The following is a 71,900-nucleotide window of genomic DNA, read 5'->3' on the forward strand; positions in this document are numbered from 1 at the left end:
GGTGTATTCTGTTGGCCCGGGCTAAATACGCTGTGTGTGTATTAAAATGTAAAAAACATGTATGTTTAAGAATGAAACATCTTGTGTCCTCGTGCCGCCAGAAACAAAGTGAAGCTGAGAGTTCAGCAGAGAGGAACCGCGGAGCGGAGTCTGTTTCTGGTTGATTGGGATCCAGAGGTCACTTCCTCTCTGCGTAAACACCGAGGCTCTGCTGAGGTGTGACGTCAGAGACTGCAGTTTAAAGATGCTGGGACGGCGGTCTGCTGCCTGGAGCCACAGCGCCCCCTGCAGGCGGGTGGCTGAGTTTATTCTCTTTAGTTCCTCACAGCTGTTTTCTGGTGGTAAAATCAAACAACATTCTCATATTTTGTCTTATTTCCATCATGGAATTAAGAAATATATGAAAAATACTGTATATGGAAACATGTTATACAATAAATGTAAATTGTTAATCATTGAATGTTTGATGTTGCAAATAGATTAAGTCAAAATAAAAGATGCTAATAGCGAACTTGAAGTGTTTCGGTATCTGAATAACCTTCAAGCTCACAAATCCGTTCCTGGAACTGGCCCGCCGCCATCGCGTGTCTCTTGTTTGTTTGTTGTTGTTTACGCAGCCGTCCTCAGCTTGAATGTGTTCAACACGACGTCCTGTCCTCTGCTGTGACCCAGACGAGGAGGACGAGGAGGACGAAGAGGACGAAGAGGAGGAAACCGAAGACAAACAAGGACGCAGTCTGGTTGCGTGGAGGTGATTGTGTCATGAATATTTAAGAGCTCATTCCTACAAGGTCCCTGAAGGGAACACGTGAACTTCTAACGAGCCGCAGGTTGAATGAGGCGTTTGATGTCCAGAGACGAGGCGTCGCTGTGGAGCCGAACATCAACGAGGACGAGTCCCGTCTCCCTGTGACGGCCGTCACTCGCCCATTAGAGAGAGAGAGAGAGAGAGAGAGACATGGAGCAGGACACGTGTTAACATGTTAGAATATAGTTAAAATATAGTTAGAATATAGTTAAAATGTGTCTGTTGCACTTTACTTTTTATTTTATTTGTTTGATACATTCATTTACCTTTGTGTTCTCGACAACCAATTGAACAATTGTGTGTGTGCGCGTGTGTGTGCTTGTGCCTTTGTGTGTGTTTTTTATGTGTGCATGTACCTCTGTGTGCCTGTGCGTGTGTGTGTGCCTGTGTGTGTGCGTGCGTCCTTGTGTGTGGGTATGCTTGTGTGTGTGCGTGTGCCTTTGTGTGTTTGTGTGCGTGTGTGTGCATGTCTTTGTGTGTGTTTTTTATATGTGTGCATGTACCTCTGTGTGCCTGTGCGTATGTGTGTGTCTGTGTGTGTGTATGTGTGTGTGTGTCCTTGTGTGTGTGTATGCTTGTGTGTGTGTGCATTTGTGTGTATGTGTGCATGTGCATGTCTTTGTGTGTGTGTGCCTTTGTTTGTGTGTTCCTTTTTGTGTGTGTGTTTGTGTGTGCCTTTGTGTGCGTGTGTCTGTGTGTGTGTGCGTGTGTGTTTGTGTGAGTGTGTGTGTGCCTTTGTGTGTATGTGTTTGTGTGTGTGTGTCCACGGCTGCAGCATTAGGATGCTCCTCACACACTTCTGATATATTAATTTATCTTTGTGTTCTAGAAAACTAATTGAACAATTACAATGAGTGTGTTTGTGTGTGTGTGTGTGTGTGTGTGTGTGTGTGTGCATTGGGGTGTGTGTGTCTGTCCACAGCTGCAGCATTAGGATGCTCCTCACACACTCTCCGTCGCCGTCTCCGTTGGCCGCTGATGTCGTGACTCCAATGTCAACAAACGGGAGAGACTCTTCTTCTGCGGTTTCTCGTGGTGTCGTTCAACAGGAAGTAGTTCCAGCGCGTCTTTTTAAAACGTTTTGAAAACTTAAAAGAACTTTTAACTGGTTTATGAATAAGCCTTAAATAAATGTGTGACCTTCATCAGTAAACAAGGTCACGGTGGAAACACTTCCACTCTCGTCCACAGGGGTCGCCAAACTCAACATTAATGTTTCTCACAAGAGCTTTCAGCTAAAAATACAAAAGTATTACCATCAAAATGTACTTAAAGCACCAAAAGTAAAAGTGTTTAAGAATCAGAATGATCCGTTTAAGTATACTCAATGTACATTTACTGGATTATGATAATTAATGGATTATTGTACGTATCACCGCTAGTAAACGCAAAGCTAATTTTAACTACTTTATATTCCGCTGGATAAAAAAAGTCTCATCTCAATCTCTAATTGTGCATAAATATGTATTTGTTGATTATCTTTTAATATTATTAAACTGAATCTCTAAATAAATTGTACAAAACATACCTCTGAGATATAATAAAACTACAATAAAAAGTAAATTTACCACAAAATGTGCACGTATATAGTACTTGAGTAAATGTAAAGTTAATTTCCACGATGAAACTCATTTTGATTATTTTATTTTACTTTACTTTAAACTCCAGAGGCTCTGTTTGTGTTAATTGCCGAGTAAGACGACATTTCCCAGAAGGCGGCGTGGCGAGCGTCCCTCCAGAGGAGTCGGGCCGCGACGACGCGCCTCATTAACGGCAACGATTGGCTCTTCCAGCAGAACCTCGGAGTAAACCACCAGCATCACAGCTTTCCCTTGAACTCAGAACCTCCGACACAACGCGGTCAGCTCATCCGCGTTATCGCCGATATAACGCAAGGCGACAAAAAGAAAGAAAGAAGCAAATTGGATTTTTATCGCGTTCGTGTTTTTTTAAAGACGTTTATAGAAAGCATAAAGAAAAGTAATTGAGCTTCACTGCCGAGTTAGAGCTGATTTCCAGACTCCGTCTTCTGGCTGCGTAGGACAAGAAAAGACCAAAAACAACTTAATATATTTATTTATTTAATAGATGAACATGTTGTTGTGTTGAAGGAAAATTTAAACTAGAGATTGAGACCATGAAGTCAACATATGACTTCTATACAACCGGAGGAGTTACCCCCTGGTGGTCAGTAGAAATAATGCAGCTCTAACACGTGAGGGATAGACTTCTATACAACCATAGGAGTCGCCCCCTGATGGCCAGGAGAGAGAATGCAGCTTTAATACGAAGTATAGACTTCTATACAACCAGAGGAGTCTCCCCCTGGTGGTCAGGAGGGAGAATGCAGCTTTAATACGAAGTATAGACTTCTATACAACCAGAGGAGTCGCCCCCCTGGTGGTCAGGAGAGAGAATTCAGCTTTAATACGAAGTATAGACTTCTATACAACCAGAGGAGTCGCCCACTGGTGGTCAGGAGAGAGAATGCAGCTTTAATACGAAGTATAGACTTCTATACAACCGGAGGAGTCGCCCCCTGGTGGTCTTAGTTTAATAGTTGAGGCCGATCGGAACTTTACGGGTCATTAGTTATCAAGGTATTTGTTTAAACCAAAGTATTGGACATATGAATGTTTTCATTGGAGCAAGATGAATTAACGATATATATATATATATATATATATATACGGCAGACTGATGAGTGTGTGTTTCCTCCTCGGTTAAGCAGCTGGTGGATATTCAGTGGACGTAATCAGTTTTGTTAATTCAATTACAGTTAATGGACCATAAACTAACAAGTGAGATCCAGGAAGAAGAGGAAGAAGAAGAAGAAGAAGAAGAAGAAGAAGAAGAAGAAAAACACTCTCGTCAACTCTAATGACGTCTGTAATGAAATCTAGTAAAAGAAGGTAACGACTTAATCAATGCACGAGCTGAGGAGAGAGAGAGAGAGAGAGAGAGAGGGGGGGAGAGAGAGAGAGACAGAGAGAGCGCGCCACCGTGTGGTCGTTGTGTGATCTGATTTTTTTAAATAATAAACTTCTGTACAGTTGTTTCGTGACCTCATCTTTAGGCCTCGGGGTTTGACACAAGAGGAAGACTTTGTTTCTCTTGAGCCAGAATTAAGTTGTGGTTCACCTTCTGTGGACAGAAACTGAACTTTACTGAAACACGTTCACCAAAATAACAAAGTTGACCAAAGTGAGTCGGTGAAGAAAGAGAAGCTCGCGAGAGTGAACGCGTGTTTGTTGTCATGACGTCATCCTCAAACACAGTGGCGGGCCGTGGGCCTGGGGCCTGGGCCTTCAGTGAGGTCCTACACAGTCCCACCCGAATTAATCCACCTCTTATTACTATCATTATGATGCCATTGCTCTAGACCGCAGGGCTGCTCAATACGTCGATCGCGGCCTACCGGTCGATCGCGGCGTAGTATTGGTAGATCGCATGACATAAAAAAAAATTGGCCCGCCCCCGTCATTTTCTCAATAGCACGTCTTTGTTCATTTATTAAACTAAACAGCCGTCTGATGTTGATCGTATCTACACAACAGCATGTCATTTCTCTCGGCTCTCCGTCTCGCGCGCTGCAGAATGCGCCCATCGGGACGGAGAAAAAAAAGGAAAAAAAGTCACTTGCACTCGTTTGTTCACTAAACAGGGCATTGTCGCACCCAAAGCAGATTTCAAGTATATGCTCGACCAAATCGACATCTTCTCCTCCTTCCGCCATTGTGGGTTGAAAAAACAGCTTTGTAGTCCGCGAATTAATTCCTTTATCAAATTCAGTTTCCTAGTTCTGAGGTTTTGCACCTACCTGCCCATAGGCCCCGCCTCTCAATATTGGTAATCCAATCAAAAGACGTGCACGCCCTCCGCCTGCTAGCTGCTCCTGTGCCGGTTCCGGGGCCTTCTAGAAGGCCTACAGGAGCCAACTCTAAAGCTGATTGGTTGACACAACATTTGTCATTCCCATTCACTTGAAGCTACCAGCGCCCGCAATGTTGATTTTGAAGGCCTAAGGGCAGATTTTAGCCCCCTGGCAACACACGATGGCTGAATATGATTGGATAAAAGATCTAACATAAAGACCAGCCCTCCAAATCTCAACTTGGCGCTGGCAGCAGCGCAACCAAGAGGAACACTATGAAATTAAGAGAATAACTCTTACTCTGGGAAATAATTGAATACATATTTGTGGGAAAAAATATTATGAAAAAAATCTATATTCTGATGATGTTTAGGCCAGCAGAGAAGGCCTTGCTGGCCCTGACGGCCCGCCACTGTCAAACACTGATTCCAAGAATGTGTTTACTTCAAACGAGAAGACTCACGGCTCTCTGCTGCCACCTAGCGGCGAGAATAAAATCACCTCACGGGAACACTTAATTAACTTCGTTTGCTTTAGTAATAAAAACGTGAAACAACCTAAATCAGGTGTTTGAGTCACTCCGAGGGAACTCCTCCCACTGCTTCACTTCTCCCACAATGCACCGCGACAACTAGACTCACCATTGCACCTCGTGTGTGAACTCAACCTGAGGTCACGAGGCGTTTGTGGCTTTTATGGATGAAAGATGAATCATAACTGAACAGATTCATTAAATAGTCTTTGATTTGAGGTTGTCTGTTAGTAATAGACATGGAACAAAAGTAAAGTATATAAAATAGATTAAATAGGCTGTAAACAAACTAATGAATCTGTAACTGACAAGACACGACATGCAGAACCGGTTGTTACTGCACTGGGAAGAGTTTTACATAACATCTTTAAAACTAATGACAAACTGTCAAAATACACATTGCATGTCTATTGGAGTCTGTAGATCAGGCCTCTTCAACTAGCGGCCCGCGGGCCGCATGCGGCCCGCTTGAGTTTAACTCTGGCCCGCGCGACTCTCACTAGCACCCCCCCCCCCCGTCCGTCCCCCCCGTCAACAATCCTTTTCGGCTCGCCTCTCACTAGCACCCCCCCCCGTCAACAACTCATCAATATTCTGTGCGGCCCTCACACCCCCTGTGATTTTCTTATTTGGCCCACTTGCTACTGAAGTTGAATAGCCCTGCTGTAGATGGACTAAATTCATAAAAAGTTAGCATTAGATAATGCCTTATTTGCAAATTTAAACACATTTCTGAAAATGTATAAAAACAATGTCTTAATGCAAGTAATAAACTGGGAAATTGTGAGACATTCTAATAATGTTACCTTATTCACCTGAAGTGTTTATTTAATGTCATTTTACAAAACTTTCACAGTTTCATTCTGACTAGTACACAAACGTTCCCATTTTCTTCCAGGGGAGTTTAAACATCAGAGCTTTAAGACGTTATATTCCTAAAAAGATGGTGAAAATTAATTTTCATTATGGCCGTTCCGAATAAAGAAATATATACACATATATAGCCATAAAGAAAATATATATTTACCTTATGTTACCTAATTTGTGTCGTGTTTAATCTATAAAAGAAACCTTTGAGTTAAGGTCAACAGGCTTCATGCAACATCGAGTCACTCAGACATTTTCATATTTAAAACAGAATTTTAAAAACATAAAGTTGTGCCCTTGTATCAGTATTAAAATATTTATACCAGACGCATAGATTTATAATGCAAAATATTTATTGATCCACATCCTTCAATTAAAAGCCATCTATCCCAAACATGTACAGCAGTTATTACATTATATATACACACAATATTGATCTATTTACAGCCCCCCCCCCCCCCCCTAGAGGCGCCCGAACATCTCCTGCGAGGCGTACGTCATGTAGAGGAAGCCGTCCTCGTCCTGCTGGTCCTTGTACACCTGAGCCATGGTGAGAGACATGCTGGCCAGACCACTGCTGTTGATGAGCAGGTAGAAGGCCTGGGAGGGCAGCAGCGCCATGCGGTTCCTGGGGGGGGGGGGGGGGGGGTGAGAGAGAGAGAGGGGTGAGAGAGAGAGAGAGAGAGGGGAGAGGGAAAGAGAGAAGAGGAGAGAGAATGAGGGGAGAGAGAATGAGTGAACACGAAAGAGAAGAGAACGAAAGGGGGACGAGAGGAAAGGGCGAAGGAGAGATGAGACGAGAGGGAGAGAAGGAGAGAGAGGGGAGACGAGAAGGAGAGAGAGAGGAGAGAGGGGATGAGGGGAGAGAGAAGGAGAGAGAATGAGTGAACACGAAAGAGAAGAGAAAGAAAGGGGGACGAGAGGAAAGGGAGAAGGAGAGAGGAGACGAGAGGGAGGACGAGAAGGGGAAAGAGAGGGGGGGAGAGGAGGAGAGAGAAGGAGAGATAGAGGGGAGAAAGAGAGCGAAGGAGAGAGATAAGGAGAGAGAGGGGGGCGAGAAGGAGAGAGGGGCGAGAAGGAGAGAGAGGGGGCGAGAGGGGGGCGAGAATGAGAGAGAGGGGGATAGGGAGAGGCTCAAACTTTCCCACAATGCATTGCACGAAGAAATGGAGGCCCTGCACTAAACCTCTACAAGATGAAACCGCTCCAGGAACTCAACAACTTTGGGAATAATCTGCAGAGACACGTCAATGAAGCCAAGTATGACTCAGCATTTTATACTAGTTTAAACAGATTAAACTGAACTTTTAAACCAGCTGTGACATCATCGAGCTGCAGGTCAAACGTCCCTGAAGCAGAACTATGTGCAAAAAAAACACTTGAGGCTCCGGGATGTTTTTATAATAAAATAAAAATTAACAGAGACCGTCGCATGGAGCATCGATTTGGGATCTTTATAATTTCGCCTTATTGCGCTAATTTAACCACGAGCTGCAACTGATCCGAGACCAGCCGACAGCCGCGTGACCCACGTCCGGAGGAACAAACCGCTGACGACTTGGTGCTGCGTAACCATGACAACGACTAAAGTATAAGGAACCGAAGAGACTCAGAGAAACTTAAGAGGATGAGGACAAGTTTATATTTTCATTATCTGGAGTTATGAAACTAAACTTTATAAGTTGCTGCTGAATTATTGAAATGTTAAAGACGTTTTAGGGAGAATTCTGAGCTCATTGAACTTAAAGTTTGCAGCAAAGACTCTATATAATTAGCATTTCCAAAAAATAGACCTGTCCATGCAGAACAAGTTGGAGTACATGCCTTCACAGTCTTGATTTTTTTAAACAATTTTGTTTACTCTGAGCAAACTTTTGACCTAGATGCTTTTAAAACATTTAGAATATGTATTTTCCACACTATCACTAAACTAGCCAAACTTTAAGCAGTTTATTTTCAGTCATTTTATTTCTTTTGTTGGAAAAAGTCATATTTAAGCTTATAAATTGTGCCCATTTCTACTTTATTTGGAGTCTTATGATAATAAATCAAATATAATCAGAGTTTGAGCATTTGGTTCAACTAAAAAAGGTTTAAGATTTTATTTAAGCTTTTTTCCAACCATGTTCAGATTACATATTCTTTAGTGATTACATATTTACCATTAATCAAGCATAATCAGCGCGTTAATTGATAATATAACACATTACGCAATACTTTATAACGTCACTGCATTGACATATTTAAAGTTTACTCAGAATCCAAAAGTCTGGATCAGTAAACACATTCCTCTCAAGGTGACGTCACATTATCGATCCTTTATAATAAAGCGTACCTGATGATGGTGACGAACTGCGTCATGGTGAGCTCGTGCGGCACCAGGAACTTAGTCTTATCCAGCGGAGGAAGATACTTCTCCCTCTCGTAGCGCTCGATGATGACCTGCAGCAGCCACCGGAAGTCAAGCAACAAAATAAAAGGATTCACCGGCTCGCGAGAATAGATATAACGGAAACTTACCGGGATCTTGTTGGGGAATTTCGACCTGATGCCCGCCACCTCTTGTTTCCTTGTCGCTGCAGAAAAAGAGAAATAAATCAGATTATTATTATTTTTTTAAAGTTTTGAGTGGAGTTTTCTCACATTGTTCTCGAGTTTAGGACATTTACCGAAGCTCTTCCTCTGTTTGAACGGCTTGTTCTGCACCGGGGTTTTGTCGAACGGAGGCATGCTCTGTGTGTGTGTGCGCGCGCGTGTGTGTGTGTGTGTGTGTGTGCCGGAGGGGAGCAGCGCAGAGTGACAGAGCTGAGTGAAGGAGCGCTGTGACCCTAGCGGAGGTTAAATAGGGCGGAGACCCGGCTGCGGCGCATCAACTGATGAGCGCGTGGCCGCGGGACACGCGGACGGATTCATCCGCGGGGTGTCCTCAGGTTTAGAGCGCACACACACACACGCGCGCGCACATGCACACACATGGGGCGGACATAGACCGGGTCTGAGCACCACTCACCACTAGTATACCACACTGAAAAGAAGCATATATAATGATATATATATATATATTGATATATATTGATATATATTAATATATACATACATATAAATATATATTTATTTTATATTTATATATACATATAAACATATATTAATTAGGGCTGTGAAACGATAAAAAATTTTAATCGGGTTAATCACAGGTTTTTGTGGATTAATCATGATTAATCACATATTACCGATATTCTCGGTATATTTTGTGAGAACATAGAGATTTATGACAAAAGACGGATATATACATTTATACATTCTTCTATACAATGGTGCTGCAACTCAGCAGTTATTTAGCAGTTTTCTTCCATATGGAACATTAATACATCTTCATCCTAAACAGAATGTTTAACCCTCCTGTTACCTTTCGGGTCAATTTGACCCCATTCAATGTTTAATGTCGGTGTTCTTTGGGGTCAATTTGACCCCAGGCTGTTTTTCACTGTGTCAAACATAGAAGAAATATCAACTTTTTTATTTATTTAAAGGGCTATTTAGGTAGTCAACAAACAAACATAAAGTACCTCACACTTAAACTTGGGAAGCAATATTAATTCTAATAATTTTCTGGAGGTTTTAATTGCTGGGGTCAAATTGACCCCGAGGGTAAAATATGTTCGTAAATGTAAAGGTAACAGGAGGGTTAAACAGAGCATTTTTCTCTTGTTTGTCAACCATTAACTCCACCATGATACAATCTAAAGGCCTCTAGTCTTCCTCTAGCAGCTGCTGAGGCAAACTGACTGTGTGGGTTTTCTTCATGAACTGGGCCGTGATGAAAGGGACGGCGGGGACACCGCTGCAAAGCTGAAACCTCACCGGCCCGGACAGGTGGACAGATTGACAAGTGACTTTTTTTTTGCTCGGTCCCGATGCGCGCGCACGGAGCTCTGTGGCGCGCGAGACGGAGATCGATAAGTGTTAACGCAACGCGAAGAGACAGAAATGACATGCTGCTGTGGAGATACGATCAACAACAGACGTTTAGTTTAATAAAAGAACAAAGACGTGATCTAGAGAGCATGTCAGGGGGCGGGCCAATCTCTTTAATGTCATGCGATCTACCGACACTACGCCGCGATCGACTGGCAGGTCGCGATCGACGTGTTGAGACCCTGATCTACAGGAAGTAAAAGTCGTAACAAGGTTTCCGTAGGTGAACCTGCGGAAGGATCATTACCGATGAACAGACCGTCTGCATGAGAGCGGACAGAGTTCAGATTGAAGTGGTGGATTGGAAGCTCATTTTGCAAGTGACTTTTTTTTCGTCCCGACGACCAACAACAGACAGATTGGAAGCTCATTCTGCGCATGCGTTAAATGCGATAAAAAAAATAACTAGTTAAACCTGTAATTGAATTAACTGAGTTAACGCGTTATTTTTCACAGCACTAATATTAATTTATTATATATATAGTTGTGTTATATATATATATATATATATATGCCCGTACATGCTATTATATATGCTCTTATATGTATAAACTATTCATATAATATAACACTGTGAGTGTGGGAGTAGAATAGTGTGTGTGAGTTGGTTATATATTTATTATATATATTTATATATGTGTATATGCTCTTCTATATCCTCTTATATATTCTATACATATAAAAATAAGAGCAAGCAAGCCTAAATATAGAAACATGTGTTCCAAACATGACAGAATAAACATTATAAATGGGCCTCTTTGTAACTCTCTTTTTGCAATGTTTCTTATAAAAGGAGCAAATGTAAGACGGAAGGGAATAAAAGTTTAAAAAATAATTTCGTACAGTATTTTTATGTTGAATTGGTGCTAGTTATATTGAAGTGAATGGGGTGGCATGGCAAGTCCCATTATAAACCATCATATGTGTTATTTCACCTTTTACCAAATGTTCTTTTTTTATATATTTTTTTAATTTTTATGAATTCAAACTCTTAAGCTCTAACTAAGCACATTAATGCAAAAAAACTACATTTTTAATGAGTAACATGAACTTCGTAACGCTGGAGTGGAGGTGCACCTCGAGCTCTTCTCCAATTGCATCATCTTCTTGTCAATTATCAGATCAGCCAATGGTGTGAGACTATGTACGATAGTAGGCGGGGCTAAGTGGTGTTGCTGTCACCGCTCAGGTGTGTCAAGTGGTTTTCCGTTATCCAGTAATGAAATCATTGTGCCTTCAAAATAAAAGTTTGAATCCATGCTCGAAGTGCATGTAAATATTTTACATGAACTATCATACAATATATATATATATATATTAGTTTATGACTGAAATTATTTCATTTTATAAATCAAATGGGGCTAAAGTATTACTCACTCGTATTTTATGACAATTTGCCAGTTTGATCTGCTTTCATTTTATTATCTGAAACTGATAACTAACATGTGATTATAAATGAATGATTTATTTTAAACTGCCGATACAATGGAGACCAACTTAATTTCAAGTGTGGTGTAAGATTTGGTTTCTTTTTGAGTTTGGGAATTTGGAAGTCAAGTTCTGTGTGACCTTTAGTAATAAATAAGACATGGCACACATACTTATTATTTCAACATATGCACGTGTTGGTATATATCATTCATATGTAGGCTACTGTATTATTTACAGTACTTTGCTGCACATGTAGGTTAACAAAGCTCGGGACCCCCCACTGACTCTGACTCTTACATCATCAGCACAATGTCCTTCAACACTCTTTTCTTATCAAATTAGTACACTTGCCACTTTTATAAAATATCTTAGTTTAAAAGTACTGTTTGTTGTTCACCATATATATAGTATTGCACAATATTCATTGTTTTTATTATTTGTCTTGTTTATTTAAATTCTATGCCTATGTTTATTGTTTTTATTATTTATCTATTAAATGAATCTATGTTTGTTGTTTCATAATAGTATTGTATTATTCTATCTTTATGTTTATTGTTTTTATTATTTTATTGTTTTCATTGTTTTATTGTTTTTTATTATTTATGTATAAAAAAAAATCCTATGTTTATTGTTTTTATTATTTATAAATGTATCTATGTCTGTTTTTATAATATTGTTTTTTTCTTGTTTCTTGTTTTTATTATTGTTTTTATTGTTTTGTGGAATAGCAATAAATATATTGTGATGCAACTTTCACCTCGGGCTAAATTCCTTTTACATGTGCAACGTCCACTTGGCCCAATCACCGATTCCGATTCCGGATGGATATTATTTTGAAAATCCCACACCGGAAGTCCCGTGTTCGTGTTGATTCCGGTCGCTCGACGCGTCGCCTCATCATCTGACAGCTGGTTCAGATAGGAGTCGAGGTGGAGAGAGAGAGAAATAGAGAGAGAGAAAGGGGAAAAGAGGACTGTTGATGGCTCCGGTGTCTTTCAGGAGGACATATTGAGTGTTCCGGGACCGACCCAGAAGCCTTCGCTAGACCCGGTCCGGGCCATGGACGAGCAGGCGGGCCCCGGTGTCTTCTTCAACAGCGGCGGCGGCGGCGGCGGTTCGCCCGGCGGAGCGAACATTAAAGCCCCGCAGAGCGGCGACGTCGGGGGCGGCGAGGCGGCCCGGGCTCAGTACAACATCCCGGGGATCTTACACTTTCTCCAGCACGAGTGGGCCCGCTTCGAGGTGGACCGGGCGCACTGGGAGGTCGAGCGGGCCGAGCGGCAGGTGAGCGGAACCCCCCCACCCTTCTCCCCCTCGGTCACTCAGGTGTCCATTGTTGTGTTTGAGGGTCCAGGACATGGCGTCCGCGCCGACGTATTAAGGAACGTATAGTTCGTCGCTTATCGGTCACAAACGGAAAGTAACACGCGCACACAACTTCGCGCGAGTGGGCACGCGCCGCGTGTTTTTAAAAATAGTTTGTATGTAACATTGGTACTTTTTGTGACGCACGTTATTCTGCCTGACGTGTGAAGTTGTGTTTGAAGGACGGTTCTGCCTCGCGGGTCATTGCGAAGCACGAATTAAGGCACGCGCGCCCACGTGCACCCACGCACTCAATATCGTGTCCGCGACGTGCACGAGTAACATGCACTGTTTATTCCTGCAAACGTCTGTTCCTGTCAGGGTTGGACCTGCTAACCAGGTTAGCTGCAGCTGAGAGTGTGCATTCTTCTCGCTGTCGGTTTCCCGTCTGACTCTTTGACTTTAGCTTTTATATCTTGTCATAATCGAGACGTCAACATTGTTTTTTATTTGTTGAAGCTGCGCAGGAAAACTGGAAAAAAGCAACAACCCCGCGTGCGACTTTGCGCGTCCATGTGGTGCGTGACGTGGTTGAGTCACGACACGTTGGCGTGAATCAACTGTTTATGTATTTGTGGGGGCGGTCCGGGGGTCCGGGCCTGCAGGACGTTCATCACGTGGCATGTATTATTGTTTTATTATTTTCTGTACCTGAAGAATTAGAGGAGAAATAAACTGTCAGAATAATTAGAATTATCTGGAAAGATGTTCATGATTATTTGGACAACAGGAACTCTGAAACCACCAAGAGTTAAATCTAAAAACGCAGTGGGACCAGGAAGTGTTCGAGACTTATCATATGAATATTATATATAAATATAGATCAATGGTAGAAAACCTTTCCTGACACATCTGCATCTTAATAACTGGCGAAAGCTCGTTGGAAGGGTATTTATGATGCAGTATATATTTACTGTATAATAAATCAAGAGATAAGTATCATTTCTCCCATAGACTTCTATACAATAAGCAGTTGCCCCCTGGTGGTCAGTAGAGAGAATGCGACTTCCACATCGACTACTCAGCCGGGCCGTATGTTTCCTCCTGGCCTCGCTCCTATAGTTAAGTGCTGTGACTCGCCAGACGTTTCACTGTAAAACCCCACGTTGTTCAGCCTTCATTGAACCCATCTGGCGTTGTCACGTTCAATGCAATGAGGCCTTCAGGTGATCCCGAAGGGCATGGGAGCGTTCAGCGTTTCTCCGCCGCGCGTTCAAGCCAAGTGTGTTGCTTTTTTCCCCCCTCAAACAAGCTGTTTTATTACATAAGTACGAGTCATCGGCCGACAGAGAACGAGAGCGCCACTTCCTCTGAGGTCATCCTCGGCGGGGAGGTGGGGTGGGGGGGAGCACGCTGGCACACAGGATGGGAAAGATTTAATTATCCCAAAAAAGGAACCCATGAAAGGTGGAGTGTGAGGGGAGTTCGCTGAGGAGACGGTGTGAGACCTTTGAAGATTCAACACCTCTCACCTGCTGATGAAGATCCGGATTGTTGACATTATTTTTAAGCATTTGTAGATTTTTAAAAGCTGATTTTCATAACGCTATATTAGCAACAACAAAAATTTAAATGCAAAACCTAAGCGCCACACTTTTGGTGAGGAACTGACTTTTTAATTAGTTCGATGTGTACATGTTACAGTAAAAAAAAAAAAAACTTTAAAAAAGTGGAAAAATAAAACCATCAGTAGAGAAAATATAGATGAAAATCATTAATTCATGAGGTTTATAATTCAGAATATGAAAATATGAATACAACAGAAAATAGAAACTGTAAAAGTGCATGTAAAGTAATATGATAACGTCTAAAATAGGATGAAGTACTCATCCGTATTGATATGGGAGTATAATGTAGTATATCGAGGGGGGGGCACCGAGGTGAAGTCATGCGTGAGCTTCGAGAGCGAGATACGCGCAGGATGTTTGGACGCTCGGCTTCCTTCCTCTCCGGACCCGGCTATGAATACACCGCCGCCAGAGGACCGATGGAGAGATGGAGCTCCATTTCTAAAAGCCTCTCGACGGAGGGTTCCGTGTCCGAGGATCTGAATGAAGTTTTGGAATGAAAACCGATATTTCTGTTCCTGTGCGTCACGACCGCCGACCGGATGGATTCCACCGAGTTGAACATCGGAGCTTTCCTACTTCTTTACTTATGTCTGAGTCGTTTTAGTAAAGTATATATTCAAGTCAAAGTAGTTTTACCACAGGGGAACAACATCCTCTGTTAAAGTCCGGCATTCCACATATTTCAATGGAGCAAAAGTAAGTATGATTCAAAATGGCCCCGTTGAGATTCATGCATATTATTACATGACATGACGCAATTTCAAAACTACGTTGTTGTGCCAACAGGTGGCGTACATCGTAACCTATCATTCATATCTTACATTAATAATTTCACTCTGCAGAGTAACTTGTAGCTGATGTTAACAACATGTACTCCATTATTCATAACCAGTGACTGCGCCCACACTTTGTGAGCTGGGAGAATTGGGGAGATTGGCAGCATTAGAATCATTGGCAGCATTGGGAACATTGGGAACATTTAGTAGCATTGGTAACATTAGGATTATTGGAATCATTGGCAGCATTGGGAACGTTGGCAGCGGCATGACGGATCCCAAAATCTGGCTGATGTTCGGGGAGCGCTTGATTTGATCAAAACGTGACCGGGATGAACGTTCCATGACTTGTTCGTCCGTGCTGCTCCCTGAACGGTGGTGTGTGTGTGTGGGGGGGGGGGGGCACCAGACCGTCGGCATGTGCACCATCACTGCTGGAGCGATGAGTAATTCTCCTGCTCTTATCTTTTGCTTCTGCAGCTTCCTTCGCTAATTAAATGATATTTCCCCGGCGCAGGAAGACGGATGTGCTCTTTGTGTGTGTGTTTGTGTGTGTGTGTTTTGAGTTTGTTTGTGTGTGTGTTTTGTGTTTGTGTGTGTTTGCGGCGCACGTGTTCCACACCGAAGGCCCACCGTGGTTGTGGCCAAGCGTTCAGATACAAGAGCACGTAAACGACTGACGGTGTATAAGAGGAGGAGGAGGGCGTTGTCATGGCGACGTCACTCTGCAGAACCAGAGGAACCTCCAGAAAGAGACAATCAGGTGAACGGGTTACAAATGGAGATATTTATGATGTGCAAAAGGAACAACAAGAACTTCAACTTGGATGTGGGGTTCTACTTTTGACTGACGTGGTCGTCGACCCGTTAACTCCACGTCCTCCTGGCGCCCGGCCCGTTCCTCCGTCGTGAATGTTCCTGCAAACCGCCGCGCTTTGCGTCCTGAATAATGCAGCGCGGGAAGCAACGTGTCTTGCGTAACCACGGCGATCCTGAGAAGGAGGACGTCTCTCTCCTCCGGCTGCCGTATAAGGAATGGCATGCGCACCTGCTTGTTCTTTGTGGACTGAAGCCCCGCCCCTCGCCCCCCCCCCTCGCCACGCCTTTTCTGTTCCCGCCGGGCCTCTCGGGGCCGGGGTTTAGCGGCAAACGATGACATTGTGCTCCTGGAACCGGTTTGCGGAGGGGAGTGATGTCATGCGGACGTCCCGATGAACAGACGCGAGGTTCAAGTTCCAACGTGTCCGTCGGCTCCGAGGAACTCGACTCTTGGAAGTTTCCTGAGCAGCGGCGGTTCTTCCGGAAGCTCGCGGACCCCTCATGGCGCTGGAGGCAAGAGTGTGAGGCTGAGAATTACCAGGGAGTGTTGAACACACACACACACACACACACGGAGCGTTAACGTCAAGCGCACTGGAGGAACCCACGAAAATAAAACTAAAGTTTACGTAGGAAACTAATGACGTAACGTGGCGTTGGTGTTGAGCCACTCGGGGGTCAGAACTCACAAGTCTCATGCACCGTCGAGCCCAAATAATACTCAACCTCTCACTGTGGAGCCTCGTGTGACTGAAGCGAACCAGACGTCCCGCTGCTCCAGCATGCATATGTATGTGTATATATGTATATATATTTTAGAGAACATTTATATATATATATAAATGTTATCTCTAAAAATATATATATATATATAAATGTTTAAAAATATTTATTTTTAAAATATTATATATATATAAATAATGGCAGGGCTCCAGACTAACCTTTTTTACTAGGAGCACAGTGGACCCTAACTTAAAATTTTAGGGGCGCAAGCAGAACATTTAGGGGCGCACACAGGGTTTTTCCTGGGTCAAAATGGGTCTTCGGTGCTCCCCAAAAAAAATGTTTGCGCGCTGCGCGCGCACCATCTATTCGTGCAGGTCGAGCTGTTGAGTGAGTGGTCAGCAGCTGACCGCTCTGTCCATTCACGCACCTCACTGTTGTGTATTGATCAGACAAGAAGACACGCTTATCAACTCCAGTGTTTCCCCTACCATTATAACAGGGTCTCCCCCCCCCCCCTCCCCCGTCAACAATTCTCGGCTCGCGTGACAGAGCGAGGCGCGCGCCGACATCGAAGTTCTGCCGTGATGCGCGCACACGGGTGAGCACACTCTCACCACCCCCACCCCCCCACACACCCAACCCCCTGTCAACAACTCTTCTCGGCTCGTGCGCGCCAGAGCTCCGATGCCGGCGCGCGCCTCGCTCAGCGGTGATGCGCGCACACAGGTGAGCACACCTCAGTGTTAAATTAAGCTCAGGGCACCAACATGGCTAGCGGCACTAGTCCCGCCCCCCTGAAGCTGTAAACCTAGGGGAAACACTGAACTCGATTACTATTGATCAAAACAGAACGAGGGTTCGGCTGTAGCCGACTTGAAACATACTATTGAGAACATATTCGCTGACATGCACCTGATGAACACAGTTTTTATTTTTTTTCATCGCGGACTTTTTTTTGCCTTAGGCGCTCGGGAAAACGGCTTAGGCGCGCGCCCAAATGTTCTCTGCAGGAAAAACCCTGACACACTATAAATCGACTTGCAAAGTTTTCCCATCATTTTTACTGTATTACTGATAAATAATTTGACAATATACAATCTTATGCCTGTTTGCCTTCATGAACTGCAAAACATTCACAACAGAGAACTCTTCAGAAGTTACTGTATTGAGTTTAAACATATTTTAAGAGAAAACATACCGTGAGCATGTGCATGTTGCACTTCGATGTGGCCAATCAAAACATTTGTTGGTTTCTAGAGATGCACCGATCAGGTTTTTGGTGCCGATCACCGATGATACCGATCACGGTGTCGATTGAAGCATTCTATTTTTTGTGTAGCATTATTGCTATGAGGACTATGAGGAAATACATATATAAAGCAACTCAAATATTAAAGAAATTACCGATTTCTTTAAACATTTAGGACTTTTACTTTGAAAAATGTCCAAATTGATACATTAAAATAGTTTGATTGCTATTGTAGGGGATTTCAGATATGTATGGAACACATCTGCATTATTCATTTCCTGGAACTCTTGGGGAAATCTATATACAGGACTTTTCTTAACATACAAAAGACTGACGAATTTTGATAAACTCTTCCTTGGTCCAGTAAAAATGTTTTAATGTTAGCATAATTTAAGCTAAATCTCAGAAACGATCTATAAAGATACAACATCAGTTCATTGTTTACTTTTATATGTTCGTGTATGATTTGTCGACATCTTATTTTGATAAACGGATGTTGTTTCACGTGGTTCTTTCCGCTAACTTTGCAAAACCGGATGTTGTCACTTAAATCCTTCCGCTAACTTTATCAAAATCCTCGCGCGCTCCTGATGGAATGTGTTTACCGTGAACATCAGTCTATAAGGGCAGACATGTGAGAGTCGGCTGAGTCGACCCAGAGATTCAACTCGGGGGACGCCGGTGGTGAGGATCCTCTGACCTCTCACTCTGCGGCCCTCGCCCTCGTTGTGTCTCCGCTGCCCCCGCGCTCACACACAGGCCAGCCTTCTTCTGCTTCGGTTTTCGTCTCCTTTCTTCTTCTTCTGGAGTTAATGTCGGTTAGCAAACCAGTCATTCAGGCATTACCGCTAACTATAGTGGGCTGAAGTGTAGAACAAGTTTGTAAGCAACAAAAATATTTAATAAAAAAAAGAAATCTGCTAATTTACTGGTCGCGCATGCACGAGTTGATGAAAAATTTACTCGCACTGTGTCTAATTTTAGGCGCAAAATGCGACCATTTGGTCGCAGTCTGGAGCCCTGAATGGATATACACACACACATGTATGCATGCGTGTGTGTGTGTGTATATATATATATATATACACACACACACATGCGCATGTGTGTATGTGAGCGTTACATAAACTCCAGCAGAGGGAACATGACCCCTCCCTCCAGAAACCTCCCGATGAGACGTAAAGTCCGGGTTGCTCTCACATTTCCGACATACTTTACATACTTTACATAGTTTCTCCGCTTCTTTCCCCGGAGAGAGAAACGCCTCCAGCTGCCGCCTCGGCCCTCCTGGCTTCATCCGCCCAGTGTTTTCATGGAGACGAGGTCAAGCTCCGACGGCTGAGGACGAGTCCCGCGTGGAATGAAATCTCAGGAGAGCGAGTCAAGTCGTTTTATGGTCTGACTCTAAATGACTATTTAGTGCTAAATGATATCATGCTGTATAGAAGAAGAAACTAGAGACTGAAGCTCATGTTTACAATGTTGACTGAGGGAATACATCAATAGAGAAGTAGTCATTATATAGACTTATATACAACCAGTCTCCCCCTGGTGGTTAGTAGAGAGAATGCAGCTTTAACACATGAAGCATAGACTTCTATACAACCAGAGGAGATGAATTCTCTCTTCCTGAAATTGCCTCCTAAGCCAATAAATGGATATTGGGGTCACCTTCTTGCTCCGAAAGTGTTCTACCACCATCCACGGTCCACGAGGACTCTTAGTTCTGCTCCTCCTCTTCGTCCTCCTCCTCTTCCACCTCCTCCTCCTCGTCTTGAAGCCTTCATGTCGTTCTAATTAAAGTCTTATCAGATTCAGAGGAGCTCACTTGTGTTGCTGCCCGGGGGGAAGAAGAAGAAGAAGAAGTGTGTAAAAGGGCCTTCGTCATGCCACTCTTCCTCCTCATCTCAAAGCCCCGCCCCCTTTCCCTTCCCCATTCTCTGCCTCTCGCCTGTCCCTCTGGGCGTCGCATCAAAAGACCTCCTCCCATCATGCTTTGCTCTGTCTGGTGTCCTCCTTCCATCCGTCTCTTCACCTCCGTTGTGAAACGTGGTGCCAGGCGGCGTGGGAAGCTCGGGATGTGCCAAGCAGTGGTGGCTCGTCCATAGGGGGCGCTAGTGCGCCGCCCCTCTTAAAATTTGGAGATGAAAAAAAAAGAAGAAGAAGAAAAAAAAAATCCTGTCAAAAAACATTATATGTCAAATCATTTAAATAGTAAATATACCGTGTTGACGCGCTAAATGTGTGTGGGAGACCGTAAGCCCCTGTCAACAACCACTTAAGTTAATGTGAAAAAATATAATATATCGCCATTATCACGGAGAGAAGCCCCTCCCCTTTTTCGAGGCGCTGCTCTAACGTGTGTGTACGGCATCGATACAACGTTTCAGTCGTTTTGGCAATGACCGGCTTCACATTGGCGGATGAAACTGAATCTTGAGAAATGTGCGCACGCGATTGGATTATTCGGCAGATCAGAGACCCGTATGTTCCCTCAGCCCATAGAGCAGTGTTGCCAGGTCCGCGGTTTTCCTGCGGAATCGGGCCACTTTTGAAGTGTTGCCGCGGGTTGAATTTTTTGTCCTTGGTTCGGGTAGACCTATTTTGCATGCAAATTACATGAATATCTTGAAATAAAAATCCATATTTTAAATGAAAATTTATTCATACCCAAATCCTACCAAACTGACTCCAGATCAGCACGTACACATTTTATTTATGATAATATACTGTATCTAATTACACAAGGCCATTTTAGGACCTAGGTGAAATAACTTGAGGGAAAACTGCTTTTAATGCTGGCAAACTAAACATATGTTGTTACTTTGTAGATATTACAATACATTTGGCAATGATAGCAATGCTGTTGGACTTTAAAAGCAGTGTATATGGTTTGGCACGGGCATATTTTTTTTTGTTTGCCAACTTGAAAGAGAGGCGGGCTAAATTTCTTTACAAGTAGTGGGGCCAATGTACAATGTGATGCATCTCTTTCTGAATCCAATGTTTCGTTTGTTTCGTTGTTGTGGACAGTGTTGAGCACTGTGTTCTTGAAATAAAGCTTTGTTACAATATTCTACTCAAAACCTCTTTTCTTCTCATTGTGGAGTGCTATTTAAACCAAAATCACGCCCAACTGGTGCCAAAAAATCACCAGTCAAGATTTTTTAAATATCCTCGATGTGTTAAATGTTTGGAGGATGTGATCACGGAGCGTGAAATAAATGGTGAAAATAAAGATTTAAAGGCCGAAGTCGCACTAAATTAAATGAGCCTTCCATGTTATTATTGATATAAATACAGCCCAACCTTCCTCTTTGTTGGTGGTTATGTTCAGACTTATTTTTTAATGAATTCTTAAGTGAAGAGGGATGAATAAAAGGCGGTTTACATTTTAGAATTATTTGTTTCTTTAAGGAAATAAATCCCCTCAAAAATTCCTCAAAACGTGATCAAAGCACAGAGGAAGCTTGTCGCTGCCCCCTGGTGGACAAACCGTGTCATGACACCTCAAACACGTCATGGAGCTTACATGGTTTTCAGAGAAGTGGCTGATTTCCATTTCTGTACCCCAAGCAAGCGGGCGATCCTCATGAAAGCTTTTTTCCTGAGACCCCCCCCCCCCCTCCCAAACACACACACCTTATCCTCTTAGCTTATCCTCCCCTTCATCCCTCATCTCTCCGTCTCCCTTCATCTCCGGAATAATCCCCTCGGCGGGAAATCCCCCAAACACAGGACTCCTCTTTGTCTCAAAAAATATTGCTGATCATTAGCCGCCAGCGAGGCGTCGTGCATTCTTTTAGACTGAAGCCGTTGAATCGAATCCTTTGCATTTGATTGGCCGTGTTGAAAAGTGGGCGGGCTTACGAGCTACCATGGACGAAAGAAAAACACTCTGCGTTCGGCTAATATGTAAACGGATTGTAAAGTGCACTAAGTGCTACACAAATGTTCGTACTGGGAAGTTGATTCACCAATAAAATAAAAATTGCTTTTCCCATTTACATCTATGGAGTCATTTTAGGACCGATGGCGTCGCGTTATGGATCTAAGTGTAATTCCATTATTGGCCACAATCTAAAATGTGCTTCCAAGCTCTGCCTGGAAGCCCCTCCCTTTTCACTGAAAGCTGATTGATGGATGGATGTCATGAGGTTATCGTTGTTGGTACTCTTTATTTATTGTTGGCTAGATGCTCAGGTAGCAAAGCCCTCCACAGCTGCTCCCCCGGAGGCTTCGTGGTGTGTGTGAATGCACAGAAGTGGTTATTGATTTTATACACAAATGAACTGCTGGAAAGTGGTATACCTCTACGAATAGACATCGGCATGAAGGAGACGTGGAAGAACTCACTCTTTAAGACGAATCGATTGGTGTATCTCGCTGTCGATGAGCGCGTCAATAGCTCTCATCCTTTACCGTTTTATGACTTTTAATAATCACGCAAGAACACCCTGTCAACGAGTTTAAGCAACGGGAAGTAAACTGAGTTTTAGATCAATTATATATATTTTTCAATGTAATCGTTTCCCTTAAAGCAGCGATATTCAATATATTTATGACTTCTGAAATGACAACGTGATTCAGCTTCACAGAGTTCTGGTTCACGACCATTTAGTATTTTCCGATGTGGAGCACCGACTCGTCCTAAAAAAGAAGAAAGAGGGCCGATGGGAATTCTCAACAAGTGGATTACCCAGTTTGCCCTGCATTTAGACTGAAGGCCCCCCTGAGGAGTTGCCCTCTCTGACCGATACTTCCTCCTCTAAAACGGAGCTTTCTAAACCGCGAGGAAGTTAAAATATTTATTTTATTGAAGCTGGACTTCTCTAGAACCAGGGGAGTCGCCCCCTGGTGGTCAGGAGAGAGAATGCAGCTTTAATACATGAAGCATAGACTATATAGAACCAGAGGAGTCCCCCCCTGGTGGTCAGTGGAGAGAATGCAGCTTTAACACATGAAGCATAGACTTCTATACAACCAGAGGAGTCCCCCCCTGGTGGTCAGGAGAGAGAACGCAGCTTTAATACATGAAGCACAGACTATATAGAACCAGAGGAGTCGCCCCCTGGTGGTTTGGAGAGAGAATGCAGCTTTAATACATGAAGCATAGACTTTTTATAAAGCTGACTCGTCTCCTTGTTTTAGGAGTCATTCCTGCAGCTCTCTGACTCATTACGACAGTAAAACGCTCCCTGGTGAAACGGGCGTACACTTCACAGTTTGGTTTGGATTCACGACAACAAGCACAAACTGACATGAACACTTCCGTTTATCCTCTAAATAAATAATAAAACATCTTTAAATGATGGCTCCTCTGGCGCAGACATTGTGAATACTTTGATTGTGATTGTTGGACCGTGCGTTGTTTCCCGCTCTGATGGGATTTAGATGCGCAGCAGGAAGTTCTTCACGACCCGTTTCACAGTCACTGCGTCGGATGATTTTCAGCCCAACTGGAGTGGAAGAAAAATGAATCGAGAGAAGAAGAGCAGCATTACGGGAACCCGGGGGAAGGCCGTGTCACTTTGGCGTCGTCGCCTCTGCTATCGATGTAAATGTGAGAAGACTTCCACTCAGAAGCTCCTTTACCATTACGCAACATGTACGATAAAAAAGCTGTCGTGGGATATCTTTGACATGACGTGGCATCGTGTTCCGTGGGTTTAGCCCGGCGACGGTTAGCGTGCTAATGTTAGCCGACGAGCAGGTTGAGCCATCGTTCGTTCTGCAGGTGTTTGTGATCGTGAAGTCCAGGTCACATGACGTCCGTTCCCACGCTGCTCGCTGAGTCGCGTCTGAGAGGAGGCGTGAAGACGTTCGTCGGTCACGAGTTAGCTCGTTGCCGCTCGGTCCTCGACCCATTTCCCAGGAGGCTTTGGGGCCCGCTGGCCTGACGGAAGAGTAAGCTCTCATTGACAGATGCTGAGTTTACACACATAAGCGTTTTCTCACTGAACAGGAGCCCCACCCCCTCTGGTTGTATAGAAGTCTATGCTTCATGTGTTAAAGCTGCATTCTCTCTCCTGGTCACCAGGGGGTGACTTCACTGGTTGTATAGAAGTCCATCCTTCATGTGTTAAAGCTGCATTCTCTCTCCTGACCACCAGGGGGCTCCTCTGGTTGTATAGAAGTCTATGCTTCATGTGTTAAAGCTGCATTCTCTCGCCTGACCACCAGGGGGCTCCTCTGGTTGTATAGAAGTCTATGCTTCATGTGTTAAAGCTGCATTCTCTCTCCTGGCCACCAGGGGGTGACTTCTCTGGTTGTATAGAAGTCCATCCTTCATGTGTTAAAACTGCATTCTCTCTCCTGACCACCGGGGGCTCCTCTGGTTGTATAGAAGTCTATATAATGACTCTACTTCTCTTGATGTATTCCCTCAGTAAACATTGTAAACATGAGTTTACGTCTCAGTCTCTAGTTTCAAGTCTTCTTCTATACAGCATGATGTCATCATTTAGGACTTTATGGTCATTTAGTCACACAGACCATAAAGCAGGGGATGCTTTAGAGGCGGAGCTACAATGTGATTGACAGGTCGCTACCAGAGACGTATACATGTATCTCTGCGTCATTCCTTCACAACAAATATGGTCACCACTGGTTGCAAAAAACCAAGATGGCGACGGCTGAAACGATTTACTCGAGGCTTCAAAACGTCCACAAACGAAATAACGACGGCAACAAAGCTCCCAACGGGGAAACGAAAGTATTTTCACGTTTTGTGGCTTCGTAGCGGGGACCCATAGTTACGGACCGCGGTGATAAAAAGACGTAATGACCTCCATCCTCACTTCCTGTGTTCCCTCCAGGCCCAGATTGCCTTCCTGCAGGGCGAGAGGCGGGGCCAGGAGAACCTGAAGAACGACCTGGTGAGACGCATCAAGATGCTGGAGTACGTCCTCAAGCAGGAGAGGTGAGCGCACACACACACACACACACACACACACGCATACGCAACCATAAATCCTAAATCTAACCCTGATTATTTTTTAAAGAATTTCCTCTGTTCAGTTTCATGCATTTTAAAAACTAGAAAAATAAACTTGAAAAAAAGAGACCAAAAAGAAAAGGAAATAGAATGGTTTAAAAAAAACTGAATTAAATAAAACATATTTATATTAGAAAATTAAAAGATTTATTTTTTAATTGTACTCAATTTAATTATATATATTAAAAAAACAACGTAAAAATAGACATTTTTGTATTAAATTAAATCTATTTATATTACAAATCAAATGAATTAAAACATTTGTATGATAATAAATTGAATTAAAAAATTAAAAAAACACAAACTAGTAATAATAATGGAAACATACATACTAGACTATACTAGATCTTCATTGTTTTGTTGACAATAATAAAACATAAATTAAAAAACTCCTCAATGATCTGACGAGGAGTTCAAAGTGTTGAAGTGACCAATAGGATCAGAGTTGATCCCTCCACCTCAAACAGCAGCTTATCCTCTCGTGGAATTATGGGTAATAAATCACATAATCCGGCGTTGGATTTTGTGTTTTGATTGGCGGGTGTGGACGCTGAGAAGAGGGGTGTTCTGGGAAAAGTATAACAGACTTCATTAAGGACTCGGTTTGGTCTCGGTGGCACGTTAAAGGACCAATGCGGTGTTTAAAAAAATATTACTTACTTTAAAAAAATGTCAATGACTCAAATTTTTACAACATGTTATTAGTTCCCGATTTATAGATCAATGTATTATGAGAATTCTTTTAATCTGTAAAAAAAAAAGATTTCAATAGAGATTTATTTTGTTGTGCAATACATTTATCGTGTAATTAAATCCAATAACAGCTGGTCGTAGTCGTGGTAACCAACGTGTCTCCCTCAGGGCCAAATACCACAAGACGAAATACGGCACGGAGCTGAACCAGGGCGAGATCATCCCTCCCAGCTATGACTCAGGTGAGGCGACTCTCCTCTCTGCCGGTGACGGACTGTGCCCTCGAGATAAGAAACCTTTGTGGTCGTCATGGAGACGAGGAGCTTCACCCGAGGGTCCCGGAACGACATCTCTGCTGGACACCTGAAGGTTAAAGGTCACGAGCTCGATGTGGAGCTGCAGCTGGACGTCTGAAGAAATGCTGAGAACGCCAAGAATGAACGTTGAGAACGCACACATGTTGGTTACTCTCTCTCTCTCTCTTTCTCTCTCTCTCTCTCTCAGATGAGGGGGATGACAGTGAGGCTCCCAGTCCTCCAAACAGCAGCCATCAGCTCAGCTGGAAACAAGGACGCCAGCTGCTCAGACAGTGAGTTTCTCACACACACACACACACACACACATTTAGACTTCCACAGTGTTATGGGACGTGTGTGTGAATGGAGGATTGTGTGGAAGCGTTGAGGCCTCCTGCGATCGGAGAGGCTGGTACAGAGGCCGTCCTTCCTTCTCTCTCTCTGTCTCTCTCTCTGTCTCTCTCTCTCTCTCTCTCTCGCTCTCCCTCCCTGTGAACAAACACACACGATGTTATTCAGAATCGATCCTCCGTCCACGTCGGGTAAACCTCTCGGTGTCTCAGGGTGGAGGTCCAGAGTTCAGCTTGAACGTCTGATTGGACATCTGGATTCTTATTGGACGTTAACGGGTAAACTTCAAGTATTTCTCACGTGAGACTAAACAGAGCTTTTCACTCATCAGATAACGCGCTAACCTTTTGTAAAATGTTGCATTCGAGTGCAAGAAAATAATCGATCTCAACAAAACTAACGACTCGCCTGAGCCCAGTCCGTGCAGCTCGCCTCCTGGACGTGGCGGCGTGGCCCTTTAAGGGCGCCGCTCCAGGGAGATAACGGTGGCGTTGTGTCGCTGCGCGGGTACAGCAAGGCACCGATCGAGGGGCGTTCAGGGACATCGGCTTTTTCAACGTTGCTGCTGGAGAATAAATCATGCAGAGGGAATGAATGTGTTTTACCTCGGCTGTGTGGTCTAAAGAGTCAAAGCAAACGGTTTATGAAAGACATTTTCCTGTCTCCTCTCCCTTGTCTCCTCTCTCCTCCCCCAGATACCTACAGGAAGTGGGCTACACGGACACCATCCTGGATGTGAAGTCTCAGCGGGTGCGAGCGCTGCTCGGTCTGACCGGAGACTCGGGGGAGAAACCCGCGGAGAGGAGAGCCGAGCCGATGGTCAACGGCACCGAGCCGTCCTCGCCGAAGGGCGGCGGCGTGGACGGGTACGAGCTGAGCCCCCCCCCCCCCTTCCTCCCCCCATAGAAACCCTGTTGCTTTCCCAGCACCAGACTCACCTCCTCTCTCTCTCTCGCTCCTCCCCCAGCAAACCCGACGGGTCGGACTCGGTCGGCGCGTTGGAGGCCTTCAAGTTCATCGAGAGCGCGGCGGCCGAATTCAGCGACGATGAGGAGGAGGAGGAGGACAGCGAAGGGCGGCACCGGAGCGTGTCGCACCTGGCTACGGTAAGGCATGAGCACAGCGGTGACCTCCCGGTGACCTTGAGCATCAGTATTCAGATCCTTTACTGCAGTAAAAGTACCAATACGCACACGAGGAGAATACATTCAGAGCCTCACGGAGGTACAAAGTATTCCTGTAGTATCAGCTAAATATACTTAGTTAATGTACTTCAATGCATTATGAGGAAAGAAAAACATGTTTTCAGCCTCGAAGAAGCATTTCCAGCTGATCCAAGAGGCTTTTTAAAAGAGTTTATTGATCTGAAGAAGTGGGAGGAGCTTATTAAAACATGCAGGAAACACTTCATCACGAACATTCAACACATCTGGAGGGACGAGGTTTTACCCGGACAGGAAGGAGATGAACAATTAATTAAGTTTTAAAGTACAAATGTTATTGTCACAGCTGTGATGAAGGGTTATTTGAGCTCATGTGATGTATTTTCAAGTATTCTGTGGTTTTTGTCCATTTTCCACTTTTCTATGCAAACATTCTCACGTTCTTGACACCGATTCAAGCTGCAGAGAGGAGACAGGAAAGGAACCGCTCGTTTCCTTTCCTCTCCGATGTTGTCAACAGCAGGAGCCGGACTTATTGTTATTATTTACCGTTTTAAAATAATCTTCCTCGTTTCCTTCGACGTTCCCCAGATGGTGAGGAAGAAACAGTCGTCCACTCCGTCCTCCACGACCTCCGACCTCAGCGACGACCCCGACACGGAGGAGGCTCTGAAGGGGTTCGACTTCCTGGCGGGGCCCGACGAGCCGGACGGGTCGCCGGTGTCCAGGAGCGGGGAGGACAGCGGGGAGTGGGGTGAGACATGGGGGGGGGCAAGAGGGGGCGGGGCTTCAACCCTGACTTTCTGAAGGACATGACTAAAATTATTTTTTCAAATTTTTTATTGCAAACGTTTAAGACCTTTTATAAATAAACACGCTTCTGATTCAGAGTGATTTTTAAAAAGTTGATGGTGAACGTGAATCTTTTTATCGTCGCCTGAATCTCCGTGAATATTCTGGCAATAATATTATATTCTATATTTATATAATATATTCATATATAACATATGATTAAATAAATCGGTTTATGAGCAAAATAATCAAGGTCCCAGCCGGCGACCCCCCCCCCCCCCCGGCAGCCCCCGCAGTTTACTCCACAATCCCTTTGTGTTCTACTGTTGCTAAGCAACGCATCCCCCCTCCTCCCGACCCGCCTCCCTACGCAGTCGGTGATTCACCACTTCACCGTGCAGATCGCTGTGAAGTGATGACTCAGCAGGTCTCACCGCACAGACCAAACCACCATTTACCCTTCAAGGGTTGCTGTGGCTTCTCTATGTATTCGACTGTTTGACACCAGAAAAGACTTGTTGACTTGTTGACGTTCCTCTTGTTTCTGTGTGTTGTTGTTTGGAGTCTAAAGGTACACATGACGTTTGCACATTGGTCGTCATGTGGTACGTTTATATCGAGTCTTTAAGCTAACTTCGGGACGGTGTTAGCCTAGCTTAGCATAAAGACCGGGGAGCCTCGCTAGCTGTTTCCACCCGCTGCCAGTCTTTATGCTAAGCTAGGCTAACCACACCATGTGTCTGGGCGTTGCTCTTCACCGATTTGCCTCAGTAGGTTTGTCAAAGTAAAGCTGGATGTGCATACAGACACGTATAACCTTATACACCCACCTTCCTCTTCCTCCTCCTCCTGCTCCTCCTCCTCCTCCTGTAGAGAAGGAAGCGTCTCCCCAGGGGGAGGTGTCCTGGGACGTGGACCAGGGCCTGATCTCTCAGCTCAAGGAGCAGTACAGGAAGGAGCGCAAGGGCAAGAAGGGAGTAAAGAGTAAGTCCTGCAGCTCCTCCTCTCTCCTCATCCTGTTTCCTTCTGTCCTTTGCCTCCTTTGTTTTGTTTCCTTTGAGAAAAGCTGTGCTCTTGGTCTACGTTTGTGTCCCTTCTCTCTTTCTTTATTATCTCCTCAGGTTTCTTTGTATTTTGTCTCGGCCTCCAGATCCAAGCTTTAGAGTTTGAGTCCTTTCAGAGATCCGCCTCCCGTAATTGGCTTAAGTGGGTAATGTCGTTGCCATGACGACGGAGTCGTGCAGTTTGACCTCATATTGGACGTTAAGAGTGAACTTCTCTGAACATTCATGTTTGTTTCCTCAGTCTGCAGTTCACGTTTCAATTGCCTCTTCCTCTTCCTCCTCCTCCTCCAGGGCCAAACCGGTCCCGGCTCCAGGACATGCTGGCTAACCTGCGTGAGGGGGAGGAGCCTCCGTCCCTGCAGCCGGCGACGACGCCCCCGTCCAGGCCCAGCGTTCCCAGGCTGAATGAGCAGGAAGCCGGTCGCCCTGACGACGGTAACCGGCCGGTTATCCATAACCTCCTATTAAGTTATTAAGAAGGTGTTTCTCATCCAGCCGGTCGCTCTGCCCCCGTAGAGGCGATGACGTTCCTGCCGTCCAACGGGAAGTCGTTCATTATGGGCCGAGCGGACGAGGTGGTTTCCAACGAGCTGGGACTGGGAGAACTGGCCGGACTGACGGTCGCCAACGAGGCCGACAGCCTGGCGTACGACGTGAGTGGGACCGACGGAACACTTTTAGAAACTCAAAAAATAATACAAAATTGTAAATCTCACTAAAATGCTACATGCAAAACAAAAAAATTCATTTAAAGCTTTATTTTATATGAACATTTTTATTTCAGCTTTTCCATTTTGTTTTTATTGTTCACATTTTAAGAAAAACTTATTTTGAGTTTCATCCACGTGAGGAAATACTACTTTACATCTTTACACAGAGTAAACTAATACATTCAATTAAATAAGACCAGTCGTTATGCTAAGCTAAGCTAAACAGCTGCTTAGCTAACGTTGTGAAACAAAGTGCGTTTCCCAAAATGTGACTTTTTTACCCCAATTCATCCTTTTAAGCATTCAACATTTTTTTTTCGATTTGTCATTTTTTATTTAAATCTTTTTAATTTAATTTGTTAATGACTTTCATTTCCTTTAACTTAAAAAATATATATATTTTCTGATATCCATTTTATTTTATTTTTTTCAATATTCATTTGGAAAATACTAATTTTGAATACAAATATGGCGTTTTATTTTGTTGAAATATCCTTATTGTTTCGCTTAATTCCCTAAATGGGATAGCGGCTTAAAAAACAATAACAAAATTGTAAAAAATTACAGCCTAACTTTCTCCCAAACGGCAACAAGTGAGATCTCTTCTCAGAGGAGAACGTCTTTGATCCCGCCCCCTTCAGATCACCAACACCTCGGACGCTCTGAGGAAAACCTGGAACTCCAAGTTCACCCTGCGGAGCCACTTCGACTCGATCCGGAGTCTGGCCTTCCACCCGGTGGAGCCGGTCCTGGTCACGGCCTCCGAGGACCACACCCTCAAGCTGTGGAACCTCCAGAAGACAGCGCCCGCCAAGAAGTGAGTGTGGGGGGGGGGGGGGGGGGGGCGTTGAAATATGTATTTATTCAATTCATAGAATACTTCATGTAGAGATCTGATTCTCCAGACTTCTGTTTTCCCAGATGTGCAGCGTTGGACGTGGAGCCCATCTACACCTTCAGAGCTCACAGGTGAGACCCTCTGGACCCGTTGGACGGTTCTGGACTCATTAAGGCAAATTTAAAGGCACACGCCCGATTACATAAACACATTCCTCAGAGGCCAGAGGTTGAGCTCGGCGCCAGCACAATCGCATGCATTCGGGTTTAAGATGCATTTTGGGTTCATTCCATGAACAAAAGGTAAATAAAATATGATAGAAATCGAGAATTCTGCCTCGCTCTCAGTATAAATCCTAAAAGTCAATTCATAATGTTCACTTTTAGTCATATTTAAGTCTTTAACGCTGTTAAGAAACGGCCTTCAAACGAGCGCGGACGCCTGTGCTCTGCGTCGCCATGACGCCTGTGCTCCCCGTGCAGCGGCGCCGTGCTGTGCGTCACCATGAGCTCGAGCGGCGAGCAGTGCTTCAGTGGCGGCGTGGACGGCACCATCCAGAGCTGGAACACCCCCAACCCCAACATCGACCCCTACGACTCGTATGGTACGTCCCGCTGGCGACGGTTTTATTTCTTCTCGACGCCCTCTCGCTCTCAAAATATCTGATGGTTATTTAATTTTAAATTTTTTTATCTCTCCCCCCCCCAGAGCCCTCGGTCCTGCGGGGGGTGCTGTACGGTCACACGGACGCGGTGTGGGGCGTGGTCTATAGCTCCGCCCACCAGCGCCTCCTCTCCTGCTCGGCCGACGGGACGGTCCGGCTGTGGAACGCCGCCAACACCTCGCCGTCCCTCGCCGTGTTCAACGAGCGAGGTGAGGCCTCTTTTATTAAAGGAGCCGCGCGGAGGATGTAGTGACAACCGTTTTTAATACCGTGTTTCGGTACCCGGCCCCCCCGCCTGATAAGAGGTGTGGTTTGACCTTTCTGGGCTGCCGTAGCAACACGTACGTAGATATGAATGGGATTTTCTAAGCCAATGAAAACACATATTTATATCTATCATCAATGAATTGTTGTATCTCCATGGAACACATATTTATTTTAACAAAGTAAAAATGACGTCTGCAAGAGGATTTTCTTTTTCTAAGATATACATTTGATTTTTAGGATTTTAATTACTACTACCACACAAGAAAATATAAGATTAATATAAGGTTAATACAAGATTGATATAATGTTATTATAACGTTAATATAAGATAAATATTACGTTAATATAAGATTAATATAATGTTAATAAGAGATTAATATATGATAAATATAAGATTAATATACTGCTGCATTCATGTTTATTTTTCTGCGCTGTAGATGTTTTAGTAAAATCTAACTGAAGGATCCGTGGAGGGCGAAGTATTCAGAGTATTTTTTTACCTACTTGAGAACTTTTCATATTTATGTTTGTGCTCCACGACCGACAAAGCGTTTGACCTCTGCCGCCTCAGAGCTCGGCGTGCCGACCTCGGTGGACCTGGTGAGCAGCGACCCGGCGCACATGGTCACGGCCTTCAGCGGCGGACACATCGGCCTCTTCAACATGGAGACCAGGCAGCTGGTCCTGAAGCTGGAGTCGGCCGGGCCGCCAGGTAAACCAGGCCGACCAATCAGAGCGGGGGGGGGAGAGGTAGAGGGAGAGAGATAGAGAGACTCTCGCTGTTGATTTAAAGTCAAGATATTTAACTTCACCTCAGCAGAGAAAGGATAAAACCTCTCCTGCGGCTCGTTCCCTCGTGTTGAGATGCTAACTCAGTCTTTCTCTCGTCCCCAGAATCTCCGTGCAAGATCAATAAAGTGCTGAGTCACCCCACGCTGCCCATCACCATCACGGCTCAGGAGGACCGGCACATCCAGTTCTTCGATAATAACACAGGTAACTCATCATCATCATCATCATCACCGACTGCTGCAGAGGAGGCTGCTCTCTCACATTTAAAGGGACATGCACGCCCATTTCACCCCTGTCGAGTCGCGTCTACTCCGTCGTTAATTATCCCGCTCGGCTCGTACGACGTTGATTTCAAATAGAGATAAAAAAACATTTTATCTTATGGGTGCTTTTATAAAAAGTTACAAAGTTTGTATGCATATTTCTTTCTCTTCTGTATCAAAGTGACACTTTTCTTCTTCTGTTGAAGGTAAACTGATCCACTCCATGGTCGCCCACCTGGACTCGGTCACGTGTCTCGCTGTGGATCCAAACGGACTTTACCTCATGTCTGGAAGTGAGTCGGACGAACAAAGAAACACGATCTTTATATTTATGTTCAGATTGATTCTCGAGTCTCCGCCGAGGCCCGGGAAACGGCAAGACGAGCAGATCGAGGATCAGTCGAGTGTGTTAGGACACACAATACACACAATTCACAGTTTGACACATTTTCTGAACATATATAAATATATATATATATATATAATCCTTAGTGGACAAATTGTGCATCAAAAATACAAAACAATTTACTTAAGTCCCGCCCCTGACCGAGCAGATAGACAATTAATGGTTTAGCCAATCGGGCGTCTCCGTATTAAGACACACAATACACAGTTTGGCACATTTTCTGAATGCAGATGATGTCGTTGTTGTTTGATTTTTACAAATGTAAACATTTAATTGGTCGCACAAATTAATTAGGTTTTTTTTTAAAGTGAGAAGATAAGAAATGTTTTATTTATTTATGTTCTCAAAAGTAAATTGTACCTTAAGTAAGTTAGAGAAATACAAAATGAAACTTTAAAGAACACAGTCATGGTCTAAAGTTCTACAAAAGATATATATAATTAATCCTTGGTGGACAAATTTTGTGCAAAACTTAAAATCTACAACAAAAATAAAAAACTTAAATCCCGCCTCTGAACGGCCGGGTCGCCAATCAATGGTTCGGCCAATCGAGCGTCTCTCTGGAGACATGCCCCGCCCCCCCTGAAGCCGTCCTCCATTCTCATTGGCTGTCTCCTCCCCAGGTCACGACTGCTCCGTCCGCCTGTGGAACATGGAGAGCAAGACGTGCATCCAGGAGTTCACCGCCCACCGCAAGAAGTCCGAGGAGTCGATCCACGACGTGGCGTTCCACCCCACCAGGTGCTACATCGGCAGCGCCGGCGCCGACGCGCTCGCCAAGGTCTTCGTATGACCGGGAAACTCGCCCCGGGGGGCGGAGCCTCAGAAAAAGAGAGGCGAGAAGGTGGAGTTCTGCTCCGCCTCCCTTGAGGAAGCACAAAGCTGAAGCTGACTGTTTACCTGGACTGTCCCTTTAAGAGGTGTCCAATGTAGGAGGACACACACACACAAGTAAACTCACAAATAAACACACACACACCCTTTCGGACTTAGGCTGGCCCGGGTCACGAAACAAACAAACCTCTGGATGAAACAGGAAGTGGAATATATATATATATATATATTAGGAGAACTCTCGGTTCATTTTTAGTAAAGCTGGAATAATTATTTTTTATTTTTCTTTAACTCTCTCCGGCATCGTTGACCCCAAACCCAGAGCCAGTGTTGGTGATTGTTCATAATTAATGTGCCTTTTTTTACTCACAAAACATTAATTATTTTAGGTGTTGAGGAAAATAGAGTTTGGTTATTGAGAAGATCGGCCTTCATTTAATTTAATTTTTTTTGAAAGTAAGAAAAAAGAAAACCCGATTGTGAGTTTAAAGCGTCGGCGTGTCGGATACAGAGGCCTCTAGTGGTGAGATTGCAGATTGCAATCAACTGAATACCCGACAAAGGGCTCAAAAACACAATGATTCTTAGTATCAGGGAGTTATACTCTCATAAAAACATAGCTATGAATATTTGTATTCCATTTCTGCCAATAGAGCCCATGAAATCCGACACACTGGCCCTTTAAGAGAGCAGCCGGGGGCAGAGAACCACCGAGCTGCAGCACGCTGGTGTCTCTTTTAATGTCGACACGGGGTCATTCGTGGCCTCCACATTCCCACCGAACACACACACACACACACACACACACACACACGTATCTTTTATATCTGACCCCCACAGAAGATGAACACTACGGAGGACTTTTATTTTTTATTTATTTACCTGCCTGTCAGAACTGTGACACGTTGACGATGCCTGTGAGATGATACATGGAGCCTCCACCTGCAAACACACTACCTTGACAGTTTTAGAGTGACTCGAGAGGAAAAAACAACAACAACAAATGTATCTGAATTAACAGAAATATATATTTTTTTATAGTTGTACTTTTTTTTTTGCAGGGTTGTGAAATATTTTGTCTCGCATCTCTTCATATTTATTAGTTTTGGTCAATGTGGTGGTGCCGAGGCTCCGTTTGAAAACCTGCTGCTTTTTTATTATTATTGATTATTTATATTTGAACGTTTGTGAGAAAATGCAGCGAGGGGGAAAAAATGCAACATTAAATTGTTTCTCATTTATCTATTTTACTTTGATCACAGAGTATTTATTAATTAACTAAAGACGCCAAATCAAAGAAAAAAGATGGAGACGAGTCTATGTTGCTCATGTTGTCGAGTTGTAGCACTTTTAGAAACACAAGCTCCTCCCCTCATGTGGAAAAGCTTTATACGCTGACTGCCTGAACATATTGTATTTTGATTAATTATTATCATTATTATTACATCATAGGGAACGATTGCTAGTTTTTTTTAAACGGGTTGTGGATGTTTGGTGACAGAACTTTCTGTTTTACTTGAAAGGTGAATTTTATTCCTTCTGGGGCGTCGTACGAATACAGAACTTTGACCTCTTATCACGACATAACAGTTCCACTACATACCAAGATTATCATCTCAAAAGAAACGCAGCGGCGTTGGTGGGACGGAGGGAAACTTCGGGGAGTTTGCGTTGCACTTCTTTTTAACGTAAATTGAAAAAAATAATGCAAAAAAAATGTGTACAGCTTTGAAGTCTCGGAGCATATCTATTTATGAATGTGGTTTAATTTAAGGGAAACTAGTCGAGCCGAGGGATCAAAACTTTACAGCGGCAACGTTTTTAATTCAGCTTTTCCTGCAGAAGCGATGCAGAAGATGTGGAGTCTGCTCCTTCAAAACAACGGTTTTAACTTCACTGGCAAAACATTCATTCATAAATTAAGTTCATGTTCACAGTGTGGAGTTCTCTTCTCCAAAATACACTAAATTATCACATTCAGAGGCACAACATCACACGTTTACAGGTGTTTTTTCCTGAATAATCACAGCGGCATCGGGCGACGTCGTCACTGTACGACATTTTACTCCGCACAATGAAATACACACGGGCGGCTTTTTTTTCTTCTTTTCATTTACTTGACGTTTCACATTATTTTCCACTCTGACATATTTGTGGGGAAAGTTGGATCGACCAATCGGAGAGACCCGCAATTTTTTAAAAGATTTTATATTTTGTTTTCTTCGGTGGCCAAAAGCAGAACTGAGTAATTCCTTTTATTCAGTTTTCCTGTAAATGATTGTTGTCCTAAAATGTGTACAGTGAACCTATTAAAAAGAGATTATAGATGCTAATCTGGATGTACATACAGGTGTAGTTTATTTTTTTCTTTTTTTGCTTTGTTGTTGGGGTTGTTTTTTGTTTTTTTTAAATGGGAGAGCGATTTATCAGTAACAACAATAAAGAAATATGTTGTATATCATGACTGACATGTTTGTTACGCTTTGTTTTTGACAGCCTCGCATGATGGAAATGCGCACCAACACACACACACACACACACACACACGCTCACTGGAAGCCACACGTTTGAATATCATGTCGAGAAAAATAGAAAGTAAACATAATATATATATTTAAATGTACTGATAATAAATTAAATTTAAATAAAGTTAAAATACATAAAACTAACATATTTTTACTCATCAAATTTTAAACAATTTAAAGTATGTGTATGAATCGTCATAGTTTCACAATATGGAATCATAATAGTCGACTATTACACTTTTTTATTCTGTACTCAGCTGTTTTTCTTTTTGCAGGTTTTTACATGCAACAGTAAGAAGAAGTCAGGCTAATATATACAGCATCAAACATGTATATAACTTAATCTATAATGTTTTGGAGCCGCTTTCACAAATAAGCATCCTTAGTCTATAAATTCATAATTACAGATATGCCTTATCTGCAGGAAGTGGTGTAAAAGTCACATGTTAGTTTTCCTAATGCAATAACTTTCTTCTAATGGGGTAGTTCTGATGTTTTTATATCTGGGTAAATCAATTCCATAATATATTTAAATTATATAACTATTATAAACTGTGGGAGACGGCCGTATTGTCACTAACACCGAAGTGTCGCTGCGCCTTCCGGCCGCCAGGTGGCGCCGCTGCGCCTTCGAGGAGGCGACACTGCCCGTCGACGGGAGCAGAAGAAGACGGCTAGCTACTGTAAACAAAAGCTGAGCCACTCGGCTGTCGAACAAACTCCCCAAACTGCGTCTCGTGGACAGAAGATATGACTTCAGAGACCTCCACGCGACAGTAAAGTAAGTTCAAACGGAGTTTATCATCAAATAGTTCAACAATAACCGAGAGAAAACTCGGGGAAATGCCCTTTTTTAAGGAGTCAGCTAACTAACTAGCAAGACCATGCTAAAGTTTGCACTGACGGGACGTTGAGTAGCTAACTGTTTTAAACTAAAGTATTTAACTATCATATATATGGGGCGGCTTTAGCTCAGTGGGGTAAGAGGGCCGTCCTGCAATCGCAGGGTTGTGGGTTCGATCCCCGCTCTCCCCATTAGTTGCAAGTCGAAGTGTCCTTGAGCAAGGCACTGAACCCCCAGTTGCTTCCCGGGCGCTTCACCGCAGCCCACTGCTCCTTAATAACTAAGGATGGGTTAAATGCAGAGAACTAATTTCCCCTTGGGGATTAATAAAAGTGCATATTCTATATAGTTGGATATGTTTAATCCGTGTAACGTGAAGCAAAACAGCTGACGTGCACGAGCGTTGGCGTGCACGTCAGAGTGAGCTGAGCCCGCGTCGTCGCCGCCGTGTGGCTCTTCTCGGTGTCCGAATTCAAAGCTCGTTTCTCGGGTGTTCCCTCCAGACTCGACCGGTACCGGTACCGGCAGCGGCGGCAGGTGAGTCCGGGACCCGGAGCTGCCATGACCCGGCCGGCAGTCTGACTGGAAGATAATGGCTGCAGAGCTGTTTCCCACCAAGAAGCTGGTCACCTCCGCCTCAGCGAGCAGCAGCACCTCCTCTTCCTCCTCCTCCTCCTCCTCCATCATCCAGCAGAACCTCACGAACAACAACACGAGCACCGCGGCGCAGGGCGGCAGCAGCTGGCAGGGCCTGTTCCCCACCATCCGGGAGAGGTGGGTCTGACACCGGAAGCGCGGATTACATATGCAGAGCATCACTTTGAGTTCATTTCATGAGGAGTTGTGGATATTCCATCTTTTTATTTACATTTTTTAACTGAAGATACTTTTTTCCTCCTAGATAAAACTAGGGCTGTGAAACGATTACAAATTTTAATCGGGTTAATCACAGGTTTTTGTGGATTAATCATGATAAATCACATATTACCGATATTCTCGGTATATTTTGTGAGAACATAGAGATTTATGACAAAAGACGGATATATACATTTATACATTCTTCTATACAATGGTGCTGCAACTCAGCAGTTATTTAGCAGTTTTCTTCCATATGGAACATTAATACATCTTCATCCTAAACAGAATGTTTAACCCTCCTGTTACCTTTCGGATCAATTTGACCCCATTCAATGTTTAATGTCGGTGTTCTTTGGGGTCAATTTGACCCCAGGCTGTTTTTCACTGTGTCAAACATAGAAGAAATATCAACTTTTTTATTTATTTAAAGGGCTATTTAGGTAGTCAACAAACAAACATAAAGTACCTCACACTTAAACTTGGGAAGCAATATTAATTCTAATAATTTTCTGGAGGTTTTAATTGCTGGGGTCAAATTGACCCCGAGGGTAAAATATGTTAGTAAATGTAAAGGTAACAGGAGGTTAAACAGAGCATTTTTCTCTTGTTTGTCAACCATTAACTCCACCATGATACAATCTAAAGGCCTCTAGTCTTCCTCTAGCAGCTGCTGAGGCAAACTGACTGTGTGGGTTTTCTTCATGAACTGGGCCGTGATGAAAGGGACGGCGGGGACACCGCTGCAAAGCGGAAACCTCACCGGCCCGGACAGGTGGACAGATTGACAAGTGACTTTTGTTTTGCTCGGTCCATGCGGCACGGAGCTCTGTGGCGCGCGAGATGGAGATCGATAAGTGTTAACACAACGCGAAGAGACAGAAATGACATGCTGCTGTGGAGATACGATCAACAACAGACGTTTAGTTTAATAAAAGAACAAAGACGTGCTCTAGAGAACATGTCAGGGGCGGGCCAATCTTTTAATGTCATGCGATCTACCAACACTACGCGCGATCGACTGGCAGGTCGCGATCGACGTGTTGAGACCCTGATCTACAGGAAGTAGAAGTCGTAACAAGGTTTCCGGAGGTGAACCTGCGGAAGGATCATTACCGATGAACAGACCGTCTGCATGAGAGCGGACAGAGTTCAGGTTGAAGTGGTGTATTGGAAGCTCATTTTGCAAGTGACTTTTTTTTCGTCCCGACGACCAACAACAGACGGATTGGAAGCTCATTCTGCGCATGCGTTAAATGCGATAAAAAAACAAAACTAGTTAAACCTGTAATTGAATTAACTGAGTTAACGCGTTATTTTTCACAGCACTAGATAAAACACAATAATGCAACTTTTACTTCCAATACTTTAAGTACATGCAGGGTTCGTACCAGTGGCGGCTGGTGATTTTTTTTTTTGGGGGGGCGCAGTTGGGCGACGCGGTTTAAATAGCACTCAACAAAGAGAAGAAAAGAGGTTTTGAGTAGAATATTGTAAAAACCAAAGCTTTATTTCAAGAACACAGCGTGCTGAACACTGTCCAATAACAACTATCAACACACTGTGACTTTGGGCATGAGAGGTTCAGAGCAGAATTCTTTAAGAAACATTGGGTTGGGTTTTAGAGGTTTGCAAAATAAAAGAGTTTCACCCTCACATGAAAGAGGTTCAGAGCAGATGTAACTGATGTGGAACGGGCATGGAAGAAGTCGGCTCAGATGGTGGATTTTCCCAGCACTTATTTATTCTGCAGAAGACAACAGAACACACACATTTGCCTTCTGATCTGTCTCTGCACTTCCACTTCCCTCAGCAAAATAAAACCATTGTCCATGGAAGACAGGACCACATTAAATCTAAATAATAACAATTCTCATCAAAAACCATGACATGTAACATACAAGGGGAAAACAGAGACCCCTAATGGACAAAATAAATAACTACATGAGCTTGAGTCATTTCAGCAGAAACAGAGAACATTCTAACTTTGAACAAAAGGGAAACACATACCTGCAGAAGACAACAGAACACACACATTTGCCTTCTGATCTGTCTCTGCCCTTCCACTTCCTAGACACGCAAAACACAATTTACACAAGGAAAATATACGTCGGGGCGACCGGATGTAGCTAAACAAACGGTGCCAAAGTGGCTCAATGAGACCGCCACCAAACGTATATGTTGACGGTCTAAATGACACGACAGCTGGATGCCGTGATCGTATTTGCGACCATTACTGTATGTAACATAAACGGTTAATTTTTATTAAAGAATATAGCCAAAATAGTGCAACATCGTTTTTCACTCAACTCACCTTCAGCAATATAAAACCATTGTGAGCAGGGTTGCCAGGTCTGTGTGACAAAACCAGCCCAATGGCCAATCGAAACCAGCCCAAAAACCAGCCCAATATCAGAACTCAAAATATGCCCGTGCCAAACCATATACACTGCTTTTAAAGTCCAACAGCATTGCTATCATTGCCAAATGTATTGTAATATCTACAAAGTAACAACATATGTTTAGTTTGCCAGCATTAAAAGCAGTTTTCCCTCAAGTTATTTCACCTAGGTCCTAAAATGGCCTTGTGTAATTATACAGTATATTATCATAAATAAAATGTGTACGTGCTGATCTTGAGTCAGTTTGGTAGGATTTGGGTATGAATAAATTATTTCATTTAAAATATGGATTTTTATTTAAAGATATTCATGTAATTTGCATGCAAAATAGGTCTACCCGAACCAAGGACAAAAAATTCAACCCGCGCAACACTTCAAAAGTGGCCCGATTCCGCAGGAAAACCGCGGACCTGGCAACACTGCTCTATGGGAACATACGGGTCTCTGATCTGCCGAATAATCCAATCGGCGCACATTTGTGCGCACAAGATTCCAGTTTCATCCGCCAATGTGAAGCCGGTCATTGCCAAAACGACTGAAATGTTGTATCGATGCAGACACACACGTTAGAGCAGCGCCTCGAAAAGGGAGGGGCTTCTCTCCGTGATAATGGCGATATATTATATTTTTTCACATTAACTTAAGTGGTTGTTGACAGGGGCTTACGGTCTCCCACACACATTTAGCGCGTCAACACGGTATATTTACTATTTAAATGATTTGGCATATAATGTTTTTTGACAGGATTTATTTATTTATTTTTCTTCTTCTTTTTTTTTCATCTCCACATTTTAAGAGGGGCGGCGCACTAGCGCCCCCTATGGACGAACCGCCACTGGTCCGTACGGTCATGGAAAACCTGGAAAAGTCATGGGCTGTGTCTACTACCGCGCACTTCGAGCACTGACTTTCAGTGTTCGAAGGGCGCCACTGAAAAAACGAGCAGAATTCAGTGCACTGAAAGTACCCGGATGGTGCACTGCAAACGGGCAAAAAATGTAGTGTAAAACGATGGACACTACTCTCTCTAAGCGGCCGCCATCTTGGCGGCGTGGCGAAGAGGAGGAGCCCTTTCGCCAGCTTTTCATTTTATTTCAAAAACAATGGCGGACAGCCCAAGCGGTAGACCACGAAGCTACAGACCGCTAATTAGCCACATGCTAACTTGGAGCCTTGACTTTAGTGACATTTTACCTGTTTTATACCCAGGAATGGTGCTTCAAGTCCTTGGTACTTTTAGTGACATTTTACCTCTTTTGTACCCAGGAAAGGTGCTTCAAGTCCTGGGTACTTGTATAGTAAAGCGACAATGGTTCTCCTGGTACATTTAGTGACATTTTACCTGTTTTGTACCCAGGAAAGGTGCTTCAATCCTGGGTACTTTTAGTGACATTTTACCTGTTTTATACCCAGGAATGGTGCTTCAAGTCCTTGGTACTTTTAGTGACATTTTACCTCTTTTGTACCCAGGAAAGGTGCTTCAAGTCCTGGGTACTTGTATAGTAAAGCGACAATGGTTCTCCTGGTACTTTGAGTGACATTTTACCTGTTTTGTACCCAGGAAATGTGCTTCAAGTCCTGGGTACTTTTAGTGACATTTTACCTGTTTTGTACCCAGGAAAGGTGCTTCAATCCTGGGTACTTTTAGTGACATTTTACCTGTTTTGTACCCAGGAAAGGTGCTTCAAGTCCTGGGTACTTGTATAGTAAAGCGACCATGGTGCTCATTGTCTTCTATTGTCCCTGGTACATTTAGTGACATTTTACCTGTTCTGTACCCAGGAACGGTGGCTCAAGTCCTGGGTACTTGCATAGTAAAGCGACCATGGTGCTCCCATAAAGGACCAGGGCATCCGTGGCTGTCTGGCGTTTCATTTTCATTGATCCCGTTTTGGGGTCATTTAACCTGGAGCAAATGGTCCAAAAGTGTAGGGTATTCATATTCAGATGGTCCTCTTAATTTAGAAAAAGAATCCACGACTCTAAGTTGATTTAAAGCAATTATTTTTTAATTAAAAGAGTGGTTAGGGACATTTGCCATACACGGCCGGCCCATACACACGGTTTGCAAATGTCCCAGTTTATACACAACTTCCCTTGCATTTCCAAATTATAAGGGGATTTCACCTCTTTTGTACCCATAAAAGGTGCCCAAAACCTGGGGACTTGCTTAGTAATGTGACCATGGTGCTGTTCTATTGTCCCTGGTACTTTTAGTGACATTTTACCTGTTCTGTACCCAGGAAAGGTGCTTCAAGTCCTGGGTACTTGCATAGTAAACTGACCATGGTTCTCCTGGTACTTTGAGTGACATTTTACCTGTTCTGTACCCAGGAAAGGTGGCTCAAGTCCTGGGTACTTGCATAGTAAAGCGACCATGGTGCTCCCATAAAGGACCAGGGCATCCGTGGCTGTCTGGCGTTTCATTTTCAAGCATTTTGGACGTTTTACATGCTAAACCGGAAGTGACGTGCTAAAGTACATGTAGTACCTCTTATGAAGGGTCTAGAGCTTAGTTCTTTGAGTATGTTAGTCACGCCACCCTGGGGACTCTGTTGTATCAAGCATTTTGGAGCATGTTGAAAAATCGCTATTAGCCACATGCTAACCGTTAGCCAAGCCTTCTAAAGCTTTTTTAAAAGTGAATATTGAGAATAAAAATACGGGGCCAAGTACCATGGACTCAGACCACTTTCACTGATGTGCACCTAGGAGAAGTCGCCGCGATCCTGTGTAGTTTTCTTGCAAATTGACCATTTTCCGCCCGAAATAGGCATCATTCCAAGGGAAGTTGAGTTTCTCAAATCGGGACATTTGCTCACCACTTGCATGGGCCGGCCGAGTTTGGCAAATGTCCCCGGTTATTTTAAGATGATTTCACTGGTTTTGTACCCAGGAAAGGTGCCCAAAACCTGGGTACTTGCAGAGTAAAGTGGCCATGGTGCTCCCATAAAGGACCAGGGCATCCGTGGCTGTCTGGCGTTTCATTTTCAAGCATTTTGGACGTTTTTAAAAATCGCTACTTAGCCACATGCTAAACCGGGAGCAATGGCGGCATCTGGGGTTTCGATTTCAAGACGGGGGACATTTCCCATACCGTGGCCCGTATTAAGAATGTCCCGGCTCCCCCTGGTTGCGAGAATAGAGCAAATGTCATTTACAATACTTTTAATGCATTTTTTAAACATTAATAACGCGGCGAGCGAAGGTCAGAACTGAAATATGTCTCCTCCACAGGGTACCTCGGAAGGGGCACTGTGTCCCTGAGGTGTTTTTTGATTTTTAGCGGCCTCCCAAGGGCTCCGAAACTCGGCCGCTAACTTCCGGTCCCCGGACGCGCGGCGTGTATGAATGAAATCCCCACGGGCCCGAAGGCTGGTTAGGGTATCGCGAGCAGATTTGCAAACGTCACTCCCGGCTTAATTTCGCGGGTGCCGTGAACAGATTTGCGTCCGTCACTTCCGCCAAGTGGTTAACGTAAGTGTTCCATTTGAGACAGCACTTATCAGCGACGCAGTGCACTGCAATTCAGTGCACTGAATTGTAGTGTACTGCATTGCAGTGTACTTCGTAAAGTGTGCGGGAGTAGACACAGCCATGGACACTACTCGCCCAAAACGGCCGTCATCTTGGTGACGTAGCGGAAGAGGAGCCATTTCGCCAGCTTTTCATTTTATTTCAAAAACAATGGCGGACAGCACAAGCGGTAGACCACGAAGCTACAGACCGTAAATGTAAGTATCAGCGGTAATTACACATTGTACTGGTATTAAAGACATGAGTATTTGGTGGAGTAAACGATGTATATGATATATACCGACAGTTAGCATACCTAGGTAGCATTAGATGCCATTGGATCTGCATGGCAGTTATGATAAACTAGCTGGGTAATCCACCACCCGGTCCTCTCGCCAGTCCGACGAAGGTGCACTTTTATCGGACACTTTTCGCTTGACGAGCCGGGGCAGGTGGTGGGCTCCAGATAGCTATGTCAGTCATCGGACAGTGTTAAACAACGGCTGTTCTGTTAACCAATCGAAATAGCAATTTTAATAATGGATTAACAATGGATATGCTCAGTTTAATAACGGGTTAACATGACACCGCGAACGTTTGCCCACACGCCGCCCGATAATTAATACCGTTACGATAGCTATCTAAGCTTGTCCTTCTAAAAATAATTGTAGCTTTCAATCATCGTGTGTTTTTTTAATGTTGTGTATGTATTAATTTAAATGTAATCGTGGTCTGGGACATAGCACTGAATGGCTATCCTATTTCTGTTTCCTGGAGGTGCTGGCTGGTCCTCTGCTGCCCTCCCGACATCTGCATCTGGCTCCAATGACCTCTGGCACAAACCTCACATCCACCTCCAGGGCCTTTAAGAAGATGGACCGCCATCGCGTCTTCAGTATCCCGAAGGACCTCTCCACAACACACCTGGCCTTTTACAGGCAGCAGTTGTAGCGTGCTTGGAGGTGGTTGCAGACAGGCTGCCTGAAGGGGGTCATGAGGCAGATGGGTTGGGTCAGGCAGGGGTAGCCACCATCCCCAAGGATACCGTATCCTGGTGGAGGGTATGACTGCTCATAGAAGATGGGGCTGTTATTCAGGACCCTGGCATCATGCACTGAGTCTGGGTAGCCCACACACACTTCTATGAATTTGCACTTATCATCACAGATGGCCTGCAGCTGGATGGAATGAAAAAGCTTCCTGTTAAAATAGCAGGCAGCATCCTCCGCTCGTAGCTTCACTCTGACGTGGCAGCCATCAATAGCCCCCACCACTCTGCTGAAGGCTGCCGACCCAGCTAGACGGGCGAAGCGGGCAGGGGAAGGGAAGATTATATTAATATGCAAGTCATTTTATCAATAAAATGTTGTCATTGAGGTTTTGTAGTCTTTTATTGCATTTTCTGATTTATATTAGAATTGATGCATGTTTGTAACAATAATTAATATGCCTGTGTGTTCAATTGCTAATTGATTCCTGTATCAGGGTAAACTTCACTACAACAGAGATGTGTATAAAAGTACAGTCAGTCAAAGTAGGCCTATTACTGTGTGAATTCAACCAGATGATGCCTATCATTTCAGTGGATAATTCTTAAAACTAATTGGAATCTAGGGACAAACATGTACAGATTTGTCATGTTTCATTTCCATATGGTGTGTGTGGATTACAAAGAAGAAGGCTACTTCTGACAAAGACAATTGAAAATTTAGCATACCTAGCGAGGAGAATTTAATTGCAACTACTACATGAAGCTATGCTGTGAAGGTAAGGCAAAATCACACAATTAAATTTACATATACCATCTGGACTTCAGCCAGAAGGCGGAGGCTCCTGCCGCGATTGTGGAGGTATCGCAGTTTCCACATGGGGTGGAGAAAGGGGTAAACAAGGGACAATAAGAGGGCAAGAAGTGCTTCATTTTGTCAGTTTAAAGGGTTAAGTATCAAGCAGATTTGCATACGTCACTCCCGGCTTAATTTGCGGTGCGTGAACAGATTTGCGTCCGTCACTTCCGCCAAGTGGTTAACGTAAGTGTTCCATTTGAGACAGCACTTATCAGCGACGCAGTGCACTGCAATACAGTGCACTGAATTGTAGTGCACTGCATTGCAGTGTACTTCGTAAAGTGTGCGGTAGTAGACACAGCCATGGAGTTTTAAAATGGTCATTTCCAGGCCTGTAATCACAAAAGTCTTGGAAAAGTCATGGAAATGTGTTATAATCACGTGTTCATTTACGCCGCGTTTGAAATAATTAATATATTTTTTAAAGAAAGACGCTCAAAATATAAGCCGGCGATAGCTCTCAATACGCAACATTTTCAACAGTTTTCATGTTTATACTGAGATTTTAGTTCAGTCATGGACATTTGGTTTAAAGTCCTGGAAATCCATCGGTCACAATGTGTCAGAACCCTGTACATTTCTCTGATAATACTTGGCGCTTGGAATGGTGGATTTCTAGACTCGAGTAAAGGATCTGACCGTCTCCCATCACATGGAATATTCAATATAACTTCTTAGTTTTCATATTTTAAGACAACATGTTGTGTTTCCTGTAGGAATTCAGTCATGTTCAACAACGAGACGATGGCAGACGTTCACTTTGTGGTCGGGCCGCCCGGCGGCACGGAGCGGGTCCCGGGGCACAAGGTGAGACCCTCGAGAAGAAGAAGAGAATCATGTCTATTTACGTTTGACTCGACCCGCTGAACACTGGACAACATCCCAACTTTAGACGGTTACAACCTGATGAACTCGTCACCTTTGATAATCCCGCCCTGTGTGTGAGTCCGAGGTGATCTGGTGTCGTTGCTCTGCTCCGTCAGTACGTCCTGGCCGTCGGCAGCTCCGTGTTCCACGCCATGTTTTATGGCGAGCTGGCGGAGGATCAGGAGGAGATCCGGATCCCCGACGTGGAGCCGCCCTCGTTCCTGGCCATGCTGAAGTAGGTCCGCCCTCTGGGTCAGTCGGTGTGCGTCCTCCTCCGTTGTGTCGAGTAACGCCCCCCCCCCTCAGGTACATCTACTGCGACGAGATCGACCTGTGCGCCGACACCGTGCTCGCCACCCTCTACGCCGCCACAAAGTACATGGTGCCCCACCTGGCCCGGGCCTGCGTCGGCTTCCTGGAGACCAGCCTGAGCGCCAGGAACGCCTGCGTGCTGCTGTCCCAGAGCTGCCTGTTGGAGGAGCCCGACCTGACGCAGCGCTGCTGGGAGGTGATCGACGCGCAGGCCGAGCTGGCGCTGCGCTCCGAGGGCTTCTGCGACATCGACGCGCAGACGCTGGAGAGCATCCTGCGGCGCGAGACGCTCAACGCCAAGGAGACGGCGGTGTTGGAGGCGGCGCTGAGCTGGGCCGAGGCCGAGTGCCAGCGGCGGGACCTGGCGCCGACCGTGGAGAACCGGCGCCTGGCGCTGGGGAAGGCCGTCTACCTGATCCGCGTGCCCGCCATGGCGCTGGAGGACTTCGCCGACGGGGCGGCGCAGTCCGGCGTGCTCACGCTCGCCGAGACCAACGCCATCTTCCTGTGGCACGCCGCCGCCAACAAGCCCGCGCTGCTGTTCGGCACCGAGCCGCGCCGGGGCCTGGCGCCGCAGCGCTGCCGCCGCTTCCAGTCCTGCGCCTACCGCAGCAACCAGTGGCGGTACCGCGGCCGCTGCGACAGCATCCAGTTCGCGGCGGACCGGCGCGTCTTCGTCGCCGGCTTCGGCCTCTACGGCTCCAGCTGCGGCTCGGCCGAGTACGGCGCCAAGATCGAGCTGAAGCGCCAGGGCGTGTCCGTGGCCCAGCGGGTCATAAAGTACTTCTCGGACGGCTCCAGCAGCACCTTCGCGGTGTCCTTCGACTACCCGGTGCAGATCGAGCCCGACACCTTCTACACCGCCAGCGCGGTGCTGGACGGCAACGAGCTGAGCTGCCCGGCCAGGAGGGCATGACGGAGGTGCAGTGCGGCAAGGTGACCTTCCAGTTCCAGTGCTCCTCGGACAGCACCAACGGCACCGGGGTGCAGGGGGGCCAGATCCCCGAGCTGGTCTTCTACGCCTGAGCGGGGGGGGCTTTTATTTTGAAGGGGCGAAAGACGAGTCTCCGAGGAGGAGGGACTCGCGACTTTGCCCGCTGAGCCTCTGGAAACGGTTTGATGGGAGCGTGAAGAAGTCTGGGCTCCCGTTCCTTCACGCCTCTTGTTGTTTGTTTACAGCGGTTGTGTCGGTCGGGTCAACACGTCGGTGATTGGATGAGACGCCCGGGCAGGACGCTGTCTCGGCTAAAGCCGTGTGTCAGATACCGAGAACTCAAAGTGAAAATGTCATATTGAACAAAGCATTCCTGACGAAGACGCCCAGAGAAGGAAGGGAGAGTCACGTGTAACTGCACATTTATTCATGGTGTGATGGTACATTATGATCATAATCCCACAAAGACACACACACACACACACCAATCTCTGCATTGCTTTGTGCTGATTGGCTGATCCGACCTCGTGTGAGGAGGCGGGGTCTGAATCTGTCACTCTGTCCTTTTGTCACGCTCAATGTTCCTCATGATTAATCTGTTTACTTTGTTGATATTATTATTATTCTTAATCCCAGAGGTCAGAGCGTGTTCAAACGGGGGAGTTGAAGAAGACGAGTCTCTTCCTCACTTTCCTGCTTGACCCCGACGACGTTTAAAAAACACTTCTCGATGTTTTCCGATGCGCGGCGCGGGGCAGGTTGTTCTGGCTCCGTCAGTTTTACGTTAAAAACGTTTAAATGTCGCTCATCTGACTTTTTCTCTCAAGACGATCCGAGTTTGAAAACGTTCCCGAGACGTCAACTTAAAAAAAACAGACGCAAAACGAAGCACCTGCTTCTGTTTTCACCTGTGCAGGTGTTTACTGTTGTTGTTGTTGTTCCTCCGTGACACTCGGAGCATCACCGTAAAGACCCCGTGGGGCGACGTCTACCTGAGCAGACGACATGAATTCCGGATTATAAAACGAATAAATAACCTTTTTTTTTTTATATGTGTAACACGAGAGCTTAATCTCACTCCCGACTTCTTCCGTCTTTTGTCTGAAGGATTTCATTCATAACTCTACACTTTATTATTTTTATTTTTTAGTGTGTATTTAAAGAATGGTCAAGGATTCCTGTGCTTTTGTTGTGAAAGACGTGACCTGGTGCTTGTACCACATCCTTGTTCTTGTCTCCTCCATGTTGCAGACGTGTAAATAGTTCTGTGATCTCTTCTTCTTCTCTTTCAAAGTGGAGGGGAAGAATTAAATAAACAGTTTTTATATGATTCTATATTGAAGAAGCATATTTTTGGATGTCTCTGTTTCCTGATCCAGGATTGAGTCGGTGATTATTGAGGATGACGTTTGGAAATTAAAGGTTGAGCTTTATACAGTATTTATAATACTATTTAATATTAATAATTGTTTGATATTCATATTAATCAGAAAATTTAATGTACCTATAAAAAAAGCATACATCATGTACATTTTATTAATAAGCACGATGTATTCATCCAGATTTAAAATTCCATTCACACATTAACAACCATATTTAACAATACATACAAGAAGTCAGACAACCACGTTTCACTTGAACTTTTTATTGGTGTTTGGCAAGTTTGATGATTGTAAAAACATTGCAGTTGAAAATTTTACAAAGTTCAGTCAAACTAAGTTTTCCCGGCCAATCGCTGCTCGCCACGGGTCAGTCGGGCGTGGCCTTCGCGTTTCAGGCCAAATAACGTGAACAAAAAGTTAAGAATCAGGTAAAGACATTCAACAATTCAAGTTTCTGCATCGCCTGGAATCCCACAATGCTTTGCGATAACAACAACTTTATTTTGAAGTTTTAACTCAACAATCCTATATTTACAGATGTCTTGGACTCTTGAGTCATCTCACCAGTTTTCACAAACAAAATAAAAAGTCCAAAGTGACGAGTCATCAATTAAACCCCTTTTTAAATGAAGTTTTAAACTCCGTTGACATCTTTTCTCCTTTGTTTAACTTGTTATGTTCAGTATCACAAGGAGACAAACTTTATTCTGGAGACACTATAAACATGTAATATGTATTACTCCTAAATGAATCCTGAGGACTCTGAATGAATATGTTGTCTGCAGCTGCCCATCAGATAGAAAAACAAATACAAAAGAAAAAAGATATTTTTGTTGTATTTCTATTTAGTTTCTGCTGGAAACCCTGACAGATCATTCCAGACAGACAGCCGACAACCTCAGAGAAAAGTTGATGGAGAAAACCTCGAGGGAACGAGGCTGCATGTGTACGAGTATCTGTGCATCCCTACAGTTAGAAGACGAGGAGGAGGAGATGGGGTGGAGGAGATGAGGTGGAGAAGATGAGGTGGAGAAGATGAGGTGGAGAAGATGAGGTGGAGGAGATGAGGTGGAGAAGACGAGGTGGAGAAGACGAGGTGGAGGAGACGAGGTGGAGGAGATGAGGTGGAGAAGACGAGGTGGAGGAGATGAGGTGGAGAAGATGAGGTGGAGGAGATGAGGTGTAGACCACACAGGGTTGAGTTTAAATATTTTCCCTTGAAGGACGTGAGAGAAGTGATTAGTTTACTCCAACAGGAGAGATGACCAGAGGAGCAGAGTTTATACCATCATGATGACTACCAGGACTGAAGAATGGGAGGAGTTTCTCCTTGAAGGAGCAGCCAGTAAAGGAGTAGATGAGAACTGCAGCTTCTACGTCATAGAAGGAGACCAGACCCTCCTCATAGTCCACAAACACCCCCACCTTCTGAGGGACAGACCTCAGGGAGAGACGAACTGAAGGACCAGCAGCCCCAACAGCTTTGCTTCCATTTCTCAAATATATAGTCCAGTAACCGTTCTGAGGACTCAGTGTGATTTGTCTCTTCCTGTTGGACGACTCTCTGGTCACTCCTACATCCCATTCAGTCTTTTGTTTAACTTGAACCTCGTAATAAAGTTTTTCTGAAGAGAAACTCTGTGTTCCTAAAACACAGGGACAAAAAGAAAACCTCTGTGGATTGTAGGGGAGACGTGGCTGCTGTACCTGAGCAGGTTTCACTTGTTTCCCGTCATCAGACAGGATGAGGTCATGATTTGCTGTTTCAGGATCAAGAGTCACGTCCACTGCAAACTTCTGGACCCTCCTTACTTCAATTTTAAACAGTTTCTTCATCTTTTTGCTGAGAGTCTCCTCCAGCTGAGACACAGCTCTCCTCACAGTCCCCTCATGTGATGCTGGAGGAACACTGACCTGAGACCAGTCCTTGGTGGGTGGTGGATGGTGGATGTTGAGGGACTGGACACTGGAGGAGGTGGAGGTGGTCTTCAGAGAGGGAGAGCTTCTCCACCTCAGTGCTCCTCTTCATCAGATCAGAGATCTCCTGTTCCAGCTCTTTGATGACAGCTTCGGCCTGTTTTTCCTTTTTTTCCTGCTTTGCTTTGATCGCGTCGTTAAGCTCGTTCAGTTTTCTCTCCACAGACTCCATCAGAGCCGTGAAGACCAGAACACCTTCTACTATCTCTCGGTCTGCATCTTCCTCACTGAGCTTCACGTTGTGTTGGACCTCCTGAATCTTCAGGCGTCTCTTCTGGATCATCTCCTGAGTTTCAGCCTCTGTCTTCTGCAGCTCCACCTTCTTTCCTTCACATTCTTGTTTCAGAGGAACAACATTGTGCATCTTGTGGTCCAACACAGTGCAGAGCATGCAGACACCTGGTCGGTCCTAGAACAGCTCCAGAGGTTTATCGTGCTTCAGACACATCCTGTCTTCCAGGTTCTCCACAGGGTCCATCAGCTGATGTCTCTTCAGGCGTGAAGCTGTCAGGTGAGGCTCCAGGTGGAGTCTCACAGTAGGAGACCAGACACCAGGTACTCAGTAGGGCCTCTGTTTATTCCAGCAGACGCCACAGGAACTCTCCGGTCTGGACTCTGCTCTGAGTTGCTGGGCTTTCTCAAGTGAGCCACTTGTCTGAACTGAGAAAACCATCTCAGAGAATGCGTTGACCTTGATCTGGCCTGGTGGTGAAACCTCTTATTACGGGACACTGGCACTGTCACCACATCTGCGTTCAGTGATGCACTTTTTGGCAGAAGTTAAATATGGTGTTGTGGATCGGATCAGTGAATACATCCAGATGATGGAGCATGGAACTGGTCTTCGACATAGAAAGTTTGCAGAAGTTTTACATTCGCTGTTAATGAGGAAGGAAGACATTATATTAAAATAGTCATTATTGAAAAGGGGAAAACGCAGGTGTACTATTTGTATGTCCACCAAGAAACAAGATCAAAGTCGCATGAGATTTTAACCTAGCTCTTGTAAAGGGAGCACAGAATAAATCTAAAGGAGCAGAACAGCAGAAAATAATGAAGAAACTAGAATGGCACTCAGAGCCGATACCTTCGCAATAATACAAGATTGCTGAATTATGAACATTTTGCATAGTTGCATGCTAAATTGACAAAATGTATCATATGGTAAAAAAAAAAGATGGACCTTCTCGACTTTGACCTGACTGATCCCAAAATCAACTGAATATCCTAGATAATAAATCTAATCATCCCACCAAATTATGATTCAAGAAGATTTGATCGTTCAGTGACCTCCCAACTGACCGACTGGATCCCAAAATCTAATCAACTGGTCCTGATAATAAATAATCATCTCACCAAAATGTACATTCGTCTAATATTTTTGAGTTTCATATAACACGTATACAACAATAAATAAATATATTTATTATCAAATAACCTTCCGCATTAACGCCAAGGCACAACGAAGCCTTCTGCACCTACTTAGAGATGCCTTACTGTTTACTCAGGAAATGTTGGACCACTAATGGATCCGCGGTATTCATAGAGGCCATCAAAGGTTGCATATGAACATAACTTCACATCTGAATAAAACCAGATTTGGCCAAGAATGAACAGTGAGACTATCAAAAAATGTTGAAGAATGAATCAGCAAAATGTGTGCAGGTTTTTGCATTCATCCTGTATATATATATAATATATTTTGTATGGTTTTTGTCTGAGTATCTTTAGATATGCATGCGTGTTCATCTTTTCTTTTGCATATATTTCTAAACCCAATAAAGATTTTGAGCACAAAATAAGAGGCCTAATGCAGCCAATCTTGATCATGTGTCCCAAGGCAGCTTAATCAGATCAAGCAGGAGGCGGCTCTTCCTGTTTTCGTAATGAACGCGGAAATTCAAAGTAAAGGTAAACCCCGTATTTAGACACTCATATATTAGCGATAACCTCCACGCTTTATGGGTCGCTTCTCCTCTTCATCCCACAACAAGGCAAGAGTTGACGGGGCCGTTGACTTCCATTTGTAAATTGCTGTATCGCCTGCCGCACACAGGCACTCCACAGGCACGCTTATCACGGCGCTAGTTGCTGCGTGATCGAGCCCCAAAGCTAAGGCGTTAATCCCGTGGTTGCAAAATATACCGATGCATCACTAGCAAGTTTGTAAGAGACCTGATGGTCACTTTAATTGAGAAAAAGCAGAGACTGCCCGTCATGTGTTTCTTGCCGACCAATGTGGTTTCTGGGTGACGCAGCAGCTCTCCTCTCTTCAGGGTGGCTCACTTACCTGCAGCTCTGTGGGTGTAAACTCACCACCTCCTGAGACTCCCACACAGTCGCCTGGCTTTTACCTCTGTTTTAAATCCGTGAGATATAATTGATTTTTACCAGTTATTACAAATCATACACATCATAAATACATAAAGGACTAGATTAACTACTTGGAACATTTGAACCTTCCTACAACAATGAGAAACCACAACAACATATTATGTTTACCACATTCAGAGAGACAGAAGCACGATGACATCCCATAGTGAAGCAGATGGCTTCTCCAGAAATATATAAGGACTGCAAAGACATTGTAATTCCTCTGAAGTAAAATGTACAGATACTCCTCGCTGAATCAAAACTACCTGAATCAACACTAGCAGTTACATAATTGGCACCAGCCAGGTGCACAACCAGAGGAGTCACTTATCCAGACCAATTAGCTTACAATGCAGAAAACTAAAGGGAGTGGGATCCTCAGCCTCGCCGACTCATGGATCGCATTACTAGGCTCAGGTCACAATCGTGTTGTTTGAGTTCTTACAACCATGTTTACAGGTTTTGTCCACAGTCATCTCAACAGATTCATAAACAAATAAAGTGACGACATAATATTTATTCTCATTAAATAATCATACAATAAAACATCTCAGATTTAAATATTATATAATGTAGAGGTCTTCAATCTTAATGAAGCCCATGACAACAAAACTATTCATCAATGTTTCTGTGTATCAGACAGAACAACAAATTATTGATTTACCAAAGTCAAACTTCCAGCTTCATGTATTTATATAGGTCAGCAGGAGACCAGACACACCAGGCAGTACTTCAGGGCCTTCAGTTTGCTCCAGTGCAGACGCTACAGGGAACTTCTCCTGGTCTGGACTCTCTTGTGTTCTGAGCTGCTGCCGTTGGCTTTCTGCTGAGCTCACTGTCTGAACTTAGAAAGAATCTTCAGAGAACAAAGGTTGACCCTCAGATCTGGTCTGGTGGTGAAAACCTCTGTTGGCGGGACACTGGCACCTGTCACTCACATTCACCCAATTTCAGATGCACTTTGCAGAAGTTTTGCAAGTTGTGTCCACTGATTGTTGTGACTGGATGTATGAACATCCACTGGTCTTCAGACAGCAGAAAGTTTCTTCAAGCAGCATCTAGACAATACTGAGGAAGAAAAGAACATTATATTAAAAGGAAGTTTCATTATTTGTTGAAAAGGGAAAAACGGTGTAATTATTTGTATGTCTCACTAAGAAACAAGATCATTTCGCATGATTTCAACCTAGCTCCTCTTCAAAGGAGCACAGAATAAATCTAAAGTGAGTTAAAGAACAGCAGAAATAATGAAGAAACTAGAACGGGCACTCGGTAGAGAGCATACCTTCGCATATCACAAGATTGGGTTATTGAATAGAACATTTTGGCATTAGTTGCACGTCAATGCTATGGTATGTAGATGTTGACCTTTCCTTGCAAGACCTTTCTGACCTTGACCCGATTGATCCCAAAATTCAATCAAATGGTCTCGATAATAACCAATCATCCCACCAAATTTCATGCGATTCAAGAAGTATTTCAATTCCTGTTCAAGTGACCTTAACTCTTTGACCCGATCGATCCCAAAATCTAATCAACTGGTCCCCGGATAATAAAATGTAATCATCCCACCAAATGTCATGCGCGATTCGTTCACTTTTTTGAGTTTTGCGAATAACACGCATACAACAATAACAACACACTATGATCAAAACATAACCTTCCGCATTAATGCTATAATAACCAGTTTTGCACCTACTTTTTAGAGATGCCTTTTACCGGTTTATATTTCATAGGAAATGTCACCACACTAATGATCCTATGTATTCTATAGAGGTATTCAAGGTTGTATATGAATACAGCATCTTACGTTCTTCACATCTTGAATAAACTAGATTTACGCACGAATATGAGACTACTCTAAAATGTTGAAGAATGAATCAGCAAAAATACTGTGTGTGGTGTTTTTGCATGTTCACTCCGTATATATATATATATTTTGTGTATGGTTTTGTCTGTTATCTTTGTATATAAATAGTGTGTTCATCTTTTCTTTTGCCATATTTCAACCCAATAAAAGATTTGAGCACAAAACAAGAGGCCTTAATGCAGCCAATCGGATCACAAAGTCTCAAGGCAGCTAATCAGATCAAGCAGGAGGCGGCTCTCCTTCCTGTCAAAGTGGCATGAACGGGCGGAAAATTGTAAAAGTAAAAGGCAAACCCCATTTTTTGTGGCACAGCGACACCTCCGCTTTTATGGGTCGCTCTCCTCTCTTCATCCTTAATAACACAGCAAGAGCGCGACGGCTGCTTGACTCATTTGTAAACAGTTAGACGCCTGCCAAGACTCCACAGGCAATGAAGCGGCTGGGCCAGGGCGCAAGGTTGCGTAATCGCCCCAAAGTATCCCGGTGCTACATCCCGGTGGTTACAGGTAAATATAATCAGATGTACTCAGTGTTTGTAAGAGACTCTGATGAAGTCAAGCAGAGACTCGTCTCCCGGACCGTCCTCGCCAAGGTGTTTCTGCCGGACCAACGCAGTGACCTGGTGTCTCCTCTTCAGTCCTTCAGGGTGGCTCCGCCTACCTGCAGCCTGTGGGTGTAAACCTCACTCCTGAGACCTGAGACTCACACAGTCGTTCGCTTGCCTTTGTTTTAACCGTGAGATATAATTAGATTTTTTACCAGTTATTACAAATCACGATACACATCATAAATACATAAAAGTGACTCTCAGATTAACTACTTGGAACATTTGGAACCACAAATAAATAAATGAAACCACAACAACAACAACAACAGGCTTTTTCATAAGCCAATTACATTCACAGAGAGACAGGAAGCTATCAGATGCAGATGGATAGTGAAGCAGATGGCTTTCTCCAGAAAAATATACAGACTGTAAAGATATTTAGTCTTCTGAAGTAAAATGTACAGGATACCCTCGCTGAATCAAAACCACTCGAATCAACACAGCAGCTGCTATTACCTTCATATCAGCCAGGTAATAAACCCAGAGAGCCGTCTCATCCAGACCAATTAGCTTTTCATAACAATGTGCAGAAAACTAAAGGAGGGGACTAACGAGCCCCTGCTGACCAAGGATCGTATTAATTGTGTCTGTGGTCAATAACTCGGTTATTTGAGTTCTTTACAATCATGTTTACAGTTTTTGGTTCATAAGTCATCTCAACAATATTCACAAACAAATTAAAGATTTACATATTTATATATTTATTAACGTTAATCACACAATAAAACATCCTGTAAACATTATATAAATGTAGTAGGCCTCAATCTTAATGAAGCTCCATGACAACAAATTATTCATCATCGCTTCCTGTGTGAACATCAGACAGAACAAATTTATTGACGACTCAAAGTCAAACTTCAGCTTCATGTATTTGGTGTCTTTAAAGTCAAGTTCAACTGAATCATATTCACACAACATATGTACATTTATTCTCTTCAATGAATAAAATCATTACAATAAACAAAGAGAGTGATTAGTTTACTCCAACAGGAGAGATGATCAGAGGAGCAGAGTTTATACCATCATTATTAACACAAGGACAGAAGAATGGGAGGAGTTTCTCCTTGAAGGAGCAGCCAGTAAAGGAGTAGATGAGAGCTGCAGCTTCTACGTCATAGAAGGAGACCAGACCCTCCTCATAGTCCACAAACACCCCCACCTTCTGAGGCCCAGACTGCAGAAAGAGACGGACTGACGGTTCGTCAAGAGCTTTGTACTCGTTTCCATTTCTCAGCCATATGCTCCAGTAGCCATATTCGGGTGTCATTTTGATTGGTCCCTTCCTGTTGACCGACTCTCTGGCCACTCCTAAATTCCATTTAGGCTTCCCTCTAACCTCAACCTCAAAGTAAAATCTGCCCGAGGAGACGCTCTGCTTCGCAAAAACGAAATTATAATGAGAGAATCTCTCTGGGTTGTCTGGGAGATTCTTCTTCACATCACCATGTTTCACTTGCTTCCCGTCATCAGACAGGATGAGTTCAGGATGAACTGTTTTCGGATCAAGAGTCACGTCCAGAGCAAACTTCTAGACCCTCTTCATCTCGGCCTCAGCGAACATCTTCTGCATGTCTCTGCTGAGCTGATTCTTCGTCTGAAGCAAAGCTCTCGCCCCTCGCCCCTATGGTCGGTGATGGACGCTGACCTCCGTCCAGTCCTTGGTGGGCGGAGCATCTTTCAGGTTGGGGAAGCTTTGAAGGAGTCGAACGTGGTCTTGTGTGCATTTTCTACCTGTGACGCGAGACTACTGACTACTTGGATCCTGCTAAGTGTCTTCTTTAAATTAATTTATCTGCTGAGTTACTGTTGTATTTGTTGTTTAGAGCTGCTGGATTGTTGGTCTGGACTGTTTTAGGATTTGTTTTGGTAGAGAGGTGTATCTTGATAACTGACACCTGAATCTTCACTCATTGGACGAGCGCTCATCACCTGGTTTCAATTGAGTGTCATTTGAATACCAACGACCAAGGGCTGGTGTCAACGCGGCTGGAGGTAATTGGCACCAACCTGGGCTCATAACCGGATTGGGTCTTTAGCAGACGAAGACTCGGGAGGACAAAGACATAGGAGTCTTCCGTTGGAGTCAAGACTGGGACAAAGACATAGGAGTCTTCCGTTGGAGTCAAGACTCGGAGGACAAAGACATAGGAGTCTTCCGTTGGAGTCGAGACTCGGAGGACAAAGACATAGGAGTCTTCCGTTGGAGTCAAGACTCAAGGAGGGAAAGACATAGGAGTCTTCCGTTGGAGTCAAGACTCGGAGGACAAAGACATAGGAGTCTTCCGTTGGAGTCAAGACTCGGAGGACAAAGACATAGGAGTCTTCTGTTGGAGTCTTCGGGGGTGGCTGTGTATTCCACCATTTTGTGAATATGTGTGTCTTTTCCATACCTGTGCGTATCTCTACTCGTAGTTACTATAGGACTCGTTCATTCATGTACCGGAACCCCTCCTCGGTTATCCTTCCTACCCGTTCTACTCACACCCAACCGCAAGGCCGGTTTCATCTCTTTGCCATGGAGCAGTCGCTTGACTTCCTGGCTCTCACTGAGACCTGGATCACAGCAGACAACACGTCTACCCGGGCTCTCTCCTCGGCCTTCTCCTTCAGCCACACACCCAGACCCTCTGGTCGGGGTGGAGCTACAGGTTTACTCATCTCACCCACATGGTGTTTCTCTCCCTACCCGCTTCCACTCTTTATCCCTCTGACTTTTGAGTTTCATGCTGTGACGGTTACTCATCCGGTTCAACTACACATGGTTGTTCTCTACCGTCCCCCTGGTTCTTTGGGAGATTTATTGGAAGAGCTAGACGCTCTCCTGTCGAACTTCTCGGAACACGGCCCCCCGCTCATCCTTCTGGGTGACTTCAACATCCAGACAGAGAAGTCATGTGATCTATTACTCTTACTGTCTTCCTTTAACCTCTCACTCAGTCCCTCCCCTCCTACTCACAAAGCCGGCAACCACCTTGACTACATTCTCACAAGAAACTGCTCTACCTCCAACCTCACTGTAACTCCTCTCCATGTCTCTGACCACTTCTTCATCTCTTACTCTCTCTCGCTCTATGGTACTGACAACCCACCCTTATCTACAGACTCTGCACCTGTACGCCGCAACATTCGCACCCTCTGTCCCTCCTCCCTGGCCTCCTCTGTCCCTCCTCCCTGGCCTCCTCTGTCCTATCTGCTCTCCCCTCAACTAGCTGCTTCTCACTCATGCAGCCTAACTCTGCCACAGACACTCTCCTCTCTTCCCTGTCTTCATCTCTTGATTCTCTTTGTCCTTTTAAGACACGGTTCCTGAAATCCTCTCCGGCTCCGTGGTTGTCGGACTCGGTGACGCCGGAGAGCCACCCTGCGAGCGACGGAAAGAAAATGGCGCAAAACGAATCAAGCGGAAGACCTGCTCTTCTATCAATCTCTTCTCTCTTCTTTCTCTGCCTCTATCTCTGCAGCCAAAAGCTCTTTCTACCTGACCAAAATTCAGTCTTCCTTCTCTAACCCCAAAAAACTCTTCTCTATCTTTTCCAACCTCCTTGATCCCCCCTGTCCCCCTCCTCCTTCCACCCTTTTGCCACTTTGTCGACTACTTTACAAACAAGATAGACGACATCCGCTCCTCCTTTACTAATCCATCTTCTATCTCCTCACCAACACTAACTTCTTCATCCCCCTCTTCCTCTTTCACCCCTTGTCTCCCAATCAAGTTCTTAGCTTGGTGACCTCCATTTCGACCGACAACCTGCACCTTGACCCCCCGTCCGCCTCCCATTCTCCAGGCTATTGCTCCTGACCTTCTGACCTTTCTCACCCATCTTATTAACAGCTCCCTCTCAACTGGCTGTTTCCCTAACTCTCTGAAGGAGGCGAGAGTCAACCCTCCTGAAGAAACCATCGACCCGTCTGAAGTCAGCAACTACAGACCGGTCTCTCTTCTTCCTTTTCTCTCCAAAACTCTGGAGCGAGCTATCTTTAACCAAGTGTCCTCCTATCTCCACAGTAACAACCTTCTTGACCCTCACCAGTCTGGATTCAAGGCCTCTCAACAGAGACTGCCCTCCTCGTTGTCTCTGAGCAGCTTCACACTGCTAGAGCAGCCTCTCTCTCCTCTGTCCTTATCCTTCTAGACCTTTCTGCAGCATTCGACACCGTGAACCACCAGATCCTTATCTCTTCTCTTCAGGAACTGGGGATCTCAGGCACTGCACTCGCTCTTTTCTCTTCCGACCTCAACGACCGCACTTACCGGGTAACGTGGAGAGGATCTGTGTCTGATCCTTGTCCTCTGACTACTGGGGTTCCTCAAGGCTCCGTCCTGGGTCCCCTGCTTCTCTCTGTACACAAATTCTCTCGGCTCTGTCATTCGATCGCATGGCTTCTCCTATCATAGCTACGCTGATGACACCCAACTGATCTTCTCGTTTCCACCGTCCGAAACACAGGCGGCGGCACGAATCTCTGCCTGTCTGACCGACATCTCTCAGTGGATGTCTGCTCACCACCTGAAGATCAACCCTGACAAGACTGAGCTACTATTCCTTCCAGGGAAAGGCTCCCCCACCCATGACCTGACTACCACCTTCAACAGCTCTGTGTTGGCCCCTACCCTGACTGCCAGGAACCTCGGGGTGACACTAGACAGTCAACTCTCCCTGACAGCCAACATCACTGAGACGACGCGTTCCTGTAGGTACATGCTGCACATCAGGAGAATACGTCCTCTTCTTACTCAGAAGGCGGCACAGGTTCTGGTCCAGGCTCTGGTCATTTCACGCCTTGACTACTAACTCCCTCCTGGCTGGTCAACCTGCTAAGGCCATCCGACCTCTGCAGCTCATCCAGAATGCAGCAGCTCGACTGGTCTTCAGCCTCCCGAAATTCACCCACACCACTCCGCTCCTCCGCTCTCTTCACTGGTTACCGGTGGCTGCTTGCATCCGCTTCAAAACATTGGTTCTGGCGTACCGTGCTCTGAACGGATCGGGCCCCGTCTACATCCGGGATATGGTCACACCGCATCGCCGCCCGGCTCGGCAACAGCCAACCGACTTGTGACTCCTGCACCTCGAGCTCATCACTCTACATCCAGACTGTTTGCTGTCCTGGCTCCTCAGTGGTGGAACGAGCTCCCCACTGACATCAGGACAGCAGAAAGTCTCTACATCTTCCGTCGGAAACTAAAAACACATCTTTTCCGACTATATCTGGAGTAAAACACAGATTATCACTTCCGTGGCTCTTAAATAGCTCTGACTTATGGTACTTTTGTAGTTCGACTATGTTGAGGAAATGTTACTTCCTGTATTCTTGTTGTTCTTAGTTTGTACTCTTGGATGAAATGCACTTATTGTAAGTCGCTTTGGATAAAAGCGTCTGCTAAATGACATGTAATGTAATGTAAAATGAAGTAGAAAGATGGTCTTATGCATGGGGATTCAAGTTTTCTGTCGGGAAAACTAAAACAATCATGTTTACTAGGAAGAGAGGTGGTTACTCAGCTAAAGCTATATGGGCAAATTATTGAACAAGTGAAGGTTTTGAGGTTTCTAGGGGTGTGGTTAGATGATAAGCTAACATGGAATTAGAGATTCAGATGATAGTTCGAAATGTACAAATATTTTAAATGTGATGAGGTGTCTAACCGGTCGGAATGGGGAGCCAGCAGGCCTGCAATGAAGAATATTATATTGTGCTGATGAGATCAGTTTTGATGATGGGTGTATAGCGTTTGGAACCGCGGCAAAACATCACGAAAAAGTTGGATGTGGTAAACTCCGGCTCTGAGACTTTGTTGTGGGGCTTTGAGAACAAGTCCTGTGTCTGCTCTCCAGGTGGAGGTGGGTGAGATGCCGCTGCATTTGAGACGTAAACAGTTAATGTTGAGCTATTGGGCCAATCTGAAGGGCATTCCGTGGACAAGCAGCCAACAAAGGCTCATGCCGTGTTGGGAAAGCCAAAGGACAAACGGGCTGCTGGAGTCGTGGACAATCTGCAAGGGAGATGGGGTTGAATCAGATCAAATCCACTGCTACCGCGTCGCTATCGGTAACACCTCCTTGGTTATTTTCCTCAGTATTTGTTGATCAATTTTTTCTCACTCTGAACAAAACCCAAGCACTTAAAAACATTGACAATATTGCAGGAATGGTGGAGGATCATTAAAGACATATAAATCATTTACTCCGGCATTCACGGATGGATCGAAGATCTCGCCCAGGTAGAACCTGATGAAGTCAAACGGAGATCGTCGGACCATCTGTCGGTGTATCCAGTCGAGACATTGGCCATTCTAGCAGCACTACAGTGGGTGGAGGAGGGTCAGATAAGTACGGTCATCATTTGTTCGGATTCCAGTTCAACATTATTGTCATTACAATCACTCACATCTAACAGCAGGCAGGACTTAATCAATGAAATACACAAAGCACTTTTCCGTCTTAAGCATATGGGTATGTTGGTAGCATTCATGTGGGTGCCGGCACATCGAGGGGTAAAGGGAAATGAAGCAGCAGATAAACTAGCAAAGCAAGCATTGGAATGTCAGAACAAGAAGGACATTTTATTTAGCAAATCAGAAGCTAAATCACGAATAAAAATATACATTATGAAGGAATGGCAGCACAGTTGGGAGGCAGGAGGCACAGGAAGACATCTGTATACTATTCAGAAGGAGGTTAACAAGGGGAGGACAACAATATTTAGCACTAGAGAAGAAAACATATTGAGTAGACTCAGGATTGGACATACAAAGCTAAACAAAACAATGCAATTAATTAAAAAACACCCAACCGGACTGTGAGTACTGCAAGACAGCAGAAACGGGGATCATGTCATGTGGCATTGCCAGACATTTAGAAAGCGGCGAGGCAGGTTGAAGAGGAGGCTGGCAGGAGGAGGGGTGCAATTGAGGGATGCATTATCCTTGGGGGCAGGAAGGGTGCTGCAGTATCTGAAGGAGACAGGGTTGAAGAGAAGAATTTAGGGCACTGAAGTTGACAGGGCTCCCTTCATAGTTTAGTTTATTTTTATTTATTTTATTTTTGAGGGGATAAAGTGCTAGATATTTCAAGTTCGCAAAGAAAGGCAGTAGGTGGCGGTAATGCACCAGTTTGGATGCCAGCCGCCTAAAAACAAAAATCTAAAAACAAGAAGAAGAAGAAGAAGAAGAAGAAGAAGAAGTAGAAGGGGCTTCCTGTGAGACCTCCCGAGTGCTCGTCTTCACGCCTCGTGTCTGCGCTCCACAGGCGACTAGAGAAAGGCGTGGACCACCTGACCAACGCCATCGCCGTGTGCGGTCAGCCGCAGCAGCTGCTGCAGGTGCTGCAGCAGACTCTGCCTCCGCCCGTCTTCCAGATGCTGCTCACCAAGCTGCCCAGCATCAGCCAGGTAGGCGGGCCCAGCGCTCCTCTCGACCTCCGCGAGTCCTTCGGTTCTCCACGCGGGAACATGCGGGAGCAGATGAACATAACGACGGGCCACCACGAAGAGAGACCAACCCGTGTGTTGTGCTCCGGTCCTGCAGCGGATCGTGAGCGCCCAGAGTCTGAGCGAGGACGACATGAGGACCAGGAGGAGACCGCCCCCGAGCCCTCCTCCTCCTCCTCTTCCTCACGTGGACCCTCCGTGACGACCTTGCCAACGCCTCGGCCTCCACCACGCCGGAAGTGGAATTTAGTTTTTTAAATTCCTGGTTCATCCATGACAGTAGTGTGTGTGTGTCTTTTAATTTAAATGACCCGTTTTGGGGTATGAAGAGTATCTGGATCATAACAGCCCCCCCCTCCCGTCCCGACAGCATCGTGTACCAGGGTTACTCCGTCCTCGCGGTTCCTTTATCAGTCGTGCAGGGCTCTCAAGTTTTGAAGACGGGCAAGCGTGAGATTTCCATCAGCACTCGATGCTCACCTGAGCTGAGCGTTGCGCGCGCCGGCATCGAGCCGAGAAGAATTGTTGACGGGGGGCGGGGGGGGGGGGGTGCTAGTGACTCTCTCTTTGCTCCATCCCGATGCGCGCAGGCCGGCGTCGGACCTCTGCAGCGATGGACCAATCGATCACGATCGGCGTATTGAACACCCAAACATTAAATAGCCGAGAGTTTTTTCAGCGTGAGGAATACGATGTGTGGCGGGAGTGCGTGAGTTAAGACCGAAATGCGTGAGACTTGAGAGCCCTGCATTCACACACTAACCTTCATTTATTCACACTCACACACAACATCACACACACTCAAACGCTCACTCACACAAGATCATTCATTCACACACACATCCTCTCACACACTCAAACACACATACACAATATCATTCATTCACCCACCTTCACGCTCATATCTGTATTAATTCACGTGTCATTTACTCGATCGCTGATCATCTACAGAGCATCGACCGCTCGGACTCGATTCGCTGTAGTTTGTCCCTCTGCGCTTTCCGTCCCGCCAGTTGACAGCTGGGAGCAGAGTACGAACTCCATGTATTAATCTCGCAGATTAAACTCTGGTGTTTTGTCGTCATAATGCACAGATTAAAAGTCATTTCGGGCCACTTGTCGTCCTCCGGTTCCCCGAGGTACACGCGGGATGTACGGCGGACGGAGTGCGGCTCGGCGCCGGGCAGCAGCCCGCAGGACGTGGTGGTGGTTCACGGACGGAGGACCGCCATCGGGAAAGCGAAGAGAGGGGCGTTCAAGGTAACTGGGACTAACGAGTACTCATGAGCTCAGAAAACATGTGTAACTTTATTGCTGCTAGTTGTACGACATGAAGTTACGAATACTTCATGTACTTTAACTACATAATCTGAAAATACTTATTTTACTTGTAAATAAAAACATAAAGATGAGAATACTTATTGTACTTTAACTACATAAATCTGAAAATACTGATTGTACTTTAACTCCATGAAGCTACGAATACTCCTTGTACTTTAACTCCTCCCCTGACCTCTGACCTCTGACCTTTGGGGTTAATGAGCCCTGCTGCTTGTCTGCAGGACACGACGCCTGACGAGCTGCTGAGCCGTGATGCGCTGCGGTGCTCGCATCGTTGGCCTTCCTCCCGACCGGCTGGGAGACGTTTGTGTCGGTGGGAAACCGAAATATTTTAAGATTTGATGTACTTATTTGTGTACTTGTGTGTACTTGCATGTACTCTTGTTTACTTGCGTTTACTCTTGTTTACTTGTGTGTGTACTCTTGTGTACTTGTGTACTCTTGTGTACTTGTTATTGCTGGTGTGTTTTTTATATTTTCGTTGTGTATTGCTGTCTGCAGGTAACGTGCTGCAGCCCGGAGCCGGTGCTGTGATGGCCAGGGTGGCTCACTTCCTCAGGTCAGACTCCTCCTCCTCCTCTTCATCATCATCACTGACTCACGCGCTCGTCCTCCTCCGTCCCGCCGCGTGTCTCACAGCTCTGTCTTCGTTTCAGCGGGTTTCCGGACACGGTGCCGTGTTACACCGTCAACCGGCAATGTTCCTCCGGCCTGCAGGCTGTGTTCAACATCGCAGGTACAAGCTCTCACATCACAGATATATATATATATATCATTTATTTATTGTATATATATTATTTATAAATATTTATTATATATACATATATATATATATATATATTATTCATGTATTTGAATTTATATATGTGTGTATATATATATTATTTATATAGAATTTATATATATGTGTGTGTGTGTGTATATATATATATGTGTATATATATTAGATATATTAATTCATTATATATATTATTTATTATATATATATATAAATATGTTTATATTAGGGCTGGGCAACGATTAAAAATTGTAATCGCGATTAATCGCATGATTTCCCTGATTAATCGCGATTAATTAATCGCATTTGTATATGCAAAATCCAATAATTAATTCAAAAGTAGTGTATAGCGCACTTCTATTTGAAATGTTCTGCCATATGAATGAAAGTGCCATAACATGTGTTGTCCCTGTTAGAGTGAGACACCAGAAAACACTTTCAGTGCAGTTTGTCAATTCCTAGAACTTGACACTTATTTTAAATGTTCTTCCATATGAACTAAAGTGCCATAAAATCTGTCAGGACATTGTCAAACGCAGTTATGCAGAGACACTGTGACAGAACGCTGGAGACTGAAGCAGGGTCATGATCAAAGGCAGTCGTCTCGCAGCAGCGATCATCTCTGGTGCTCTATCTGCTCAGTGTGGTGACTTTATCTGAAACATTCCACTGCTGTGCAACTTCAGTAAAGTGTCCCGCGCACGTTTCAGCATCATGTGTGTCCTCTGTTTTCATCACAGTCAGGACATGTGAATGCAGCGCCCACTTCTCATCAATATAATGCAGTCACTCCGAGGTCATTGTGGTTACCGAGTGATGTCCAGTAGGGAGACCAGATTTGAGTTTGTGAAAAAGAGGACACTTCGTCTGGGGGGGGGGGGGGGGGGGGGCTGATATTAAACATCTCTCTTGTTCTGCCTGGTTTGTGATATACATGCCTAAAAGGTGCCTAATATTTCTAGACTGAAATAATATCGGCATTATAAATATTATAACTATGAGGATTTTTTAGTTGCCTATTTTGTGGAGCCCCCTCAGGACTTTGTGCCCTACGCACAGCGCGTAGTGCATGAGAGCGGCGACGCTGGTTGTAGTGTATAGCATGCCGCACAAACAGCAATGAACTAGTGGAGGCGGCAAGGTGCTCCGTGTTGCCAGATTGGAGATGGTGAAGTATCGTACCAAAGGCTCAAAATGGTTGTATTTGGAGGATAATTATCGTGTATCTGGCAACCCTGAGATCGGTCGACCAATGACTGTCCTCTAAACCGTCAGAGCTCACGTTTTGTTAAACCGCGAATGACTTTCTTTTCCGGCTCCGCAGCAAGCAGTAGCAGACTTTTACAAAATAAAAGCCTGTGAGCAACACACTTTTACAATAATAAATCTATCTTCTTCTCCTTCTAATTATTATTATTATGTTTGTTTGTTTTTTGTTGTTGTTGTTTTTTCCCCCACAAATACTCTGACTTTATGTTATTTCCATTGTTTTGTCGTCTCCATTGTTTATTGTCCTCTAGGTGTTATGTCTATGTATTGTCTTTTGTCTTTTTTTTTAAACATGCGTTAATGCGCGATAAAATAATTGTCGGCGTTAATTAAGTGATGCGTTAACGCAAGATTAACGCGTTAACGTGCCCAGCACTAGTTTATATATATATATATTATTCATATATTCAATATTTAGAAAAATATTTGAGTTTTCTTGTTTAAAATAGAAATTTAAAGAATAAAATTGTATTTCAGTTGATTTGTTGAATCAGAATGCATACATTTTTTTTAATTGCATTAGAAAATAAAGAACTTTATCACAATATTCTATTTTCTGAGACAGTCCTGTTATATATTATTCTATAATAATTATATATATATATATATATCAATATGTTTATATATATATATATATTTGAATATATATACATACGTGTGTGTGTGTAGGAGCCATCAGGAGCGGATCCATTGACCTCGGCCTCGCCTGTGGGTACGTTTCATTTGTCGGTGAAATACAGAACGATTCAAATCAAAGCATGTGGTTTTTTTCTTCTCTTTACCAGAATATCTCTCTCCCTCTCCCTCTCAGTGTGGAGAGCATGTCTCTGGGTGAGATGGGGAATCCAGGAGATTTGAGCTCCAGGCTGACGGAGGTCGACAGAGCCAGAGACTGCATGATCCCGATGGGGTGAGGCCTCAGACCCCCCCCCCCCCCTGAAGGCTCCAGCTGAGCACCATTAACGTTCGGACTGTGACGCCAATTTAAAATTTGAAGTGAAGCAGTTAAAGTGCAGAGTTCCCGTTTTATTTAAATAGATAAAACAACAATATGTACGGTCCACATGTTGTTTGTTTGTTTGTGCAGCATCACCTCAGAGAACATCGCAGAGAGATTCGGGGTCTCCAGAGAAAAGCAGGACGCCGTCAGCTCGCAGCAAAAGTGAGCAAGAGAACGTTATTTTTTTACAACTAACAGTAGTATCAGGAAAATGTAGCAAAAGTAAAACAATTTTTATATATATATTCTTTTTAGTAAGTATTTATAGATTATATTTGTATATATATATTTTTTGTTATTTATATATATATATTTAATGTGTATATATATATATATTTGTCTGTGTATATATATATTGTATTTATTTATATAATGTATATATTCATTTATATTATATAAAATGAGATGCACTACTGCTCAAAAGTTTGGGATCACTTAGAAATGACTTTATTTTTCAAAGAAAAAGCAATTGTTTTTTCAATAAAGATAACATTAAATTAATCAGAAATACACTTACATTGTTAATGGTAAATGACTATTCTAGGTGGAAACGTCTGGTTTTAAATGAAATATTCCAGAGGTGTATAGAGGCCCATTTATGTGCAACTATTACCCTAGTGTTCTATCGGTACATTGTGTTTGCTAATCGCCTTTAGAAGACTTTGTAATGTCTGATTAGAAAACCTGTGCAATTATGTTAGCACAGCTGAAAATAAAGAAGTGATGGTGATAAGCTACAACTGGCCTCTTTGAGCTTGAAGTTTGTAGAACAAATTAATATTTCAAATATTAATCATTTCTAACCTTATTAATGTCTTGAATATATTTTATATTCATTTTGATAAATAAAAGTGTGATTTTCATGGAAGACATCAGAAATTGTCTGGGTGATCCCAAACTTGAATGGGTAGTGTATATATATAAATTAATTAATATATAACTATATTTATTCTAATATATATTTATATGTATATATATATGTATTTATTTTGAATAGATTATTATATTTATATATTTATATAATTTAGAATTTATATTATATATATATTATATATGTATATTATATAACAATATATATAAATACATATAAATGAATAATATATAAATATTATGGTGGATATTTCTAAACCCACACAGAGCGGCCCGCAAGTCAGAGCTTGGGTCTGTTCGAGCTGGAGATCGCCCGGTCACCACGCCGGGTCCAGGACGCCCTTGAGGGCAGCGAGCGCTGGTGACGGTCTCCAGGGGACGAGGGGTCCGGCGGGGACGAGCTGTGGCGGGACTGAGCAAGCTGAGGCCGGCCTTCAAACCGGACGGCACCACCACGGCAGGTCGGTCGGCCGTCGGGTCTGAGTGAGTCCGATTCTCTCAGCTGTCAGTGACTCAAACCCTTCGCGGGTTCTGTCTCAGGTAACTCAGCCAGGTGAGCCGCGGGGCAGCGGCCGCGTACTTTGATTGGACGCCGGGCTGCGGTCGAGGCTCCTGGAGTCTGCCGGGTCCTGGGAGTCCCTGAGGGCCATGGCTGGCAGTGTGGGGTCCCCCAGGACCTGATGGGGATCGGACCCGGCGGTCGCCATGTCCCTGCAGCTCCTGGAGCAAGCGGGTGGGGACTGAAGTGCACTAGTCTTCAGTACTTTTATACTACTTTGTATTTCTCAGAGGGAAATATTGTATTTTTTTTACTGCACTTGATTTATTTGATACTTAAATCACTCGATTTTTGACAGTAAAAAAAAATAGTCAACAGATAAAACTTTTTTTTATTGTGTATGTATACTATATATTAGGGCTGTCGTTAAGCGTTAAGCGTTAATCTATCACGATTAATTTGGCGACATTAACGCTTTTCAAAATATTTTAACGCACTAACGTCGCGCCAACTTTGTTTACTTCCGGTGTGCGTATGAAGTTTTTACACTCCTCTGAGTGTCAAACCGCTGGCAGTATCAGTTCTAACACTGTTCTTTCCCGTTTTTAAAACAATAATTTCTCTCACGTAAAATAAGTAGCATAAATCAGTTTAAACTCGGGGATGAATCAGTCGGGTTTCCTCCTGCTCCTCCTTCCTCTCGCCTCCCCTCTGATACACACAGAGGAACGGAGGGAACGGCGTGTCGGGTGCCGGTGCCAGAAAGAACTCGTCACACGAAACCTTCACCGTTATTAGTCAATCCGTTTGTCTGTCAACATTTTGCGAAAATAAAAACAACCAATGAACACTCAGTAAATCACAAAGGACCTCCCACCACAGGTGAGGCTCATTGCAGCAGCCTGTCAGTCAGAGAGCAGAGAACACGGCACCAGGACAATGTGCCTCATTGAATAGAGAGATGAGATTGTTCTGGAATGTTTGATGTAGAACAAGTGGGGATGTGTCATGTGAACGCCTTAAAAGGTGAATTTACAATTTTTGTAAATGGGAGAAAATGCCCCCAGCCTCCAGAGGGTGAAGCGTGATATATTGGAATGTCAGTCAGTTACCAAGGCCACTGGTTCTGCTGTTCAGTGTTAAAGATGACAGGACCAATGGGGTCTCAATATACTTTTTTTTTTTTACTAATCTGGATGTTTCACTGAAGAAACAATTTATCATCCACAATATTAAATACCTCGCTGGCACTTTATAGGTAGGAGCCTCTTTGAAAACACAGCTCTGTGTGAAGTTTGGTCTTTAAAAAGAAGGAACAAACTTTTAATCGCGATTAATGAATTTCAAAATGTGCGATTAATTAGTTAATTTTTAATCGATTGACAGCCCTAATATTTACGTTTGACTGTAACCGCTGAACACTGGACAACATCCCAACTTTAGACGGTTACAACCTGATGAACTCGTCACCTTTGATAATCCCGCCCTGTGTGTGAGTCCGAGGTGATCTGGTGTCGTTGCTCTGCTCCGTCAGTACGTCCTGGCCGTCGGCAGCTCCGTGTTCCACGCCATGTTTTATGGCGAGCTGGCGGAGGATCAGGAGGAGATCCGATCCCCACGTGAGCCCCTCGCTCCTGGCCATGCTGAGACCACGCGCCATCTTCCTGTAGTTGGCACCGAGCGCGCCTGGCGCCGCAGCGCTGCCGCCGCTTCCAGTCCTGCGCCTACCGCAGCAACCAGTGGCGGTACGCGCCGCCAACGGCCCTCAGGTACAATACTGCGGCCGTCTGGCGCCGAGACCGAGCTGAGGCGCCAGGGCGTGACCGTGACCCAGCGGGTCATCGAGTACTTCTCGGACGGCTCCAGCAGCACCTTCGCCGTGTCCTTCGACTACCCGGTGCAGATCGAGCCCGACACCTTCTACACCGCCAGCGCGGTGCTGGACGGCAACGAGCTGAGCTACTTCGGCCAGGAGGGCGTGACGGAGGTGCGGCAAGGTGACCTTCCAGTTCCAGTGCTCCTCGGACAGCACCAACGGCACCGGGGTGCAGGGGGGCCAGATCCCCGAGCTGGTCTTCTACGCCTGAGCGGGGCTTTTATTTTGAAGGGGCGAAGACGATTCTCCGAGAGGAGGACTCGCGACTTTGCCCCGCTTGAGCCTCTGGAGACGGTTTGATGGGAGCGTGAAGAAGTCTGTACGCTCCCGTGCCTTCACGCCTCTGTTGTTGTTTGTTTACAGCGGTTGTCGAGATCGGTTCAACACGACGGTGATTGGATG

At 44.5% G+C, this 71,900-nt stretch overlaps 3 protein-coding genes and 1 pseudogene across 5 annotated transcripts; 3 read left to right on the forward strand and 1 right to left on the reverse strand.

The window, feature by feature from the left end:
* Window positions 1–6,422: 6,422 nt before the first annotated feature.
* Window positions 6,423–8,891, reverse strand: map1lc3c (microtubule-associated protein 1 light chain 3 gamma). The gene is made up of 4 exons (XM_056408987.1): window positions 8,751–8,891; window positions 8,602–8,657; window positions 8,417–8,523; window positions 6,423–6,709 (listed from the first exon to the last, which is right to left on the reverse strand). Exons 1-4 carry the CDS (start codon window positions 8,809–8,811, stop codon window positions 6,544–6,546), a joined length of 390 nt encoding a protein of 129 aa, XP_056264962.1. The 5' UTR covers window positions 8,812–8,891; the 3' UTR covers window positions 6,423–6,543.
* A 3,549-nt stretch (window positions 8,892–12,440) lies between these two features.
* Window positions 12,441–36,591, forward strand: LOC130189943 (striatin-like). 3 transcript variants are annotated; one of them, XM_056408980.1, is made up of 18 exons: window positions 12,441–12,771; window positions 24,812–24,915; window positions 25,852–25,925; window positions 26,188–26,272; window positions 27,026–27,196; window positions 27,298–27,436; window positions 28,085–28,247; window positions 29,159–29,269; window positions 29,641–29,784; window positions 29,866–30,002; window positions 30,701–30,876; window positions 30,981–31,028; window positions 31,380–31,501; window positions 31,606–31,770; window positions 32,400–32,540; window positions 32,723–32,824; window positions 33,090–33,176; window positions 33,913–36,591. In XM_056408980.1, the coding sequence occupies exons 1-18, from the start codon at window positions 12,547–12,549 to the stop codon at window positions 34,080–34,082; spliced, it is 2,364 nt and encodes a 787-aa protein (XP_056264955.1). In that variant the 5' UTR covers window positions 12,441–12,546; the 3' UTR covers window positions 34,083–36,591. The 3 variants fall into 3 exon arrangements, with proteins under 3 accessions (XP_056264955.1, XP_056264957.1, XP_056264956.1); XM_056408981.1 differs by lacking the exon at window positions 12,441–12,771 and adding an exon at window positions 14,753–15,119; XM_056408982.1 differs by lacking the exons at window positions 33,090–33,176; window positions 33,913–36,591 and having other exon boundaries at window positions 32,378–32,540; window positions 32,723–32,823.
* A 723-nt stretch (window positions 36,592–37,314) lies between these two features.
* On the forward strand, window positions 37,315–48,339 carry btbd3a (BTB (POZ) domain containing 3a). The gene is given in 6 exon segments (XM_056408985.1): window positions 37,315–37,429; window positions 37,996–38,266; window positions 46,829–46,919; window positions 47,096–47,214; window positions 47,286–48,187; window positions 48,190–48,339. Coding segments are annotated over 5 exon segments (1,422 nt in total). The 5' UTR covers window positions 37,315–37,429; window positions 37,996–38,084; the 3' UTR covers window positions 48,318–48,339.
* A 15,797-nt stretch (window positions 48,340–64,136) lies between these two features.
* The window catches only part of LOC130189751 (3-ketoacyl-CoA thiolase A, peroxisomal-like), a 28,629-nt pseudogene continuing 20,865 nt past the window's right edge, over window positions 64,137–71,900 (forward strand).

Source organism: Pseudoliparis swirei, chromosome 24 (genome assembly GCF_029220125.1).
Source record: "Pseudoliparis swirei isolate HS2019 ecotype Mariana Trench chromosome 24, NWPU_hadal_v1, whole genome shotgun sequence".
Lineage (NCBI taxonomy): Eukaryota > Metazoa > Chordata > Actinopteri > Perciformes > Liparidae > Pseudoliparis > Pseudoliparis swirei.

Excerpts from the sequence above, each read along its gene's own strand:
- map1lc3c (XM_056408987.1), bottom strand. The coding sequence starts at position 8,811 with ATGCCTCCGTTCGACAAAACCCCGGTGCAGAACAAGCCGTTCAAACAG. Across the intron at positions 8,658-8,750 it reads CAAACAGAGGAAGAGCTTCG|CGACAAGGAAACAAGAGGTG; the intron begins GTAAATGTCCTA and ends CTTTTTCTGCAG. Across the intron at positions 8,524-8,601 it reads AATTCCCCAACAAGATCCCG|GTCATCATCGAGCGCTACGA; the intron begins GTAAGTTTCCGT and ends TGGCTGCTGCAG.
- LOC130189943 (XM_056408980.1), top strand. The coding sequence starts at position 12,547 with ATGGACGAGCAGGCGGGCCCCGGTGTCTTCTTCAACAGCGGCGGCGGC. Across the intron at positions 31,502-31,605 it reads CGACCCCTACGACTCGTATG|AGCCCTCGGTCCTGCGGGGG; the intron begins GTACGTCCCGCT and ends TCCCCCCCCCAG. Across the intron at positions 33,177-33,912 it reads ACTTTACCTCATGTCTGGAA|GTCACGACTGCTCCGTCCGC; the intron begins GTGAGTCGGACG and ends TCTCCTCCCCAG.